This window comes from Durio zibethinus, chromosome 18 (assembly GCF_047325235.1).
Source record: "Durio zibethinus cultivar Kanyao isolate XHJ-2024 chromosome 18, ASM4732523v1, whole genome shotgun sequence".
Taxonomy (NCBI): Eukaryota; Viridiplantae; Streptophyta; class Magnoliopsida; order Malvales; family Malvaceae; genus Durio; species Durio zibethinus.
The window spans coordinates 18,317,851-18,386,292 of NC_143179.1; the positions used below are offsets into that span (position 1 = coordinate 18,317,851).

The following is a 68,442-nucleotide window of genomic DNA, read 5'->3' on the forward strand; positions in this document are numbered from 1 at the left end:
TTGATTTCACTTTCTTTTTAGCAGCTATTCTTTTTGGCAATTTTGTAGCTTGAAAATGTACACTTAACATTTTTTGCTTGGTTTTACAACTACTTTAAGAAAGCTTTGTCTTTACTTCTTTAACTTGATAATGTTAACTGTCTCTTAAATTATTACTATGTTAACTGCACATAATACTCTAACTTTTAATTCAATCAAGTACTAATTCAATAAAATACTAAAAATTAATATAACAGACCGAATGAAATTGAGCCTCGATCATTAGTTTAATATAATTTATAGCCTCAATTACTTTAATTGCCACATTTATGTAATATATATATATTCAAATTTGGTGCTTGGTTGGAAGATCTTTCATTTAACAAGAAAGGTGGTAGGTGACTTTTTCATAAACAAAACTATTAAAACCAGTTCACCTTCTATCTTTTGCTAATTAATGCAAAAGCCTTTGCTTTCTTTTGTCTCTATATACATTAACATTCGACTGATTGATGATCCTAATTGGTTGCTCTTCGTTATCATCAACTGTGGCTATATATAGTCTTAATTGTCCATAATGTAAACATCTAATTTTATTTGGATTTTTTTTAAATGGATATCGCTTTCATTTTAGTGGGCCTGAAATTTATTGGAGCTTTGCTGGGTTTGATTACGTAAGTCAAAATCTGATTCAAAGGTCTCGATTAAGCCTAATCTTTTTATTAAATGGGATGTTTTGTATGTTAGTTGGGCTTAAAAGCCTAAATTTTAACTTTTTGGCCCCAAGAGTTAGCCTAAAATTCAAAATTCAAATAAGCCCAAATTTTATGTCAATTGCATCAAGACCCAGTTAAATGTTAATCCAAATGATATTTTGTGCTATTATTTTTAATTTAATTTAATTTTTTTAATCTTTATTTTATTTTTTTTTAATTTTTTTATTCTTTCTTTTTCTTTAGTATCTTCATCAAGAGTCTTTGGCACATTATATGCACCACATGTGCCAATTGCCAGCAAGCCATCAAGGTCCAAGATTTTAGTCAGTAATTGCTAACTGCACCATTGCACTGACAGCTGACAACCACCATGACAAATCACCTAACTTTAAGTTTAAAATTCCAATAAAATCTCATAAAATCTAAGGTTTGAGGTTTGTTCTTGGCTCTATAAATAAAGCCCTCAAGAACAAAAAAAAAAGGGATAAAAATTGAAGAAGGACATCCTACAAAAAAAAAAGAATGAAGAATTCCTGTAAAAAAAAAGGAACAAAAAGCTTCTGTCAAAAAAACTTTCAACTTGCCAAATAAACATAAAAAAAGAAAAACCAAAACACATAAATCACATCCTTTGGGGGAGGGAACCTGTGTTGAAATATTAACAAAAAAAAAAAAAAACCATAAAACAAAATAAAGGGTCTTGGTTGAAACGTTGAAGGTTGATCTAGGAGATTTAAGAAAATTTCAGGCAAAAAGGAGTTGAAAAAAGGTAGAGGAGATTGAAAGAAATTTTTTGATGGCCTTTTGTCATTTTTTTATCACCGATGATGGTAGTGGCATAGCGGTGGAATGGCAGTGGCAGGCTGTGGTTTTGGACAGAGGCTTGGGAAGATTTTTTGTTAGGTTGAAAGTTTTTTTTTTTTTTTTAAAAGGTGAAAATGAAATAAAAGAAGTTTTAGGTTCTCTTATAGCAAAAAAAAAAAAAAAGAAGCAAAATGATGATGTTTTGACCTCAGAGGAATCGCACTTGGACTTGACTTGAATATGAGGTTTACTCACCTGACCCATTCTATCTCCAATTATTTAGCCCTTAATCAGTTCAATCAAGTGGTCAGATCGTTGACTAAGCCATTGATTGGCTTAGTTTAAGTTTTTTTTTTTGTATTTTCTGATTTTTACTATTATATTTTTATTTTTATTTTATTATTATGAATGTCTAAAATTTTAAAAATTTGAAATAAATATTTGTTATTATTTTTTTGAAAATAAACTTTAGATTCCATCATGTCTTTTAAAAAATAAAAATAATTAAAATTTATCCGTTGTCTAAGCAATCTCTAAATAGATTTTTTTTCAAATACTATTAACGTATTGGAGTATTTATAAAAAATTTTCAATACAATAAAACTTTTTTTCTTCTATAAAAAATATAAAAATACATAAAAAGGAAATTAATAAACAAAATTTTCTAAAAAAAAGGATAAATAAAATATGCACACTAATATTTTATTATTTGCGTTGTATGCTTGTCATTTAATATTTGAAAAATAAATAAAGCTTTTAAGGATGAGATTCTAAGTTACTCCGAGTAACGATGTCTAAGAAATCTGTAGGTGAGGAAAAAATTTTTTAATGTTACTGATGTATTGGAATATAAAAAGAATAAAAAATGAAAATATAAAAATTATAAAGCCAAAATTATAATGAATAAAATGAGATCAAGAAAATTATTTTTAAATACCAAAATTAAGATCATTTTTATCAAGATTAAGGAATAACATATAATTAATTGGTACCATTTTTAAATGGACATTATAGGAGTGCTAATATTTTTCCACATGTAACAAAACTCCTGAACCCAAACTATTTCATATACTCTAAAATTATCTTTTTAATAATTTTTAATTAGTTATAAAATTTTATTAAAAAGGTAAACCTAGATAGAAAAGATTGATTGTGACTTTTTTTGTTTTTTAAAATTTATCTAGTGATCTCCAAAATCATTATGATAGCTTGGTAACTTTGCTGAAGATGCTCTTTTTTTTATAGTCAAGCCAAAATTAATTATATAATATCTTCAATTTTAATTTAAATGGTCTCAATTAGTATTTAACTCCAATTTTGTTGATTTTAATTTTGTTTCTTTTTTAGTAAAAATAAAAATAAAAATAAAAATAACTTTTATTACATTTTAACTGTGCCTTTTGTTCATTATTTATTTCATTTTTATGTACATATTATTCTTAATAAATTATAAGATATTTACAAACATGATGACACGATGCATTTCATGCATGAGCTCTATATTCAGGCTTTATCCTTTATAAGAGAAAGTAAAATACTTATACTTTCATGAGGTAATAACCTCCATAATGACAAGGGAAAAACTTTCACTCAAATGAAACTATTTTCGTTTTGTAGCTTGTAGTGGGTGAGGATTGGGATGTCTTACTAATCCAGTGTAGACAATAGTGAGGAACAATTTGGGAATCACTATATGCATGTCAATTTGAATTTAGCATGTAATAAGCCGTAGGAAACCAACCTTACCTAGAGCCTCACCCACCTAGTTATAAAAGACACCAAAATGTGCAGAAATAAAAAATCTTGTCTTTATAAAAATAAAATGAAAAATGAAAAATCTCATAAAAAAACCTTTTTTTTTTTTCCAATTTGAAACCACATCCTCACACTAACTTAATTTTGTTTTCTTTTTCCTTTTATAGAAATCATATCATATAGTTCCATATTGAAGTATTTGCTCTAAGATACCTTTTTTCTAAAAATTTTTTTCATGGATCTTGTTGAGCTATAGATCTGCTCATCTTCTATGAATGTCTCATGTGAGTAATATAATGAGGTACATGTTTAGTAAAAGGAAGCCCAATAACATAATGGAGATTGTTTACCTACCAATTATTTATCTAACTTACCAAAAAATGTGCATTTAGATTTCACATAAAATAATTTAGAAGACTTAGCCATCATCTCAGGTCAATTAAGTGAAGAAAGAAAAAAAAAGATTTTGTCGAAAGTATGGGCAAATTGTATCCTTTATTCTAAAGGTGATTGGGGAATTGTTGATCAGAATAGCTATATAGTTTTGGGACCCATTCTATAGATGTTTCACTATTAATCAGGAAGATTTGGTACGAACCATCGATGAATAGTTAATTTTGGTCAACATAGAACTACAGTGTCTAGACAAAGTGTTTACCTAAAAGCTGAAATTAGGTTACTACAAAAGGTTGGTCGAGCTTATAGGGTTTAAAACAAAAACCATAGATTCTTTTGTGAAACTTAAAGGCAAACATCTTGGTATCTGTTGAGACTTTCTTTGTAATTTTTTAAAAGGCATTTAGATGATGATTAAAGTATAACTGTGTTTGCTTTCGCAATATATGGCATGGTGATCTTTTTGAAGACTTTGGGCTACATTGAAATAACCATGATAGACTTTTTTGAGCAAATTGAAAACTAAACAATTAATCATGTATTAGTAGTCCTGGTCGAAACCATCAAGTCATTGATTTTTTGTCCTCGAAATAGAAAAAAACACCTTGTAAGGTGTGCACCATTACTGTATGTATGGGTTAGAAGTCACTTTAAATGTGGAAATAGTGCATTCTTAAAGCTGTATCTTCAAAACAAGGGATCAATTGAAGAATTTTGCAAAAGCCAATGGTTGACATTGAAGACTAAGGAAAAATGGATCTTGTTCTTATGAAGGGTTACCCAAGATGAAATAAAATAGATGACGTCATAGTTGCCCCACGTGCCTATGTTATATCGATGAAGAGATGAACCATAGATACCATTGTTAGGACTATAGAGTGTGGTATGTTATGCTTCATTGATGGTGTTGTGTTTACCTAAAAGCTGAAATTAGGTTACTACAAAAGGTTGGTCGAGCTTATAGGGTTTAAAACAAAAACCATAGATTCTTTTGTGAAACTTAAAGGCAAACATCTTGGTATCTGTTGAGACTTTCTTTGTAATTTTTTAAAAGGCATTTAGATGATGATTAAAGTATAACTGTGTTTGCTTTCGCAATATATGGCATGGTGATCTTTTTGAAGACTTTGGGCTACATTGAAATAACCATGATAGACTTTTTTGAGCAAATTGAAAACTAAACAATTAATCATGTATTAGTAGTCCTGGTCGAAACCATCAAGTCATTGATTTTTTGTCCTCGAAATAGAAAAAAACACCTTGTAAGGTGTGCACCATTACTGTATGTATGGGTTAGAAGTCACTTTAAATGTGAAAATAGTGCATTCTTAAAGCTGTATCTTCAAAACAAGGGATCAATTGAAGAATTTTGCAAAAGCCAATGGTTGACATTGAAGACTAAGGAAAAATGGATCTTGTTCTTATGAAGGGTTACCCAAGATGAAATAAAATAGATGACGTCATAGTTGCCCCACGTGCCTATGTTATATCGATGAAGAGATGAACCATAGATACCATTGTTAGGACTATAGAGTGTGGTATGTTATGCTTCATTGATGGCGTTAAGGCAATTGATGCAAAATAGTTTATTCTTACCACTCATCACTTGGTTTAAGTAGAATTTACTTATAGGAGCCAAAAATGAAAATTTTGACTTACTGAGCTAGTAAGATTTCAAATGCCAATTCTAGAGTTGAATGTTTGAAAATTGAACAAAAAAAGATGAGAAGATAAAAAAGGTGATCTTAAAAACCTTGTTACCATAATTAAAAATGCATGTATTGTTTCATTTGCATTGCATCCCTTTCATGCACTCAATAAATAAGAAAAAAAATGTCTAGACTAATTTTGAAATCGAAATTGACCAAAGGTTAATAAAGTCATAGGTTTGCAGTTAAATTCTTTTCAAAGATATGAAACTTTTATTGAAAGAAACTTTTTGGACATGATTTGTAAGACCTTCAATTATATTCTTGAATCCCATTTAGATAAAATTTTTAAAGTTGTTGAGCCTCTAATGAGAGGACCCTTTTAATTTGATTTTTAGAGTTGTCAACCCTTTAATAAGAGGAGCATTCTAGTTTGATTTTAAAAGTTGTTGAGGCTTTAATAAGAGGAGTTTTTCAATTTGATTTTTAAAGTTATTGAGCCTCTGATAAGAAAAGCCTTTTAGTTTGATTTTAAAGTTTTCTGAGCAAGATTCATAAGTCATCTGGAAAAAATACTTTAAGTTTTTAAAGCTTTCAAGCCTCTAATTAGATAAGCATTTCAGTTTGATTTTTAAAAGTTATTGAGCTTCTAATGAAAGAAGAATTTTAGTTTGATTTTTAAAAGTTGTTGAGCCTTTAATAAGAAGAACATTTCAGTTTGATTTTTAAAAGTTATCAAACCTTTAATGAAATGAGCTTTTAGATTTTATAAAAAAATTAAAAAAAATAAAAACACAAAAAAATTACTCTAAACAAAATTGTTTTTTTTTTTTTTTGCCTTATTCCTAATTCTCAGCAATGCACAAAAAATGACAACTGTAAATACCTAATTTTGTCTGAATATTTTTAAAAATAGACCTCAGCTTCATTTGAAAGGGCCTTAAATTCATTGGGGCTTTATTGAGTTTGATTATGCAAGTCAAACTATGATTCAAAGATGTGGATTGAAGCCTAGTCTTTTTTTTTAAATAGGATATTTTGTTTGTCAATTAGGCTTAAAAGCCCCAATTTTAGTTCTTTGTCCCTAAGATCAAGCCCAAAATTCAAAATTCAAAAAGAGCCCAAATTTTATGTCAATTGGATCAAAGCCTAGATAAATTTTAATCCAAATGATATTTTGTGCTATTGTTTTTTTTATTCTATTTTATTTTTTTTCATCTTTATTTTATTTTTGTTTTTGTTATTTTGTTTCTTTTTTTTTTGGTTCCTTCTCTTTCTTTGGTATCTTCACTGAGAGTATTTGGTGCCTTAAATACGCCACATGTGTCACCTGCCACCAAGCCATCAAGGTCCAAGATTTTAGCTGATCATCGCTAACTGCACCACCACACTAACAACTGGTAGCTTGATAACACCTAAATATGTAGTGTTTTTACACATTAAAAAATGCTAAAATTTAAATTTTGGATGATTTCTGGTGCCTTTCATGTTATTTTCATGATTTTAGGTTTTTAAGCTCAAGAATTTCATTTTCATGCAAGCATGTAAAGAAAAATATTAGCCTAATTTTGGAAGCTCATTGTCGACCCATTTGATCCACATTTATACAACCATAGAGTTTCATTTGCACAAAAATTTTCCCATGATGTATTCGGCCACATCCAAGAAGGATTGCATGCAATTCTAATCTCACTTGGACTCTATCATGTTTGACTAAGAAAGAAATATGATCCAAGCATAACTTCTTTGCTTAACCATAACACTTGTTGCTTAGCCTTAAAGATTTTGATTTGGAGTAAGATTTTATTCATTTGAATTTCAAGAATTGGAAAAATCAAATTACTCTTGAATTTTCAAGCCTTAGCTAAATCCTAAGTAGGAGATTGATCAAGATTTAATCAAGATTAAAGCAAGGGCTAAAATTACACCATCAAGAAACCATTCGACCAATAACACTCCACCATGAAGAGTCTCATTCTGTCATGATGCCTTGGAGATCAAGATTGAGTTTTATTCATTTGTATTTGAATTAAAAGCAAACTTTTATAATCTTATCCCTCCATGGTCGAATCTCTTGTTATACACAAGGAGGCTATTCACTCATTTTATCATACCATTCCACTCTTCTCCTTTGCTTATTCTTTAGTTCTTTTTTTAGTTTTTTTTTATTTAGTTAAGTTATTGGCTTAAGTGATAGATTTGTCAATAATCACAAAAGCTTTTATTTTTTTTAATTTTTTTTAATTTAAGAAGCATTATTTTCAAGATTTTTTCTTTTCTTGTTTTGTAATTTCAAATCTTGTTTTCTTTTCTTTATATTTAGCAAAGCTCTATTTTTTTTTCAAGATCAATCCAAGCTTCTTTTTATTTCTTGGAAGATTTGGCCATCGTTTTCTTTCTTGTTCTACAAGTATTTTCATACAATCCTTATTCCAAATTTACTTTGAGCAATTGACATTCTCAAGTTTCTTTACTTTTCAATCTTTTAACTATTGTTTTCTTAATGTAGTTTTAGCAATAATCTTTTACTTCCCAAGTGATAATTGATGAATTCAAGATCTCTGCCCACACATCGCTTTTAATTTTTACTTTTTTTTGCAATCAAACCCTAAATTTTCATTTGTTTAGATATAAAATCTTAATGTTTCACCTTTGGTAATTGTGAATAACCTCACAATATATTCTATAATTCTTGAGGAGATGATACTAGAATACTTTCTTTTATTGCTTGATATATACACTTGTAAGCTATATAAAAAACAACAATTATAGCCACCCTAACAAATTGCTCAACTTTGAGTTTGAAATTCCACCAAAATCCCTAAAAATATAGGATTTGGGGTTTGTTTTTGGCTTTATAAATAGAGCCATCCAAGAACACCAAAAAAAGGACAAAAATTGAAAAGGTAGATTTTGCAAAAAAAATAAAAAGAAAAAAAAATTTATGCACAAAAAAAAAAGAGGAATGAAAAGTTTTTGTTAAAAAAATTTTAGCTTGCAAAATTAAAAAAAAAAAACAAGACACACAAATCACATCCATTGGGGCAAATAACTAGTGCCAAAATTTCAATATAAAAAAAAAAGAAACCAGAAAACAAAAAACAAAAAAAAAGGGTCTTGACTGAAATTTTGAAGGTCGATCTAAGATATTTGGGAAAATTTCAGTCAAAAAGAGGCTGAAATGAGGTAGAAGAGGTTGAATGGAATTTTTGATGGCTTTTTGGCATTTTTTGTTCGTTGACAACGACAATGGCATAACAATGGGATGGCAGTGGTGGGCCGTGGTTTTGGGCAGAGGCCTGAGAGGATTTTTGTAGGGTTGAAATTTTTTTTTTAAGAATGGGTGAAAATGAAATAAAAATTTTTTTTGTTCTTTTATAGCCAAAAAATTAAAAAGGCAAAACGATGATGTTTCTTCAAAAGATCCGCGCTTGGACCTAACCTGAATTTAGGGTTCGTACACTTGACCCATTCCCACTCCAATTATTTAGCCCCTGACCAATTCAACTAAGCCACTCATGAATTGCTGGAAGATTGGGCAAACCCCATTGAATTGTTGAAAATATTGGCCAAATCATAAAAAATCATCCCTGGACCACTAAACCATGTGTGAACCGACCAGACTGTTGATTGACCTGTTAAGGTAATTTTTTTGTATATTTTGATTTTTACTATTTTATTTTGATTTTATTATTTTTTATGAATGTCTAAAATTTCAAATTTCTAAAATAAATATTTATTATTTTTTAAAAAATAAAATTTAGATTCCACCATGTCTTTTAAAAGATAAAAATAATAAAAATATGAGGGAAAGAAATTTTTATTTGATGATAAGATTATAAGGTAATCCGAGTAATGATGTCTAAGAAATCTCTATATTAGAAAATTTTTTAAATATTATTAGCATATTGGAGTATTTATTAAAAAAAATTTTTTCTGTAAAAAAAGTAAAATTAATAAAAAAAGGAAATTAATAAACAATTTTTTCTTAAAAAAAGGATAAATAAAATACGTACACAAATATTTCATTATTTGCATTGCATGCATGCCATTTAATATTTGCAAAATAAATAGTAGCCTCTAAGAATGAGATTTTAAGGTACTTCAAGTAATGATGCCTAAGAAATTTTTTTTCAAAATTATTAATGTACTGAAACATTTTATGAATTCTTTCAATAACAAGGTTTTAATTTATTTTTTAAAATAAAATAGAATAATAAAAAATAATAAAAATGAAAATCAAAACAAAAAAATATAAAAAATAAAAAGCCAAAATTGTGATGAATAAAAGGAAATTAAGAAAATTATTTTTAAATATTAAAACTAAGATCAATTTTATCAATATTAAAGAATAATACATAATTAATTGGTACTATTTTTAAACAGGTGCTATCGTATGCTAATCATTTCCTCTGGATAATCGAATTGTTTCGCAGACTCTAAAATTATTTTTTAATAAATTTTAATAAATTTTAAAATTTTATTAAAAAAATAAGTTTTAATAAGTGATGAATCACATCTAATTAAAAAAAAAATTAATGATGACTCTCTTTGTTTTTTAAATTCATCTAATGATCCTAAAACTGTTAGTGTTAGGCTAAAAAGCTCCAATCTAATCACACTAGCAGAAGCGAAATTAAATGATTAATCAATCACACAAGAGACAGTAATTTAACGTGGTTCGCTCCGACTAACCTACGTTCAGGGATGTGAAATAAGATCCATTAGTTGTAGAGAATTACAAACATACATCAAAATATATGAACCATTCAACAATCAATACCTATAAACCCTCTCAATCTCTTTTAGTTCTATAGAGTATTCTTAACTCAAACAAACACATATCCATGTGCACCCTTTCAATACAACCAAACACATACCCATATGCACCAATACATCATATCTATGTGGACCATCTCAATCTTCTCTAGTATACTCATAAACATTCAAACATATACACCCATAAGATGTAAATTTTTAATACTCTTATGGAGTGTCTATCCCATAAAATCCTACAACTCTCTTTCATCTTTTTCTCATATCTAACCCTGTAGAGACTTCACCTATTTATAACTATATAAACTTATCAATTAAGAATCCCTTTCCTCTTAGAATTCTTCTTCTGTAAGTCAAATTTGCCTATTAAAAATCTCTTTTCTCTTAGAATTTTTCATTTACAAGTTTTCTTATCCATCAAGCAATATCTAATAAATCCCAAATAAATCTTTAATAAATCTTAAAAAATCTTTTATGAGATTTAAATTATTATTCCTATCAGTTAGGACACTTAAAACCCCAAGGTAAATTCCATTTCACACACCATGTCAATGACAAAATTGCTGTTTTGATTAATTAAAGACAAATTAAGAATAAATATTATTGTAGTGAAAATAAAAACGATTAATCCTTAATCCATTAAACACGGTTTCATAGTGTTTGTTGTCACATATCTCTCAAGCCTAAGCTATCAATTTATACTAACAAGTAAATTCATTCATGACTAGTCAACACACATATTCATGACTATATATAGTTCCCATTTGTCATCTATTGAACCAGATATTTTGGCAGGAAATGTATGGTAAAAGCTGTCCCACGATAAGAAAAAACAATGAAATTGGGGCTGGCTTAGCTCATTATTTTAGTGACTTAACTTGTCTTTGTTCATGTATATGGGACTGGAAAACTTTACATAAGAGAATCAAAATCAGGCCGGATAGAGTATTATTAGAAATTGTTAGGTAATTTACCTAGCTTTGAATATTTCAGGTCAATTTTGTTTTGTCTGATGTAGCATAAATTTGACTCCACAAATAAAATGTGATTATATTTCTTTTGAATTTGTACGTGTGTGAATTTTATTTTAATAAAAAAAGCTACAATCTTAAAATAAGGAAAAATTTTACAATACTCAAATTAAATTTTAAACTTGTTAGATGTTATATCCTAAAAAATAATTATATTAATCAATTGAAATAAATCCAATTTAATTTGTCTCCTCTTAAGTAGCAAATTTTGCTTTCTTTTACAAATGTTCACAGAGATGAACTGAATGTGTCGACAACGTATCCAAGTCAATAAGTACAGATCAACGGCATTATATATATATATATATATATATATTTACTTATAACAATTAGTGAAATTTGATATGTGAGCTTTACTGAAGCAATGGATGAGTTTGGAAGCTTGGAAAAAATGAATCTGAACAAATGAAAATTCAATCCAGATTTCCATTCTTGCTGGTGGTTGACAAAGCAAGTCTTGGGAGCGTTGGTGGTCAAGTGTCAACTATCAGCATAAAAGAATTTTTTTTTTTTTTGGGGGGGGAGGGGGGGGGGGGGAGGGGGAATTAAAATAACAGTTAAAATGAGTAAAGAGAATGTAGCTAAAGAGGAAAACCAATTTGCATAATGGAAAACAGAAGGGAGGGATGGTAGCTGTCAGCATCAAATTGTAAATGGAAGGACCAAAGTGATGGAAGTAAAGGATACTAATGGAGTTGTTGGCTAGACACTTTCCTCTGAAATTAAACCATTAAGCACGCACAAGGCACAACAAATTATCACCATCAAAAGATTTTACAGCTATATGATGATCTTTTTTCCTTCTTTAATCTATTGATCAAAAGCAATACCATAAAAATTGACCCATTCTTTTTTTTTCTTTTTAATAAAAGAAGTCATAGTTTGGGATTGAGGAAGTGGTTGCAAACTAATATTTGAATTTTAGACTTATTATATATCATCTTATAAAAATAATTGTATGGACTAACTATGGCAAACTTCAGTTTATTAACAATCATATATAATATTATATTATAATATACATAAAAATCTGATAAGATTTGCTTATGTAAACACTTAGATGGACAATCTATATTATTGAAACATAGAATAGTTCTAAATAATTTTATTTAATCAATTATTTAATTTTTAAAAAATTTAAAATTTACATTTATCCAATTTGTCAAAATATATAAATTTTATCTTAATTTAAACCTGAAAATTAATATAAATTAAAATTTTCAATTATAAAAAAATTATAATAAAAAATTTCATGCATGGCACAGGTAAAAAAAAAACTAGTTATAAAATATATTGATATCTAGATTGAAATCTAGGATCAAAATTATAAAATGGGTACTTCAACATCTATTCTAATATCTTTTATCAACTAATTAATACCAATATTTAATTGTTTTTTGGATCACAAGCTTTTTCAAGAAAGGAAATACTACCAAATTAAAGATAAATATGTGATTACAACTTTATACATTTTTCTCTATTCATATCGTAGCTAGATTCAATCCATCTATAGTGCAGGAACATTGACTATCATGAAGACTTTTTCCTCTCTAAGCAAGCTTGTGTCCTTTGTGAGTCTTTTTCTAATTGATTTTATGGTGTTACAAGTTATTTTTATCAGGTTTTGCAACTAAATAATTTTTTTAGCTTTTTTTTTTTTTTTTACTGAAATTGACTAGCTCAAGCATTTCCTTTCAAAACCAAAAAAAAAAAAAAAAACTTGAAAATTTAGAGATAAGTGAATTAATCTTTGATAACACCTAAAATTATAGTAATTTTACATGCTAAAATAAGTGCTTGGATGGATTTTGGTGCCTTTAATGCTGTTTTTTTTATGATTTTTAGGGTTTAAGATCACAAAGTATGACTTTCATGCAATTCATGCATGTAAGCACACAAGATGCACATTCGGCCATACCATGAAACTAGTAGTTGAATCTTATTAGTCCATTATCACCAATCCATACACCCAAGTGAAGAAGGTGCTTCAAATGCATAAGGACTCTACCCATATTCGGCTATATCCATTCTAAGAAGAGATAAAATTCCAATGAAGAAGTCAAAGCCCTTAAAAACACTAGATAGGTTCAGCTAAAGGTGTTTAAGCTCAATGAAGACTCTTTTGCTAATCTTTTAAAGAATTATACATGGAGCAGGCTTGTAGCTATTTGAATTTGAAAAGTTTGGATAAGAAGTAACTACTTTTTATTGAATCCAAGCCTTAGCCAAACCTAGGATAGAGATTGAATCAAGATTGATTCCAAGCAAGATCAAATAGCCAAATGATATCCCAAGACTCCCAATCAGCCAAGCACTATCAAGACAAAAAAGTTCATGTTCGGCCAATTCCTTGAAGATGAAGATTAACCATATCCTTTAGCATTTGAATTAAATTCAACTTCTTATAATCTTTATCCTTTTAGCCAAACATATGCCTATAAATAGGCAATGTCTCTTCACTTGTAAAAGATTTGACTTTTTACCATTTTTCTTTCTCTCTCTCTTTTTTTTTTCTTTTCTTTAGTTCTCTTAGTTTTCTTAGTTATTGGCATAGGTGACAGATTTACCAATAACAAAGTTGTTTCTAAACTTTCTTTTAATAAAAATATTCTTGCATACAATTCTAGGTTTTAGATAGTTTTTTTTTCTTTTGATTATTTTCAGCAATCATTCTTATTTTTCTACTTTAATCTTGTTTTCATGCAATCTTTGTTTTCTAATCTTTGTTTATTAAAATACTAGTTTTGGTGATTACTCTTTTACATACAAGCTTTCAGTTTCATGATACAATTCTTGCTTCCATTATTCTTTTTATGCAACCCTACTTTTGACAATCTCTAGTTCTCATTATTTGAAAGTTTTCAATCCTTACTTTCTTATATCTAGTTTTGGCTACCATCTCATACTTACTAAGTGATAGTTGGTGAAGTAAAGATCTAGACCTACATTGCTTTCATTCTTCATTTTGCAAATTACCTTAAGTTTTCATTTGTTTAGATATAAAAGATTAGGCTATCACTTTTGATACATGAATCCACCAACATTACATTATATAATCCTTGTAGGAGATGATACTTGAATACTTATCACTTTATTACTTGATCGATCTATGCACTTACAACTATTATGAAAAAAGGGTATCAAGTTTTTAGCACTGTTGTTAGTGATTATAATGATGTTTGGTTCAATATCAATAAGGATTCTCTATTCGCTTATAATCTAAACACCTTTTACTTTTACTTACTCTTATGTGTTTTCTTTTTCTTTTCTGCTATGTCAAATTTTTATTGCAGTGAGGCTAGAACATTCATTGACTATGACAAGCCATCTTTTGAGTACTTTCACCCTCAATTAACATTCCAAGGTCCTAGATTGTATAGCACTAATTAAAGGTATAATGGAAACCCTTTTGCAGCTATAACTTTAAAATTGGCCTCTTTAGTTGAAAAGGTAGATGCACTTGAAATCAATCGTAATCATAGTCATGCATATTTAGTCAAAAGCTCATTTAATAATTTTTATATCTATGATAGAAAATACTATAGTGATAGGTGTTGATATAAACACTTCAACTTTTACTTAAATACCTACATTCAAGATTAAAAGGATCATCTTAGATATGTATAAAGTAGCAGTTAAAAGCCATCATCCATATATATCCCAACCTACCTTATGAACCCTCAATCTTAACAATATTGTTTTCTACCATATGACCCATCTTCTCAACATCATCAATCACCACAACACTTTTCATCATATGATCCACCATCTCTTTTTTAAGAAATAAAACCTTCATTTAATGAAACTCTCACAGAATTCAATTGAAATCAATCCATCGTGCTTAAAATCCAAATTACCAATTTGAAAAGCCTTAACAAACATGTAGATCCAAGTTGGTTGGGTGAAGTGGAGTGTATATCAAAAGATGATCAAATAAAAGGAGAAGAGGTGTATGTTGTTGATGATAATGATGAAGATTTAACTATGAGCCTGTGATGGTAACCTTATCTAGTTTTGTAAAAGTACCTGAAGAGGAAAAAGTCTAAAAAAAAGATGATAAGAAATATATGGATTCTACAAGAAAGAATGAAAAATCCATCCTAGTTGTAAGAGCACTTTTGAAAAGTATAGACTTGAAATAATTGTAAGGATATAAAGAAAAAGTATGAGAATGAGAAAGACATCCAAGAAGACAATCCTAAGAAATAGTAAAATGACAAAGATGATGAGGCACCTATTATGTGCCAACACACGTTAGGATGGAGGACGATGAGGTGGTGTAAATGAAAGATCATACTAAGATAATGAAAGTAGAATTGGCTCTTAAATTAGACATTCTTGAAAAATCTAGCATTAGTTCTACTAAAGTTGAGCCTGAGCCTTACAGTCCACCATTGCTAATTCCCTAACCCTATGAAAATCATGTTTTGAAATTGAATAAGGTGGTGAAGCCTATTGTTGAGGGTTGTTCAGTTGCAAATGTGCTTGAACCTTTAGAAACACCCCTCATTAAGCCTAAAGAAAAGGAAGAAGACACATCACCCATTGCACTTACTCGAATTATATTGACCATAGAAGAACCTTTAGACTTATAAACTAACCCTATAGTTTCCATAATTATACCTCTTTCGCTAGTACTGAAGCTAATGCCCACCTACCTTAGTCCAATTGTAATGAAAATATTATAAAGGTAAAAAATTTAGCCATTACAATTGAACACCACTGCCCTTTAAAGTTTAATGTTGATAATATGGTAAGTACAAAGACTATTAAGTAGATAGATTTTGGTGTTAAATAATCATGTAACCATTCTAGAAAAAAGGTATGGTCTAGTTTGACCAAAACTAGCGATGCTTGGAAGGCAATTCATATTCTACTTTAATGGTTTTTGTTTTTGTTTTCTTTATTAAGATAGGTATGCTTTGATTTTTTTTTTTTAAAGTTTTGTAGGGATGATAATAATGCAAGAAGATGCCACATACAAAAAGATGATTTGGTCTACAAGTAAAATTTTAAGGGAGTATTTTTTTTCCTAGATGCTTAATTGATTTTTTTTAAAGTAAATGTAGGGGGAAAATAGAATGCTTTTTGAAACTTAAAAGATTTTTAAAAATTTTGACCCATTTTTGCTTTCAAACCAAATTGACATGCTAGATCTCATTATTATGCTAGCTTAGTTAAATTTGGCATGGATTTTCAAATATTGACTGAGTATTATATGAGGATTGTTATACGTATGGTGAAGCTTGGAATGAATTTTGGAGCATTCTTTTATTTGGACATGATTTTTATACATATGACTTTACTCCTTTTTAATGAAGTACTATGATTTTTGTAAAGAGTTGTAAGATATTAAATTACATGAAAGTTTGAGGATATAAATAATGCTTTAGAATTTACCCACTTAACCTTCAAGGTAAAATCTTAGGTTGTATTTGACTCAAAAAATGATCTAGGCATTTTTTTGGACCGTTTGAGTTTTTTTCAAGCCGACCTTTAATGATACATCCCTAGTACCCTTAATTTTGAGCTTTTTATAAAATAACTTTTTTCTTGTTTATTTTAGCCTAATAATAAACCCAAGCCTTTTATTTGATTATTATCTCTTCTTTGTTATGACCTAACCCAATTATGCTTATTCATATTATTAGACACATTTATGCATTTGGAAGGAAGGGAGGTATAAGGAATAAAAAAATTAGTAAAAAGAAAAGAAAAGAAAAGCAAAGCCTTAATAAAGCTAAAAATGGCTTAGTGAAAAAAATGTCAAAAATAAAGTGATGCCTCAAAGTTTCAAAAAGTTCTCAAATGTTTAATTCAAAGTCTAAGAAATTTCAAGAATGTAAGCTAAGGGTTATAAGACTAAATTTTTTTTCCTACCTTAACACAAGCCTTACAATACAAACCTTAAAGATCTTTTGATTTTGAGTCAAGTATGAAAACCTAACATTAGTGGAGAGAGAAGGGTAAAATAGACCTATAAAGTTTATTCAGTCTTTAAATTGAAATGTGATGAGATGTTTTACATTCTTTTTACTTGACTTATATGTATAAATTAAAGATAGAGTAATTTCATATGTATGGATGATCATAAGATATTGAAAGCTTGCTTTTTAAAAGAATTTCTTGTAAATCTATGTTTATGATTATCTTTGTATTATGCGATAGTACATGAATGAAAGTTTATATAATTTTTAACTTTGTAAGTATGATTATTAGTTTTATTGATTTGAGAGTTTTGCTTGAGGATAAACAAAGATTTAAATGTAGGGATATGATAGCACATAAAATTATAATAATTTTACATGCTCAAATAAGTGCTAAATTTTTAATTTGGATGGATTTTGGTGCCATTAATGTTGTTTCTATGATTTCTAAGGTTTAAGATTTTAAAGCATGACTTTCATATAATTCATACATACAAGCATGCATAATGTACATTCGGCCATACCATAAAGCTAGTTCTCGAACCCCATTGATCCATCATCACCAATACATGTAGCTAAGTGAAAAAGGTGTTTTATATGCATAAGGACTCTACTCACATTCGGTTATACCTATTCCAAAAAAAGATAAAATTTAAATGAAAAAGTTTAAGCCCTTAAGAACACTAGATAGGTTCAGCCAAAGGTGTTTGAGCTGAAGGAGAACTCTTTTGCTTATCTTTTGAAGAATTATACATGGAATAGCCTGTAGCTATTTGAATTTGAAAAGTTTGGATAAGAGGCAACTACTTTATCTTGAATCCAAGCCTTAACTGGACCTAGGATGGAGATTGAATTAAGATTGAATCCAAGCAAGATCAAATGCCCAAGATGATATCCCAAGAGTCCCAAGTAACCAAGCACTCTCGAGACGAAAGAATCTATGTTTGGCCAACTCCTTAAAGATAAAAATTAACCTTATTCATTAGGATTTGAATTAAATTTAACTTTTTGTAATCTTTATCCCTTTAGCAGAACATATGCCTATAAGTAGGCAAGGTCTCTTCACTTATAAAAGATTAGACTCTTCACCATTCTTCTTTCCTTCTTTTCTTTAGTCTCTTTTCTTTTTTTTTTTTTTTTTTAGCTCTCTTAGTTTTCTTAGTTATTGGTTTAGGTGACAAATTTGCCGATAATAAAATTATTTTTAAACTTTCTTTTAACAAAAATATTCTTGCATACAATTCTAGTGTTTACAAAGTATTTTGCCTTTTATTGTTTTTGGCAATCATTCTTATTTTCCTACTTTAATCTTGTTTTCATGCAATCTTTGTTTTCTAATCTTTGTTTATTATAATATTAGTTTTGGCTATTAGTCTTTTACATACAAACTTTCAGTTTCATGATGCAATTCTTGCTTCCTTTTTTCCTTTTATGCAACCCTATTTTTGGCAATCTCTAGTTCTCATTATTTTCAAGTTTTCAATCCTAACTTTCTTAGATCTAGTTTTGGCTACTATCTCATATTTACCTAGTGATAGTTGGTGAAGTAAAGATCTAGACCTACATTGCTCTCATTCTTTATTTTACAAATCACCCTAAGTTTTCATTTGTTTAGATATAAAAGATTAAATTATCACTTTTGCTGCTTGAATCCACCTAACATTACATTCTATAATTCTTGTGAGAGATGACACTTGAATACTTATCACTTTATTATTTTATCAATTTGTGCAACGAAAGTGGGCTATCAATCTTCATTTCATTATTTCGTATCCCAATATAAATTCTCTTATAAGTCGCCATAGTCAACACCAAGAAACTACCATGAACCCCAGGATGGCGGTGATAGTGCTAGCCAAATCGCTGACTAAAAGTACAGAAATTTGCAGTACTATTGCAGTGTGGTTTTAATAAAATAAAATCCTGAATCAATGGCAGATATATACATAAATAAGGAGGTGGGTGGGAAACACCAATTCCAGGAAAGTGCTTTCTTCGACATCAGTGTGGGGGATTCCGACAATCATTGAAGCCCCACTAAAATAAATATGCTACTTGATTTGTTATTTTGTTTCACTGACTGACTTTTCTCTCGTTTGTTCCTTTCTTATGAAGGTCCAAGTCTTCCCATCCAGTCATGTAGTAGATTGTATACTTTTCAGCTTTTCTAGAAGAAAGTAGCATTCATACCCTCTGAGTGAATTACTATAATATGTTTAGTCTAATTCATGGTTGATTCAGATAAGATTGAGAAGATATATATGACAAAGATATACATGAAGATTATGAAGCCACGAAAAAAATTAATAATAATAATAATAATAATAATAATAATTAATATTGGTTCTTACTTCTTACACTCTTGGGGTTCGCTCTCATCTCTCGTTTCAATCAAGCTACAAATTGAAGTGATTGCATGATTCACGAGTAACTAAGAAAGTAAAGTGTGATTGTGCAACTTCTTTTCTTGAGATTTAAGAAATATTTATCTTTCATGATCGGACTACGGTATCTAAATTTTATAGTTAGTTATACATGATACTTATGATTTTTTTTTAACATAATTTGATGATATTTCATTTTTTTTTTAATTATGCATATATATATAAGTAAAATTCTGAATTGAATTTGAGGTTAAAATTTAGTAATTATATGCATATAGAGTTGTTTTAATCATATTTGTGAATATATTTAATTCATATATTTATTTTTAAGAAGTGTTATTTATTAGGTAATTTCAATTTTAATATTTGTAACAATTTTTTCTTTTTTTTTTTTTATATTTCAAGTTACGATATCTTTTATATAAAAATTTTGAATTTGGGTTGAAGCTAACGGAGGCAGAAGATAAAATCAAAATGAAACCATACCCACCAAAATGTAAATGTGAACTTGCTTGGCAACTACATATATATAATATATAAATATAAATAAAGGAAAGGCTTTACTACCAAAGCAATAGCCAATTAATCTTGATCTAAATCTTAATTGTGATGGGCCAAAATCAGTAAGCGACAAAAAGTGGAAAAATCTTTAAAAAATTGTGTAGCAAGTGCTGTCAACTGAAGCTTCCTCGTTGCCAATTCAAAAACCCTAATTCAAATGCCAAAATAATTCAAGGACATTTCCTTGCACTTTCTCACATCACTTTTATTATTACCAAAAACAATTCAAAGACAAATGCAATATCTAAGTAAAATAAATAAATAAATAAATAAATTGAACAAATGGTCTATTTCATTGGATTTCCTTGTTACTGCCTCTTCATGTCATGAGTTCGTGACCCATTGGACACTCATGCCCGATTGACCTTAGAATCTGCTTTTTGACTCTATATTGACGTGCTCAAGGTGGCGTCAAATTCTACTAAAGCAATCAAAGTAGGAACAAAATAAGATTGAAAACCCATGCCACTTGTTTATCGGCAATAATCGTATAATTTATTAATAAAATATTAAAATTTTACTTTTAATAATTAAATTTTTTATTAAATTAATAATTAAAATTCAATCTCTAACAATTTTAAGAATAAATAATTACTTGTTTCAACAATGAATCCATATTATGTTACAATATAAGTTGCAGAGATTATGTCTATAATTTTTAATATGGTAGGCTCTTTTTTTTTTTTTTTTTAATATTTAAAATTATTAGAATCTTTATCATTAAAATTAAAAATTAATATTTTATTAACAAATCACAAAAATAAAAAAAAATCTTTAGTTTTTATTTGTTTTATCAGGAAGATTAAGAATAAAAAATAAATTTGTCAATAAAATAATTAAGAAAAATATAACTTAAATGTAGTTTATAATTAAAAAAATTAGTATCATATTAATAATTATTAATATCAAAAAGTAGTTAAAATATAAAAATTAATATAAAATATTATAAAATTTGAGAGTATCAAAAACCGAAAAGAAAATGTAATTTTGAGACCTTAAAATAAAAAGTCTAAAAGCATAAGAGTTTATTTAAAAAATAATAATATGTTAGAAAAAGGTTAGTTCCCCCTTATGTTTTTGTCTAGCTTAAAGAGAAACATAAACACATGATATTGTCCCGTTAAAAGAGATATTGTCTTCACCTTCTTTTTGTTTTCAAATGCTCGGTTTTATTCGAACCAAAAGGCAAGAAAGGAGAAAAACTTGTACTAAAAAAATCAAATTGAAAATATATGTCACCAACATCTTGCTATTATGAATGACCCAAATTTTGTCCTATCTAATTATCTTATTTAAAAAAGAATAAAATCATGTTGACATTTTATAAGGAGTTTACTATTTAAGCTTTGCTCAATAAAAAGAAGGATAGAAGTAAAACTTTGGTTATAATTTAATTTTTAAAAATTCAACAAGGAAAAAATAAAAAATATATATGTTTTTAACTAGTGTGTTTAGTAAAAAAGATGAATCTTTTTTTTTTTCATCTTATTTGTTATTTGATCGATTTGAAAAAAAAAAAGAAAAAATAAATAAAAATTATATTATTTTTCGTTAAATGCCTTTTGCAAATAGAGATAAAAAGATAAATTCTAAACAAGAATAGATAATCTTGTAAATTTTGTAACATCTAACTCATATTTCTCTCATTTTTTTCTCTAATGTTTTAAATTTAAAATGATTTGTTTTGAAAATAATCTTTTCAATCATATTTTCTTTCATCCCATCTTCTCTTTTACCAAGAGTTGATAAAATTTTTTTGTTTTTCATTTTTCTGTTCACCCCTTCAATTTCCATTTTTTTCACTCTATCAAGTAAAGTCTTAGAAAATTTAAATTTAAGGTTAGAACCGACATTATACATGAAAGATAGGTGAAGAACTTCATACTTCATAACTAAAAGAATCCGCTATGAGTTTAATTTAATTTTATATTAAATTTTCATTATTGACTTATTGATATGATTTAATTCAATAATTTTTTTATATAAATATAATACTTGATTATGATAATTATTTTTTTTATGCTTCTAACTTGATTAAAAAAATCCAATTAGTGCTTTTTACTCAAACTTTCATTGTCAAATGTGAACCCTTATTTATTAAATAAAATTGAAAAACTTTACAAATTCTTAATTGATTGAGTTTGAATTTTGTTCAACGATGATCCAGCTAATTATTGAATATAACATATATTATAGAATTCAAGTCCTAACGTGAAGTTATAATCTCGAATCCTTCTAATTCATACAAAAGACTAAAATTAAAATAGATATGTTTTATTTATCTTCGAAATTTTTTTCATTTCTTTTTCATCACTTGACCAATATTTTATTGCTTTCACACCAAATAAAATTATTTTTTTAATCCAAGAACTGACTTTTGGCATTCTACTTGGTCAATTGGTCAAATAGTCGATTCAATCATAACCCATGTGCGGTTTTATAAATAGTTTTTTTAGAATATTAATTTTTATATTTTGTTAATGAGATTAAATCACAGCAAAGTTTTATAATAATTTTTAGGGAAATGAGTTGATAAGGTGAAAGCTCTATTTCTATACTTTTTTCCATTTTATATGAAACTACTTGTGTACAATAAATCATGTGAAATGAATCATGATCAGGATAAATGTAATCCAATCAAGAAGGGCCACGCAAATAGGGCACACATATAGACCAAAATTTGTGGTCTAAGTAACTTAGATACAATACTTTCTCCTAGGGACAATGTTTACCGCCTACCAAAAACAACAGACGTGAGTGTTAGTGCAACTGGGCCCAGTTCGAATGCACTAAAGTTGAGCCATACGTCACCCCCATGACGCCACTCAACCGAGACTGACACGTGGCCAAATAAGCAGCTTCGTTGCATCTATCCAGGAAAGTGTCCATGAAGCAGCAGCTCATTAAAAAAAAAATTGATTTTTATTATATTTTAAATAATTAAAATTATTTATTTAAATAAACGTATAAAATGGATGCATCTACGGCTAACAGGTTTCCCTTCCTACACAATATCAAAGACCAAAGTCCAGCTTTTCCTTTGAAATGGACTTTTCTCGTGAGAGCTCAAACCCTAACCCTAATTACACCTTCTTCCCTGAAAACTTTGATCCGATGGTCCAATTCGAGCTGTCGGATTATCTTATGGTCGATGATGGCGTCTTCAAGGAAGATACGTCGTCGCACAATATGGCATCATCGGAGAAGGGCTTGGGAGGCGCTAATGAAATTAGTGGTGCAACATCAAAAAATAGTAACATGCAAGTGATATGAGCACCCACTACTGGGATTTTTCTTTTTCGTTTTCTTCTTGAAAACCCATAAAAATAAGCAAATTAAGCAAATTTATTATTCTTTAATTATTTTGCTTAAAAATTGTAGAAAATGCAAAAGTGGAGTGACGAAAAACAAGTCGGAAGTGGGGCATCGAGTTGTATTTCGAACGAAATCAGAGATGGAAGTCATGGATGATGGATATAAATGGAGGAAATATGGGAAAAAGTCCGTGAAGAACAGTCCGAATCCAAGGTAAATTTAGTACAAATTTAAAAGAATAAATTTTTTTTTACTTGGGTTTATCTTATCTTATTGCATGAAATGATATATACAACTTTTTATATGAATAATACACTTCCCTGATGTTGGAACCACTAGATCTCATCATGGTTTCAATATTAAGCGGGACCCCATAACTTTGTATACATCTATGGTGGTTTATATTCATTTATTTGATATATTATATTTCCAAATTGATATAATTAACTTCATAATAACTTTATTTTTTCACATTTCTTTCTCGTGTTCATTTGGAAATAATATAATTCAATTGTGCTGACAACCTATGTCATGGATTTGGATTATAAAATGGGCTGCAAGTTGGATTATGATATTATTTTAGTGTTTAATTTTTTAAATAATTTATAGCAATATGTTAATTGGTTCTTTGTCTTTCGCAATTGTTAATCTTCAATTATTATTAAATCGTAAATAATTTGCACGTTCATCTAATATGTATCTGTATAAAAAATTATGCATGGAATCTCTCATATGTGTCGATATAAGAAAATTATACCTAGAATCTTTCTCTTTCTATCATTCTTTCTTGTTCCAAATAGTTACGCCCTCGAATAGATGCTAAACTAGCTTTAGTTTTAGAAAAACCATGGGAAGGAAGACTGGTTTACCGTCATATAATTTAGCACACAGAAGAATCAAACCCATCAAATCACAGAGCATGATAGTAGCAAATTATATTCGAAAAGGGGGGGGGGGGGGGGGGGGCGCAAAAGTGGGACGCCCCATCGAGCAAATTGCATGAAGTAGACTGCAAGAGGCATCTGACTGCATTTTGACTCTTCCTTCCTACCTGTTTTGCCCAAAACGAAATCATAGCCTTGCATTTCGTGGCAGCCTGTGCAACTAGCGCTTCGTGCCCACCATCTCTCTCTTCTGCTACAAATTATCTTTGCATTTCGTTCTTAATTTAGGTAGAAGTCATATGGCTATAGAGAAAAGGAGCTGGAGTTTCCAGCCTTTCGGTAATTCTTCACTCTTTTCTGGTAGATGATGCCAAAAAAGCATGCACGGACGGGTTTAAAGGATAAAGGCTGTGATAAAACATATAACACAGTTGTTGGCTATGCTAGTTGAATCTAGTTTCTTTGGAAGTCTAGCTATCATGAATGTTTGATACTTAAGAAAACTTCCGGTTGAAAAATAGGTTAGAACCAAAGGAATCGAGTAGATCGGTGCTCTCTTGCTCGAAGGCCTAATAGATTGTTTAAGTAATTATTGGGGGCCTGTGGTCTTATTATGTTAAGAATTAAGAGCAAGCTGGCAGATGGAATTAAACTAATTAAGCTAAAACTATTATAAGAGCAAGTGGAAGCTGGGATGGGTTTACTCTCGGCTTCTCCGGAATAACAAATTAACCTGTGAAAGAATGAAATTGGAGTCAAGTGGGTGGAGAGTTGTCTGAGGCATTAATAGACAGAAATGGGAGCTGTGAAAGGACTACTCGAGAGCCTTTCTCAAAATTAAATATATAAAATAGTGAGTGCGGGGCCGATTAAATGCAAATGCTTTGCTGCAACTAAAGTTTACATAGTTCAATATTGGCCTGGTTGCATTCGTGGACCTCCTCCCAAACTACTGTGGCTTTCTATCTAATTTAATTGTAATAAATGGTAAACAAACCATTATATATATTTTAATTTTAAAAAAAAGAATTTCAAACTTAAAAGTCTTCTGTTCGAATTTTAGATGTTTAAGATAAAAAATAAATTTTGAATTATAGTAAAATATTTAATATAATAATTAAATTTTAAAAATTTTTAACGTGATATTTAAATTGTAAATCTATTAATTAATATAATATTCGCTTGTGATATTATTAGTTTTAAATGATAACATATGATAAATAAATAATCTTTTAAGTACTATATTAATAAATAAATTTATAGTTCAAATATTATGTTAAAAATTTTTAAAATTTAAATATCATATTTTACATTTTATTATAATTTAATAGATGGTTGTGATATTATATGAATCTTGGAATGGATGGAAAGAGTAAAATTATAGATAAACATAAGCACCACTTATTATATTAATGATCCAAAATCATCTATACTTAAAAAAATAAATTTATAGGGGTATGAATTTATATGTTAATTATGTATTCCCCCATTGTTTTCTTGGTTGATCATGATTGAGCTGATGTGAATATATATAATTCTTTTTAAGCAGGAATTATTATAAATGTTCAAGTGGAGGATGCGATGTGAAGAAGAGGATAGAAAGGGACGGAGACGATAAAAGCTTTGTGATAACTACCTATGTAGGTGTTCACAATCATGAGAGCCCATACATGGCTTACTATAATCAAATGCCCCTTATGGCTCCTAATGCTTGGACCCTGAAAGCTTCTCCTCCCTCTTCTTCTTCTACATGAAAAAAACAAAAAAAAAAAACATATATATTCTTACTTGAAGCTTCTTCGTCTCTTTATATCATATTGCTTAACATGCATGGCCATCTACTCGAAAGATATTTTACATGATTTTCTTTGTATTATAGACATATAAAATGCTCTTCACAGAGATTAGTTTGACACTATTTTTCCCACAATGCTTTTTTGGGCTGAACAGTTAAAATCCAGCCTATATGAGAGAGATTTACCTCCTCCAAAGCCACTTTAGGCCTACTTGAATGGGACTGGGACAAGCTAGTGGATTCACTTTCAGTCGTTTGTTGTTGTTGTTACAGTTTTAAGAATTTATGCCTTTGCTATGAGAACTTCTTTTTATCGGTATTTTAATATATATATATATATATATATTTTTTTTTTTTTTTTCTTCAAGTAAAACATCCATGCAGTTATGAATGAAGCTTCATATAAAGGTTCAGATACAATTCTGAAATAACAGGATTATATGTAAAAATATGATCTACTCTTAACTAGGGATACTGTTATATTTAGCCTTTAAATTATATAAAATTTTTAATGTGATATCTCTTTTTTAAAATATGTAATGTGATATTTATATTATTTTTTTATGTGTCAAATTGATATTCGGGATTAACACCGTTAAATAAATTAAGTTTATCGTCCAATAAAATAATGACATATAATATTTTTGTGTCATGAAATTTTATTGTCATAAAAAGTTTACATAAAATTATACATATGGCATTCATGTGAAGTGTACGTGTTTATTGTATTTACATGAATGTTACATGTTATTTTTAATAATAAAGCAAGTGTCGAGTTCTCGAGGGACAACGTCCAGACGACGTCCTTAAGCATCGGTCGGAGCTCTTTATTGCAAAACTGTTTGTACTCAACTCGAGGGTATCACCATGGCCTTTTTTAACTTCCACCACCAAAAACGACGGCATCAAAAACTTGGCCCTAATGCCATAAAAGTGCTTACCAAAGAAGTATAGAAATTAATCCCACTCGCTTGAATTGCATGAGGAAAGCTCTCAGATTTATATAAGCAAAAGCATATACAGGTAAGAAGATGAGATTTAGCAGATTACAAAGGTGACACTTAGTATATTAGAATTTTGATTAAACTTAATCTACGATAATCATCATCTATTATCTTGCTTTTGAATTGGTCTTGGAATCATCCTTAGCATGCTCTTACTCGTTTTAAACTACCTTTTTTTTAACTACAAGTTACCAACTGGTCTCTATTATTCAATTGCTGGAACTAGATCTTGATATCAATATTTCATCACTATTTGAAAGAACTACAATCATGGCTCATATCATAATTGATAATACCTCCACCATAGCACTCGAAAACATAGCAAGCTCCTCACTGCTATGTCAGCTCACATGTGAAGAATTATGAACACTTTTTATTTTATAAAGAAAATCCCAAAAAGAAATTATAAATATTAAAATTTAAATTATAAATATATTAAATGTTATATTTTAAAAATAATTATATGGACCAATTAACTATTCAAAAAAATATATTTTAAGAAGTAATCAGGTAGAATTTCTTAATTTACATGACAATTAAAATGAAAAAAATTAAGTGAATGATATATATCCCTATAACTAGTAAAGTGAAAAAAATAAGAAAAGGTAAAAAATCCAAAAAGTTAATATTTTCATGTCTTGATTGATACGTATGACATTCTAATTACTTAATTTAGGTCAAAATGACTTTTAATTGAACATTGATAAACGTTGGTCTAATTCAAGTACCAAATTGAAGAAACATTTATTCGGAAGTACCATTCATGCAATTAACCTGAAATTGACAACTCTAATGAATTTGACGCGCATTCTAACGCGTGTCTCTGTTTAATCACACCCGTATCAGCAGCACATGAAAAAAAAAAAAAAAAAAAAAACCATTCTCAATCTATTCAAAAACCAATTCTGGATCCTGACTTTAACTTATTTTTATGCATCTGAGTGATTTCTCCTTTTCCCTAATCTTCGGATAACCCTCACTTAAAACATTGATTTTTTTTCTTCGTAAATATATGATTTTAACCAAAGTTTATTCAATTAAGAATTGGAAGCTCTAAACTGAAATTTGAAGAGATAACCCACTCCTTGTCTTTCCATTTTAAAGAAACCCATTTGGAATTTTCTTTTGGTTAGATCCAATTTGATTCTGAAATGACGAGTTTCGGGATACTGGATTTGGATGTATATTGGGTTGATTTTGGTCTGAGATGTATTTTGGATGGAAAATTTTGATACCCATTTCTATATACTGTTGCTCTGCTTTGAATTTCTTCCTGTTTGATGGGACTTGATTAGTCTTGCTATTGTTTGTAGAATTGAGTTGGGTTTTCTTTTTGGAGTAGATTTCTTTTTGGTTCTCAGAGAAGAAAAGAGAAAAAAAAAACATGTTTTGGAGGGAACGTGAGAGGGAGAACAATGAGCTTAATGGAGGACCTCTTTGTGGGCATGTTAGAGTTCTTGTTGTTGGTGATTCAGGTATTGAATTTTACTTTTTTTTTTATTAAAGAATTTTTGTATTCATTTATTGTGTTTGTTTTTGCAAATTTGGCTGCTTTTCTGTATGAAGTAGCTGTTTAGGGTGTTTAATCTCAAATTTTTGTATGCTATAAAGTTATTATTAATTGCAACTATACCAGAAGGAACAAACTTGATTGTATCTTAGTGTGTAGAACTATCGTTTAGCTGTTGTTAAATTTATGAATTTTCAGTTTAAGATTCCTGAATTGTAACTCTGCTGGACAAAGAAGAACATTTGGTTTACCTGCCAACATGTAAGGATAAAAGTACTTCAAGCAACAGATGGTTTTGTTTGTGCATAAAAAAATTGAGAACTTGATTAATGATCATTCGTAATATTAATGCTATAAATAAGAGGTGAAGTATGGTGTGAAATAATTGCCTGACTAACTTAGTTTTTGGTTGAGGAGATCTGGTGTGTGATCTATATGTGTGAGCAAAAAAATTGAAGCTGTTGGATTATATGAGATGACGTACCAAGATTTGAAAGAAATGGGAAGAAGGTAGAAGGTTTAGTAGGTTAATTAGGTAAACTTTAGAGCTAACTTGGTATAAGGGGGAGCACTACAGGTTGAACCAAGGATCTCTTCCCATACCCCATCCCACCCCTAACACTTGAGCTAATGGTACACTTCAGTTTAGTTCGAGGGAAAATCTGCATGACCTTGGTGACAGTACTTCAGTAATTTGTTGATGATTGTTTTATTACTTTCTGTATGAAGAGAAGAAATCTTCATAAAGGAGTACTGGTTTCATGTTCCTATGCTATTTCTTTTGGATGTTATTTTGATTTGTTTTTGATTGCCTGAGTGCTTCTGACACTGTTTTGCGCCCTTATTGAGCAACAAGCTGAGTCTTGATCTGCTGTTGTGATATCTTTACTTCTCATGCTGAAATTAAATGCCCTCCTCCAAAAAGATGTTTGTTTTCAACTTTTTATAAGATGCCAAACTTTAGCTTAAAATCTTAGTCTTTGGCAGGTGTGGGAAAAACTTCTCTTGTTCATCTGATTGTCAAAGGCTCTTCCTCTGCTCGCCCTCCTCAAACAATTGGATGCACAGTTGGTGTGAAGGTAAGACTCGGTACTCCTTTGTTGTTTTGAATAAAATTATTGTTTAAGTTCATTCACCAAGTAGTCACTACTATGTCTACACAGCACACCACATACGGTAGTCCTGCTAGCTCTTCAAGTAGCATAAAAGGGGATGCTGGGAGAGATTTCTTCATTGAACTCTGGGATGTGTCAGGACATGAGCGATACAAAGATTGCCGTTCTCTTTTTTATTCACAAGTTAATGGTGAGTACTTAATCTCTTTGCTTGAGCAAATTCTCGAGTTCTTGTAATTGTTGGTGGGAAAATTTTCTTATGCTTAATTTGCAAGTCTGGTAATCCACAATCTTTTTTGTGCTTTTTCTAAGTATTGGATTTCTTGCTGTCAGCATGTTCTATTGAGTACTAGCTTTAAATTGAGTTTTCCATTGTATGAGGAACAGATTGAGTACCATGGCTATTTCTTGGTTGAAGTTATTCTGATTAGTGCCCTGATACATTTACATTCATAAATATGTTGTGATGGATACTGTCATCAGTTTCTCTGTATCAGCTTTCTCATAGCCCTATTATTCCATGAATGGAATAAAGCCAGTGGCAGCTGCATAGTTCCCATGTTTTTGTTCGAGTCAAAAGATATTTAATTTTTGGGCTGCCCTTGATTCTACAGATCAGTTGATGAAAAAGATGGTTTAGAAAATTGTTGTTTGTTCTCTATAGAATCCCTGTAAGCTTTTAACTGGGATGCAAATTGGCAAAATACCAAAATGTATGGATTTATTCCATGGAGATGTTTGCAATATAAGTTGATTGCACATATTGCAATTTTAACTTAATGGTCTTAAATATTATCAGCATGCCATCATTACCATACTATTGACTGTGACATGTGGTTTTTCTCATGATTCTCCCTTGAAATCTTGTGCAGGTGTTATTTTTGTTCATGATCTTTCCCAAAGGAGAACAAAAACAAGTTTGCAGAAATGGGCAGCTGAGATTGCGGCAACTGGGACATTTTCAGCTCCTCTAGGTTCTGGAGGTCCTGGGGGACTTCCTGTCCCATATATTGTTATTGGTAATAAAGCTGATATTGCTGCTAAAGAGGGTATAAAAGGTAGCAGTGGCAATCTGGTTGATGTAGCTCGTCAGTGGGTTGAGAGGCAGGGTTTGCTTCCATCTAGTGAGGAGCTTCCACTGACTGAGAGTTTTCCTGGTAGCGGAGGCCTTATTGCAGTAAGCTTTCTAACTTATGCATTGTCGCATTGACTTGCTTATATGCCATTTAGAGGAAGAATTTCTTTCTTATTTTATTCTTTCCTTGTTACATCCTTGCGGAAATTATGGAAAAACTTGGGTGTTTCATTGTAATTTATCTATTTCAATGTAGAATTGTAGTTGCGATAAGAGTGTAGTCCTCTATACAACATATTGGCTTAAAAAAAGGGAAATGATACAGTTCCGTTCATAATAGGATAGTTTTGCTTTTACTTAATTAATTTACATCTCAAATTGCTGCTGCTAATTGTAGATGGCTAACATTTTGGTCGATGTTTTACAGGCTGCCAAAGATGCAAGATACAATAAGGAAGGTATCATGAAATTTTTTCAAATGGTATTATTGCCCTCCTTGCTTGCTTTGTTTGGTATTCTAGTCTCTCAAATTTTAATGGGCTAGCTATTGTTAAACATATATTATACTTGTTTCAGTTGATCAGGAGAAGATATATTTCTGATGACTTACCAACCCCAACTACATTGTCCATATCTCCTGGTCAGAGACCTTCGAAACGTTTAGATGAAAATTCCAGTGATGATGATCAGTTGTACAAGCGTACGAGGTAAAGTCAGGCTAAGAAGTTATCATAGGAAACTTTATGTAGGAATACCAATGTTCTTCTCTATCCCTTGTTTGTAGTGCCCTATTTGAAAGGTTTTTTCGTTTGATTGCAGTTTGAGTGGCGACCCTTACAAGTACAACATGCTTCCTCCACTACCAGCTCAGCGCAATCTGACTCCGCCTCCCACCCTTTACCCTCAACAGCCAGTTTCAGTGACTGAGAATTACATCCTCCCAAGATTCTCCTTCACTGGCTCCCAAGAAATCAGCAGCAGCAGCTCCAAATCAAAGCGGGCGGACATTAATGTCTGATTTAATCGTCCCCAACGTTTGCCACAAAACAACTGCCATTACTGGGAGGGGAAATGTTGTGTTGGCCACATGATCCTTTGCTCCGTATTCTTTTCCCTCATTCGTTTTGCTTGTAAAACTGGCATTCCAATTCTTTTATATTCACACGCCCTCTAGTTATAAGGGGTTTCTGGGTTTTACAGTTTTACTAGATGTACAATTATTGATTGCTTACCCCCCAAAATATAGTTAATTCTTTTCAATCAGGCCTACTTTCCTTTCACATTTTCCCCCTGATTTTATTTTCACTCTGGGGAACAATTGATGAATGGAAAATATGAACTTCCAATGATGAATAAAGTCAAAAAGTGTATCTTAATTTTCAACAAGGTGGGATAAAAAATAAAAAAAAAAAGAGATCACTTTATCTTCCTTCAATCCTTGCCACTTTTTCTTCGCATGTCTACTTCGCATGGTTTTTCTTTCACATCTTTCACGAGTTTTTTCTTTATATTTCTATTTTGCATTATTTCCCCTTTACATTTCTACGACGACGAATATTGGTTCATTAGAAAAAACAACAATTTCACTTCTTTTTTCCCTTTTTTTTTTCATTTATTTTGTATATTTCAAAATTATATTATTTTTTGAATATTTTAAATTTTATTTTTTATCTGTTAAATATTAAAAATCATGGTATATTAATTTTTAATATTAAATAACTAAAGTCATTTGTCTTAACTATATGAAAGTCAACAACAAAGGTACACTTTGGGACATGGGTATTTTTTTTTTAAAGGTTTTATACAATTATGAAAGATTAATTTAAGTTGATATTTAACTCGGAGGTTTATATGTTGCTAATGAGATATTTTTTTAATGATAATGATGAAATTATAAGATTTTAAGGTTTTAAATTAAGTTTCATTTATGGTGAGTTTGATTATTTAATTAAGTTATAATTTAATTGATTATTTATTGATATAATAATTAATTATATGAATGTAATATTTGATTATTAATATAATTTAAAAAAATTTCATATGCTTAAAATTTTAGATATTGATAAATTTAAGTGGGTGTAAAGGTATTGTTTTTATTAAAATTTTAAATATTTTTAATTTTGTAGGGCAAAATTATTATTTTATTAAAGTTTAATTGTTGATATAATTGTAATAAATTTTCATAAGCTCCATCGGGATAATTGCCTCCATAACCATTACGTAGATCCGTGCTCCACGACGGTAAATCTAATTCTTTTTTTTTTTTTTAGATTAAAAGTACAGTTACAATCATAAAATAAAACACTAAAATAAACAATGCTTTACTCGGGTGGTAAGCGAACGCATAGCGGCGGCTCTGCTCTCTTAGCTGAATTTCCCTAAAACCCTGCTCTAAAGTCTGAAGGTCAGTCTTCTCTTTCTTTCATTTCTCTAAAACCTAAACTTTTGTTTCTCCTTTCACCTCTTCTTTATCTTTTTGTTATGGGAATTAAACCTGTAGGATTAGCTTCAGCATTGACTATATCTTCTTTGTTATTTGATCTTTAACTCGTAATCTGGAGCTTTTTTTTTTTTTTTTGCCCTCTTTTTATAAATTTTATGGGTCTTAACTAATTTTCGGACTTTAGATTTCTGTTTGTTTTTTTACATCTTTTATACTTATTTATGCCTTCATAATGGGTTTTTGTTACTGCACGATGCGATGCTTTTGTTCTTTTTATGAAATCGGTATTTGCTAAATTATTGTTAAAAAATAGAAGGGATGTTAAAGTTCAAAGCTTTTTGGAATTTTACTCACTCTGAAAGAGTTAAAATTTTTTTTTTTAAGAAGAAGAAATATAATTTTGGGAATTGAGTTTATGTGATTGTTTAAGAAACCTGTAGTTTTTTGTTCACAAAAATAAGAATGTGGTTTGCAGTATTCTGAAATTGGAATTATCCATTTGATTGTTATGTATAAAATCATTATAAAATGTTATGGACTGAGGCTTTGTCACAGAGAGTAGAAAATATAGAAGAGAGGAGAGGGTGATAGAAAAGAAGAGATAGAGATAGAATTTGAAAGAAGAGAGTAATAAGCCAATTCATTCATAATGAGTCTCATTACAGTGTACCCTTATATAGGCATATACGCCAATCATGTGTTGCTAATTACAATGAAATGCTAATTACAATTATTTAGTAATAAGGAAGTTGAGTTGTCAGCTGTCTCGTGTGATACTAACAGATTGCCTTTATCACCAGCGCTCACTCCATGCTAATGTTACCTTCCTGTCATTTTCCCTGATTCTTGAACCTGCCACCTTTAGCTTCTCTGTACCAGAATCTACTGCCTTCAACTTGCTTATGTCATTCTTCAAGCCAACCATTCTACTTGGTTTTTTTAATTCTTCTGCTAGCCCCCACTGTTTTCATCACATTACCCCCTCTTTAGCTGATCCTTGACCCCAAGGATCAAAATTTGGAAACTGAGCACTAAGTGTTGAGTAATCTTCCCAAGTTGCATTCTCTGGGCCCAGGTTTAACCATACCACCAAGAGCTGTGTAACAGTTTGATTGTTTCTCTTAACTATCCTTTTGTCCAAAACTGCAGCAGGATAGACTAGGTGCTGTCCTTCATCGTTTACTTCTGGTGGAGCTATGCTGGGCACCATTTTAACTCCAATCTTCTTCTTCAGCAGGCTGACATGGAACATTAGATGTAACTTCAAATGAGCTGGCAATTGCAACTTATATGCTAGAGGACCAATCCTTGCAAGCACTGTATAGGGCCCCTAATAGCTGGCAGTTTGCCTGTATGGCTGAAGGTTCAGATAAACTTCATCTCCAACCTGGAATTCCCCTTTCACTTCTTTTCTTGTCTGCATAAAATTTCATCCTGTTTAGGCCTTCTGTAATTGATCAATCAGCAATTTGCTCAGTTGTTCCCTCTCCTTGAGTAGTTTTTCTGCAGTAGACACCTTAGCAAGAGAGCTGACATCCCAAGAAAAGCCTGGAGGAGGATATCCATATAACGCTTGAAAAGGACTCATCTCAATTGCAGTGTGGTATGTGGTATTATACCACCACTCTGCCAATGGTAGCCATTTAGCCCAAGTCTTAGACTTGAGGAAGCACATGCATCGTGGATAATGTTCTAAGCATTGGTTCAACCTCTCAGATTGTCCATCCATTTCAGGATGATATGTGTGCTGAGTTGTACTGTAGTGACCAACAATTTCATCAATTCCTGCCATAAAGAACGAAGAAAAATCTCATCCCTGTCAGATATAGCAGCCTTGGGAGTTCCGTGAAGCTTGTGAACATGGTTAAGATACAACTTAGCCACGTCTAGTGCTGTGTAGGGATGGGAAAGAGCAAAAAAATGAGCATACTTAGTAAATTTATCAATAAAAACTAAGATGCAACTAACATTCTGTGATAGAGGCAAGCCCTCAATAAAATCCATAGATATCACCTCCCATCCATGTTGAGGAATTGGAATTGGCTGTAAGAGTCCTAGATAAGGGGCATGGTAATTTTTATTCCTCTTACAGATGTCACACTGTTGGATATATTCTTGAATATGCTTCTTCATTTTTGGCCAATAGAAATATAGCTTAACCCTGTAATAGGTGGCTTGTATTCCCGAGTGTCCTCCTTGTAGTGAATCATGCAACAGTTGTAGAACCTGTTCCCTCAATTGGCCATGGCTGCCTAGGTACACCCTGCCGTTGAACTTGAGTATACCATGAGTGTATGTAAAATGAGGAATGGTATTGGAACTAACAGATAATGCAGTGATCATTTCCTTTGCAGCTTCATCATCTTCATTTCTCTCTCCTTAACCGATTCTGGTATTATAATAGTGGAAGTGAGGCTGTACATTTTTGCTTCATCTCCATGTTGTCTTGATAAGGCATCTGCTACTTTATTCATCTTCCCGTTTCTGTATTAATTCAATCCATTCCCAACAATTTAGTCAGACCCTTCCTCTATATAGTGGTTGTCAATTTCTACTCAAGCAAGTATTTAAGGGCTTCATGATCTGTTTTAATAATAAAAGGTCCTCCCTCAAGATAGTGCCTCCATTTGGTGACTGCCATCAATATAGCCATGTTTTATTTTTCATAAATGAACAAGTCAGCATGCTTGGAACTTAAGGCCTCGCTTAGATAAGCTGTAGTTCTACCATCTCGAGACAATACAGCCCCTATCCCTGCACTACTTGCATCTGTTTCCAAGCAAAAAGACTTAGAAAAATCCGGTAAAGCTAGTACAGGAGCAGCGCTTATAACCTCCTTAAGGTGATGAAGAGCCTTTAATGTCTCAAGACTCCACCGAAATCCATCCCTTTTAAGCATATCAATCAGTGGGTTATTAATTATGCCATATCCATTGATGAATTTCCTATAGTATCCTGTTAAGCCTAAAAATTCTCTCAAGGACTTAATAGTTTTAGGCTGCTGCCAGTTCACCATAGCGTCTACCTTGAAAGGGTCAGTAGATACTCCATCAGGTTAGATAATATATCCCAAATACTTAATTTGTTGCTGCCCAAAGAAACATTTACTCCTTTTTGCAAAAACTTCAAACACTGTTTGCAAATGCTTAAGGTGATCTTTCATATTAAAACTGTAAACCAGAATATCATCGAAGAATACAAGCACAAATCTTCTCAAATGCACAGCAAAGATGTCATTCATTAGAGCTTGGAATGTAGCAGGGGCATTTGTGAGACCGAAGGGCATTAGCTTAAACTCATAATGCCCTTGATGAAACCTGAAAGCTGTCTTATGGATGTCTTCTTTTCGGACTCGAATCTGCCAAAAACCCGACCTCAAGTCAATTTTTGAAAAGAATCTAGCACCTTTAAGCTCATCCAACAAATCCTCCATGACTGGTATAGGAAATTTATCCTTTACAGTCATGGCATTAAGCTGCCTGTAGTCAATGCAAAGTCTTCACAATCCTTCCTTCTTTTCGACTAATAGGCAAGGAGGGCTCCTACTAGTCTGTATTATTGATGAAGATGGCATCTCTTTAACTTGCCTCTCCACTTCAGCTTTCTAGTGATGAGGGAACCTATACGGCCTGAGATTAAAAGGTTGAAAGCGAACTTTGAGTGATATGCTGTTGTCTTGGGTCCTTTCTGGAGGCAGTCCTTGTGGCTCTTTGAATATGTCTGAATAGGAGCAAACTTTGTACTTCAACAGGAGTTTCAGTAGCACTACAGTCAACCGTGAGCATGTATAATTCCCCCATTATTTCGGAATCCTTCTTAACCAACTTTTGTAGTTTTTCACCACTTATGAGCTTAAGGGTAGCATGAGACTGGCCTCCCTTCTTTTTTGAAATGACAATGACATATCATTGAAATCGAAGACTAAAGGGCTAAACCTTTTCATCCAATCAACTCCCAACACCATGTCACTACCTCCCATAGGCAAAACTCTCAGATCATGAGTAAAAGAGTAACCTTGCATCATCCATTTCAACTGCTTACACTTGGCCGTGCTATAGAGTTTTTCTCAATTGGCTACAGTGATGGTCAGTGGATTAGTGTGCAACATTTCGCTTCCATCCTTAGCCCATCTAGGAGTGATAAAGCTATGGGTGCTGCCACTATCAACCAACATATTGATCGGTTTACCTTTAATGCTGCCCTGGATCCTCAATGTACTGTTCCCCACACTTCCAGTTAAAGCATTCATAGATATCTCAAGGTTACCCTTAGTGTTAATCAATTCTTCAGTAGCTTCATGCTTATCTGCATACTGATCATCGTCCTGTACCTCCACTTCCTTAGTTTAATCCACAGTGAGAAAATTCAGTTGCTTATTCTTACAAAGATGTCCAGGAGTGAATTTGTCACCACACTTGAAGCACAGATTTTGAGCTCTTCTCTGTTCAATCAATAGGGCTCAGTTGGTGTTTGGAGTGGTAATTGGTGAGGTTCTCAGTGTTTGGTTTGATGGGTTATAGGATGGTTTTGTATTTTGAGTAAGGGTTGGAGTGGTTCTCTGGAGTTGTTTGTTTTTCTTGTTTTCAAATTTTAGGGAGAATTTTTGTAGCCTGGCTTGTCTATAAGTTGCAGCCAAGGTAGTTGGTTCATTAGCTTTGACTCGAGGCTTAATATCCTCCTTCAAGCCACTAATGAAACTGGAAACAAAATGGCTCTTGGGAAGCTGAGGGTTACAATGCAACATATATGGTTTTAGCTCCTCAAAATTTTCCTGCTAATCCTCCACTGTGGATTTTTGTAGCAGCTTGTTAAACACCTCTATCACATCAGTGCAAGCTTTATCACAAAACCTTTGACAAAGGTCAATAGTAAAGGCTTGCCAATTCACATTAGGTTTCTACATGATATATCCATCAAACCATGTCAGACCATGTCTCAGCTTTTCCCTTTCCCACCAAATACATGACTGCTAACTCCAGTTTCTGATGGTCAAATATAGCAAAATTTGTGAAATATTTCAGGCACTTTATAATCCATCCTCTGGGATTGGATCCATCAAATAGGGGCAATTCGATTTTTGGTCTTGGTGAAAGTATATTTACTGTTGGATTCAAATTAGAACCAACAGCAAGCTCGCTAGGTTTAGATGGCAACATATTTCTTTGAGACACAAATTGGTTATTTTCAAAAGGGCTTTTGGACAAAATACCAGGCTCAACATTTTTATAAGTAAACTTCCCAATATCATCAATAACTGTAACTTCCACAGGTTGTTTACCTTCAGATTTAGACTGAGTCATTGGTGATTGCTGGCTGCTTGATGCATTTTCCACTCCTCCAGAACTAGAGTTTAAAATTGGAAGTTCTTTCTGCAGCAATGGCTCGAGCAATTTACTGAGGTAGGCTTGACTCTCCATCATCTTGGCTTCAAGCCTCTTTTCACATTCATTGATACGAGCTTGGTTCTCCATCAGCTTGGCCTTGAACTTCCGCTCTCATTCCTCCGATCATGGTGGAACAGTTTTTTTGTGCTGCCTGCATGATCTCCAGTTGTTGAAAAGCTTGCATCTGCTCCTGCAGAGAATTCAGCCTAGTTCCTTCCGCCATGGTCCTGACTTTGCTTTGTTTTCCCAGCTTGGTGGTTGGATCCTTGGAGCTCTGATACCAACTTGTTATGGACTGCGGTTTGTCGCAGGGTAGAAAATATAGAAGAGAGGAGAAGAGGATAAAGAAGAGATAGAGACAGAATTTGAGAGAAGAGAGTAATTAGCCAATTCATTCATAATGATTCTCATTACAGTGCACCATTATATAGCCATATATGCCAATCATGTGTTGCTAATTACAATTATTTAGTAATAAGGAAGTTGAGTTCTCAGCTGTCTCGTGTGATACTAACAGACTGCCTCATCACCAGCACTCCATGCCAACAGTCTCACCCACCTTCCTGTCATTTTCCCTGATTCTAGAACCTGCTACCTGTAGCTCCTCTACCAGAATCTGCTGCCTTCAACTTGCTTATGTCATTCAAGTCAACTATTCCACTTTGTTTTTTCATTCTTCTACGAGCCCTCACTATTTTCATCAAATAAAAATGAGGTTCTGAGTCTATTTGTGACTGTTGGCTATAATAAGTGCAGTAATGTGCCTTATTTGGATTTTTTTTTGTTTTGGTTTAAAATCTTTCAATAGTATATGGGTAGCTTGATTCTCTTGTTTGGAAGAATCAAGTGGAAAATGGTTGTTATTAGGAGGTTAAATTGTAGTTTCTAAAGCCAATAGCAGCAGCATTGTGTAGATTCTGTTCTTGATTGCATCTCTCTGATGTTCACAGAGGACAGGATAAATGTGGCACTTATCTGAACTGCTTCTTATAGTAATGCTATGTTGTATGCAATGTTTTATTGTATTGTATGGTAGACATACTGGAACTGTAAATGGGAGGCAGCATAAAATCCAGCTTTCGTTCTGCATCTTTTATAAGTCATTGATTTGATGCCTTTGCCATTGGATTTGTAATTATGTGGTAAAAGTAAAGTTGAATGGTTTTAAATTTAATTTAACTGCTAGCTGTTCAGTCTAGAAATGAATAAAGAAAAGTTCATGTGCTGTACTTTCCTCTTTCATTGAAGAGTGCAGAAGAGGACATAGGGAAAGAGGAAAGGGTTTGGCTACTGCAATTTGTGATGGTAGAAGTGTGGTGGTCACTTCTTGGGGCTGCCGTCCCAGCAGTCATCGCAGGGCAAGCTTTTAGAATGAAGAAAAGGCATGCTGAAGAACAGAGAATTAAGAGTGCCAGAGGAAGGGAGAAGAGTTCAGATGATATTTTTGTTTGTGAGAGAGTGTGCACTTCAAAGAGAATGTTGAAAAAGGTCGGTGCATTTTCAAAAGATCCAATTCCTGACACTTGTGTAACTGTCTGCGGTGTGTCTGAGCTTGATGCATGCTCCGATGCTTGTGCTCGTACTGTGTGCGTCAACCAACATCAGGTGCCCAACTGGAATGATATTTGCCTTAGAAGGTGTCAGAGTGAATGTCTTAGATTTTCTGCTTCCCATTCTTCTTAGTGCAATTTCCTTTAGTTTTCATTTTGAACGGCAAAATATGTAGAACATTGTCTTTTAATTACAGTGACTGCTTTCTCAGTTTCAGTTGGTGGTCTCTAAATGGTGATCCTTCTAGCTGTCAATTTTAAGTTGAATGTTTGTTGTCAGGATGGGCTTTTAAACTCATAGAATCTATGCGGTTTCATTGAGCTCGAAACTTTGAATTATGAAGTCTTCTACTGTGCTGTTCTTTATTAAACAAATTCAGATCGGACAAATCTGTTTCTCCGTTGATGGTACCTCATTTTAATCTAATTGCTTTAGCATATTGAAATGTAAGAGTACCTTATGGTTCTCTTTATACATAATATTGTCAATGATCCTTACGCGCATGCTTATCTGCAAGTGGAAAAGAAAATATGATGCCTAGCTCATTGGTCTTTCTGTGCAAGTTCTCCAAGCTTTTGTTTCCTGTTCTGGAGGTTGGAATCCTGGACGAGTGGGATTTTATGAAATGCGAGAGACTGTGTAGCGTATAAACAATAATAATAATAATAATAATTCAAAATTCAAAGCTTGAAAGCGTTTGAAAATGGATTTTGCTATGGATTAATCGAACATTCAAATCTAAGGCTCACCCAGGAACTTAGATTATATGGAAAGTACATTATAGGTTGACATTGAGTGCATATTAGTAATTGACGAGATCATAAAACAAAAATTGACTAAGAAAGAAAACACCTAAATTACTCAACTGATAGGGTTTCCGGATCTAGTTTAAAGCTCATCATGAGATTCTTCATTATCTGAGACACTCCCTTTCACCTTCTCAGCGGTCTTGTGGACAGCTTCTGCAGCAGATTTCGCAGTTTCTTCAACCGTTGCTTCACTTGTTCCAATGCTTTTCTTGACTGCTTCTTTCATCTCCTCTCCTACACTATCTGAACCCCTAGCTTTTGCTGTGCTTGTGCCACTAAAACTGACGAGAGACAAGGAACAAAACATGTTAATGGTGAACGTACATTCATTCAACATTCAAAACTAAATAATAACAAAAAGAATAAACTTTCAATCTTACTCTAGATTTGGAGGAGTAAACTGCAAGTGGAAGTCATGGATAATGGTTTTGATCTTTTCCCAAGAATTTTTATGAGATTTCTTCAACAATGAAATGGTGCTTGATACAACCTGGAAGAATGATGGTTTCTCTTCATTGTGCTGCCCGGTTTCACAAACTACTGATAGAATTTGATGCGACAGAATGATAAGCCGAACAAGAAACAGAGTCGAGCTTCTTCTTCTAGATTTGTTCATGCTTAAAAATGAAGAAACAAGAAAAAGTTAAGTGGTAGTGGCAGCATAATGGCATTTGCTCTAGCTTTGTAGTTAGGGGTGGCTTCAAATTTGCACACGTTGTACCAACTAAAGGAAAGGTGGCGTTATCGCCTTGTTTCTGGGCATCCGTTTCTGAACATTTCAAAAGGATGATGATTTTTTTTTTCTTTCAATTTTGTTAATTAATAAATAGGGTATAAATTAACGTAATGTTTCACAAATAATTTGCGAATATGTTTCCTTTGAAGGAGTGATAGTTGTTTTTATATATATTCGTTTATTTAATTTAATTAAAATTATTATAATATTTTAAAATTTCTTAATTAAATAAATAAATCGTAAAAATAACAAATTTCATTATATACAATTCATTTATGCCCCCTATTAGTTATACTTAAATTGATACTTTACCCATATAGCTTAGTCCGGTTAGTAAGAAAAGAGTTTTATGGCTAAAATAATAAAAATATAAATTTTATTATTTTATTTAAATAAATTTTTAATACTTTTATTGCAATTTGAATTAAATATGAAATTTTTTTTTATTTTTCTCAAATAAAAGATTACATTATATATCAAAGAATAATATGAGAAAAGGGGCATTTTCAATTTTATCTTAATTATTCTGAGCCAATCTAGCATCATAATTTTTGTTTTATATTAGAGGCTATTAATAATAACGAAAGAGTATGAAAAACTTAAAAAAAAAAAAAATTTAAGATGATTGAATCAATTCAAAATAATTATAAAGCAACGGGCTGTTATAATAATTTTTAAATTTTTTGAAGAAAAAAAGAAAAAAAAGATGATAATTGGATTTTTTTTTTTTCATAATGGATATATATTTTATTTAACATTTAAAATCATGAAAAATTATAATAATCTATATTAAAAATATTTTTTTGAACATAAACGACATGCTACTATAAATTTTTAAGAAAAAAAAAAAAAGAAAGAGTGTCGCCTAAAAAAAATCAAGTTTTATACGATAAATTTAATAAATACAAACATATATTTTATATTTTAACCCAAAAAAGGGAAAAATGAAGGAGATATGGGTCGGGTCAGTTGGCCGGCAAAGAAAAGTAAAAAGCCCAAGCCTTTGGTTTTTGTTATAACAGATTTTAGGACGGAAGACAGAAGAACATACATAACATTTTTTCTTTTAGCTCTTAGGTTTCTGTTTCTCTGCTGACTGCTCTCATCGAAATCAAACAGGTAAGAAGTAAGAAAATCAATACAATTATGTGTTTGATCTTCGCTTTTATGGTTTTATAAAATTAAATTTCTTTCAGACAAAACCCTTGTCTAATTATGTCTGGCGAAGAGGAAGAAAACGCTGCGGAGCTCAAAATTGGAGAAGGTAAACCACCTTTTTCTTTTATTTATTTTTCTCTTTTTCTTTATACGTAAGTGATTAAAATTTTTAAAACCCATATCTTTTTTTTTTTCTCGTTTTGGATAGAGTTTTTGAAGGCAAAATGTTTGATGAATTGTGAAGTGGCTTTAATTCTTGAGCATAAGTATGAGCAGCTTCAGCAAATGTCTGATGATCCCATGAATCAGGTTTCCCAGTGAGTTTCATAAGCACCCTCAGTTGTGTATTGGGTCTTTTCTTTTTCTTGTTTGATGATCTCTGCGTAACCGGCTTACTGGGGTTTGTTTGATTTCGCAGACATTATTTTTTGTAAATAATTAGCTGCTTTTTTGGATATATATTTCGGACCTGGGGATAAACTTTGTGTCATAGCAATAAAATTATTGTATTTGTTTTGTCATAGAAATAGAATTATTGTATTTGTTTTCCTGTTTGTAACATTGTCTCCGGAATTATTGAATTTGTTGTATCAACTTCCTAGCCTGAGGGGTTGGTTCAGCGCATATGATAAGATTGTGTAGGATGCAACTTCTTTTTCAATTGCTATAGTTTTCATCGTCTATAGTCTTTTAATAGAACAATCAGAAAGTTAGTTGGATTAGATATACCGTATGGATGATTATATAATCCTATAAGGGGAAGAAAGTTGGATAAATCCCAGGTTCATGTCGAATAAAGTGATAGCACTTTGTTGTGCATGAGCCAAAATAAGATAAAAGAAAGTCAATTTACTCATCAATTTTATTCTCTCCTATTATATCCCTAATACTATGCACTAAATGGAAGCTGACCGTATAAGATGGATTCTCTCATGGAATGTGGTATTTACAGAACTTCACATGCCTTTATTGCTATTTTTCCTCTCGCACTTGATGTGGTGGATATATATATTTTTTTGTGTTTGTTTCACAGGGTATTTGAGAAGTCACTGCAGTATGTAAAGCGCTTTAGCCGTTACAAAAATCCAGATGCTGTTAGACAAGTTCGAGAGTATCCTCTAAATTTCTAAAAATGATAAATAGACTTTATTTTTAAGCATATGTGCATATATTTATATACTACTCTGCACAAGCTTTTTGGGCGCTCCTTGGCATTGCTATCTTTTTTTGGAACTGTCTACTATTGCGTTATGTTTTGTTTGCATCAGCTTATGGTGGAAGTTAAAAGAGGTTTAAGCTAACTTCAGCTGATGTTAGTTGAAGGAAATCTTGGCACATTGTCAGTTTACTTTTCTAGGATCTGATTAAGGCAGATGCCATTGTTTTCTTTACATCTACTATTTCCTCTGATGACATTGTTGGTAATGCTTGTGCTTGGTTTATTGCTTTTCTTAGGACATGTAACTTGCCTCTTTAATGTGAACCTTAACTGACATTCAGAATTCTGAGTAGATATCAGTTAGCTGAATTTGAGGTGAGGATCTATACTCTATAAAGCAGTAAACTTCAAATTATGAAGTTAATGATCGTGTGGAAATATTCTTCATATTGTGCTACTTATGCAGCTTTGTGTTCTTGGCAACCTGTGTCCTGAAACTTTGGAGGAAGCAATTGCTATGGTGCCTTCCATCAAGGTATAAAATGTTAAGTACACTTTCCTCTGTAATTGTTACCTCTTTTGAGCCCATTTTTCTTTCCATTGTTTGAATAGTCATAGGGTGATCTACAAATTCAAATTGATTGGTCATTGTTCTTCACATGCATTTCTTCCGTATATGTTGAGAAAGATTTATTTGGCATTTCTTTCTGTCTACCTTGACACAACAAAAATTGAGACTCATTGGATACTATTAGAGTGTAATTTGTTCACCCTTTTTCGCGTGCATTGTTTAGCACATAAGTAGATGGATTTTGATGGCCTCTCTCTCTATGGTAGGACAAAACAAGGAAAAAGACTCATCAGATGCTATCCTAGTCCTCTAATCCTTTTGAGGCCAATTTGATTTCTAGAATTTTTTGGGTTTCTTCTTACTTTAGCAAGAACTTTTGAAAATTAAGATAAATTGTTAAACTTCCTTTAGCCTCTAGTAACGAATTGTCTTTGCTATGCAGATTAAAGGACGGGCTCACGATGATGATGCCATTGAGAGAATGTTAAATGACCTGTCTCTTATAAAGAAATTTGAATAGTGGCCACTAAATTTCTGGCTGCCCTTACTGACTGTATTTGAACAGGCACATGACCACTGAAGCCGTTAAGAGAATGTTGAATGTGCTGTCTCTAATCAAGAAATCTATTTTGGGGCCATTACATTTTGACCTACCCATGTCAAAGGTATTTGAAATTGTGGTGCAGTCAGTTTGGGATTGAGCTTGAATCTTAGTATGCCAAATGGTTTATGTTTTGTAATTATCTCAGTAAGGTTTGACGAATGCATTCTTGGAAAAAGGCTATAGCTATGCATTCTGGTGACTTGTGCTGATTTAACAAGGATATTTTTATTATTAGATGGTTGTTCTTAATGAGAAGTTTGCTTATAATACCAAAGGTCTGTTTATATAATTTGATTGCAAAAAGTCAAATTCACACTTATTTATGAGATGAAAGGAGTAAGAATAATGGTTCAACCATATAAGGAGAAGTACTCTTCTTTCTTTGCCTTAGCTTTTACCTTGATTGAGTTAATAAAAATGAAGTCAAAATCCTAGTATGCTTAAACAAAAGTTCCATCCATTATTGCTTTAAGATATGGTAAATGTATTTATCTTCTGTTTAAATCTTTAACTGAAATCCACCTTTGTGTAAGGTTCCATTTGTATTATTGAAAATAGCTTCTTCAAAACAATTTCTGAAAAATAAGACATTTCTTGGAAATTTTGATATTTTTTATTGTTTGGAAGATTTTGAGAAAAATATTTTTGGTATTTGGATTTTTTTTTTTGGAAAATCAATATTTCAGACAAAATAATGATCCACACATAACTATTTAAATAATAGTTTTACACATCTATAATAATAATAATAATAATAATAATAATAATAATAATTAGTAATTTAAAAAATATAACACAATAAAATCATTATAATAAGATTCCACAAATTTAGAATATAATAAAATAGTTTTTATATCATTTTTACACAAAATATACTCTTATAAAAGTCACAAACAATGTCCATAATAAGATAAATTATAGGATTTTATTAAAATAAAATAGTTTTTAGGTGTACAAAATAGTTAATATTGTTTTTAGACATAATAAACATGCAATAACCATAATTAGCCTATACAAAAAAATTGGTTTCCATTCAAATAATATTAATATAATTATTAAAATATTTAAAAATTGTTATTATTAAAATATTAAAATTATTTATTATTAAATTATTATGTATTTTAATAATAATATTTAATATTAAATTATAAAGTTATTATTTATGTTAATATTTTAAAATATTTAAAATAGCATTAGTTTTCTCCAAATATTATTTCTATTAATAAAATAATATTTTTAATATTATAATTTAATATTTAAATTTTTAAAAATATTTGCTTTTAAAATAGTTATATTTTTATCCAAATTATTTATTATTAAATTATAACAAATATATTATTTATATTTATTTTTATTATTAAAATAGTAATATAAATACATTTGTCAATAAAATATAAAACTAATATATTTTAAATTAAAAACATTAAAAATGATAAAAAAAATAGTCATATTATTAAACTAATATTATTATATAAACAATATTAATTATTAAAATAATAAAAATTACTTTAGAAAATTTTTTATTTATTTTTAAAATAATAAAATAATATTATTTATTATTAAAATATTAAAAATATTTATATTTAATAATACACAAAATGTAAATATTTGAAATTAAACTATTAGAAACCTTTAAATATTAATATTAATATTAATATTATATTAATATTTTAATATTCTGATTTTTTTAATTAAATCAAAGAAAATTATTATTAATATAATATTATTCATATAAAATCAAATTAAGTTTGAATTTAAACAATTATATTCGAAGTTGGACTTATTAAAATTATAAAAATATTTAAAATTAAAATATTAAAACTTTTGATATTAATATTTTAATATTTTATTAAAATTAAATAAAACAGTTTTTGTTAATAAAATAATATTTTGAATTGAGTGAAATTAAGTTTGAATTTAAAAAATTTGTTTAAGATCTGATTTAAATTAAATTATATTTAAAAATATCTTATTTATAAATAGTTATTTTTTAAAAATTTATTTAAAAAAAGATAATTTTCAAAAATATTATTTTTTATCAATAAATTTTTTTCTATTGACGAATCAATTTTTTATTAAATAAATAAATAATACAAAAATTATTTTTTAAAAATCATTGTCTGTTAAACAAAAGCCTAAATTCAAGAGCTGCGTTGCGGATAAATATTGGATTCTTCCCTTGCACAGACAGCCAGCCATCTAACTAAGCTAACAGGGAAAAAGTGTCCGAAGAGTGGCATTCCATGTAATTTCAACAAAAAGCAAGCCCATTATCAAGAACTGAAACGTAGATATAAAAAAAAGAAAGAGAGAGACTGATTGACTTCATTTCATTACGAGCTTGTCAGTGTCTCCGTCAAAAATCCCAATTCGGTGCTGTCATTCTGCTGTAACATCTCATTCAATACAAAAATTATTTTTTAAAAATCATTGTCTGTTATACCAAAAAACCCCTTTTTTTTTCTCTTCCTTTCTTTTTCTCTCTTTCGATATAGCATTTGACAGTTTTCTTTAGAATTTTGGGAACACCCCTTTTTTGTATCTTGGTATCAATCATGGAAGATCGTAAGGAGGTGAGTTTTTTTTTTCTTCTTTCATTTTGTTTATGGCTTTTTCTTACGTTGTTGTGAAAAAAGGGGTTTTTTTTTTTTTTTGGCGGTGGAGATAAAGAACTATTAATTTTTTTTGTTGATTTTGTAACATTGTCTTGAGATTTGTGCCAGATGGCTATACTATACGGCAACTTAATGAACTCCTTGCCGTGTAATCCACAGACTTAAAATCCGTAGAGTTTTGAGTTTGGAAACCCCGAAAAAAGATTTTCGTTAAAACCGAGAAATTGGTTCAGACTTTCAGAGTTGTTAATTGACAAGATATGAGCATTGGGATAAACGGCCAGCTCTGTTTCTTCATTACTGCTTTTTAGGAGATCTCTTCTTATGCAAATGGTGAAGGTTAGAGAACTTGATAGGGTGTTACTATTTAGGATATTTTCCTATGTGCTATCAAATAATATGAAGTACTGTCAAAAAACCAGCTCGATTTCTGCCTGGAAAATGAAATCCCTGATTTTTTTTGGGGGGCCATGACGGTAGGATGCTGTGCCAAGGAAAGGTGGGTTCAATGGGCCCCGCCTTCCCCAGGTTTCCGTCATAAAAAAAAAATCTGGAATTTCATTGTATCTAACTTACTTATATGCTTTTTTTTTTATATATATAGATAATGCTTTTTTACTTTTGAGAATTTTGTTTTCTTAAAGATTTTGTTAAGGTTTTGCCAATTGCCCTTTAATTTTCAGGCCAAATTTTTTGTAATTTGGTAACTATTGACTATTTATGACAGCATATTAAATTAAAATTGGATGGCAATCTTTTATGTGAGTGGTTGGACAGCTTTGAGGCCTAAAAAATTGAAACAAGCATTTCCATTTGAAGAAATAGCTTCCATTGAACAATACAATTGTTTTGATCGAATTGGATAGGGAAACTATAGTTAATGATTGTTGGGTTGCTTGTTGAAGTTAAAAACAAGCAATGATACTTCTGCTTCGTTTGAGTTAATTGATGTATTGTTTTGGGTGTTTAAATTATGCAGAAAAATGCTCCATGGCTATCAGTACCACAATTTGGGGACTGGGACCAGAAGGGACAGCTGCCAGATTACTCTCTTGACTTCTCAAAAATTAGGGAAATGAGGAAGCAGAACAAGAGGGAGGTTTCAAGAGCGAGTCTTGGAAATGAAGAAGAGTTCATTAACCCAACTGCCACCAGTGTTAGCACCGCTCCCAGTGATGATCACAACCATTATCCTCAGAATCATGACTCTCCAACCGTAAGATTCCCTGCCACTAACTTTCCATATACTTTGTTTATTGAATTTTTTAGATAATGTACTCTAAATATACCTTTTCTTTTTTTTTTTTTGTTTGGTAGCCTTAAATAGGAATGGTGCCGCAATGAAGACAATATAAAGCTATAAACTTTAGTGGCATGCATGTGCTAGGGTAGTGGGGAAATTGCTTAGTTGGACATTTAATCTTTTCATTCATGTTTACTATCTGAAGTAGGTAGCAATTAATCTATAGCATATAACTTAGCCCTTCATAAAACCCGAATAGTTTTCGTTGCCATGGCGGGAAATTGGATTTTTTTTATCAGGTTGATTTGGTTGACCTAGTTGTAGGAATAGTTTTCAATTCCTTTATCTTTGTGGTCAACAAACTAAAGATACGAACATTGAAGATAGCAAATTGATAATATTATTTGCGTGTTGGTTTCTAATCTGCCGCGCTCAAGATATTCATATACTTTTCTCATTTGACTTTTTCACATTGACAAATTTGTGATAAGCATGTCTTTGGGAGCATGTGGTTCTTGTTCTCCAATGACAGAAATCAATTTGCAAAGTTCGTGTTGAAATTGCATTACGAACATTTAGGATATTTTTAGGAGAAAACTAATCTTTATTTATGATAAGGGAACATATATCTCCCACACCTGGTATGAGTTGAGCCTGCTGACAACTTTCTGACTTTGAATGCTTATGTGGTGCAAAATATCCAGAAAAAAATTGCATGTCGCGAACATTTTTAAATGGGTTATCTTTATGAATGCATGATGGAGATGTGTGTCAAAAGATTGGAGAAAAGTGCTTACTGTTAGAACTCAATAACTAACATATGATCCATATTACACCTTCGCACGATCACACGGAACCTCATTTGGTGAACATGCAACTGATGTTTTGCCCATGCAATATGTGTCCATAGCAGTGGGTACTTAGGCTCATTCTGTGTTAGAAAGAATTTATTCGATCTGCAAAAGAAAAAAAAAAAGAAAAAAGAAAATTACTTGGCAAGTTGTGCTTGTGTTGTTGATTAATTAATTTGACATAATTTGTAGAACATTCTCTTTAGAATATTTTTTTTTCTTTTTGTTGCAAAAATCCTTGAATGGTGGTTTTCATTTCAGTTCATTACCTCATTGCTTATTGATTTTCTTGACAGACAAGGAGGAGTATCTTCAGCTGCTTCAACTGTTGCGTTAAGGCCTAAGGTTCATGGACATAATGATACATAATTTTAAAAGCTACGTGTGATGACGATGTATCTAAAGAGCACTTTTTTTTCCTTGTAATGCTTTTGTTTTCTGATCCTATTTCTTCGTCTGCTTCTCTTCATCACCTCTTCGTTTTTTCACATAGGAAAGATGATATGCTTATTAAATTTGGTGATGATTTATGTATCTCTGCATCCTGTTTTCTTGGGTGCTTTATTACGAGAACTGATGTAGTTTGAATGAAAACTAATGGAGAAGTAAAGAGGTAGTTCGAAGTCTTGAAATGTGAACTTTAGAAATAATTAGGGGATTAGGCTTAGATCCCGCGGATGTGTTCACATTAAAGAAAAGTTGGTTGGAGAAATGGAGGAAAAGTCATGTTGCTAAACCATGAGGGACCCATGGCTTCCTGCCCGCCTCTCTGGTCCATTTCTTTGGATCTTAATGGTAATAGGACGGGCAGCTTAGTCAATTGAAAATAAGTTAATAATTGTGTACAACATTTATTGGCCAAATCAGAATTAAATATAAAGGCATAGCTGTCCAAAGATGGGTCTTTTAATTTGCTTTCTCCATTGTCCTCGCTGGTTAATTCCTGCCTCTGAAACAAGCAAAAGCTGGTTAACCGGCCAGACTGATAATTTGAGATTGCAAAGATTTTTGTTGATGTGTTTCACTGTCTTTCCTTGGGACAAGTTGCATAAGGAGGGGAACGTCAGTATTAGCATCTTGGTGCCTAAAAGCAGTTCTTCATTTTGCATACTCATATTTACTAGGCGTGAATTCCAAAAACCCGGTGCTCATTTAGATTACTACGGGTGAATTCCAAAACCTGGTGCCATATTTACTACGGGTGAATTCCAAAAACCTGGTGCCTACTTAGATTCAAGAATTAAAAATATATATATATAAACAGTTGTAACCTATACTGCATTTCTAAAGAATCAGAAGCATGTGGTCAATTTTACCCCAAAGGACAAAAATGCGAAAAGATGGGGGTCAAATTATACAATTACTTTATGTATTTATATGAAATTTTAATTTTAATTTTTACACAATAATTTATAAAAATTAGATTTTCTAACTAATTTAATTTAATAATATTAATATAATCGATGACACCATTACTTTATCTTCGTTAAATAGTTAACGTGACTGTTGATTATATTAACATGATAATTGAATATGCTAACATAACAATTGATAAAATTAATTGTTAAATTATACAAATGATTTTTATATTTATATGAAATTTAAAATTTAGTTTTTATTTTTGTATAAAATTTAAAATTTAATTATTATATTCATACGAAATTAAAATTTAATCTCTCTAATATAAAAAATATTTTGAATTCTTTTAGTTTTTTCAAAATATTAAAATTTAAAAATATTTTAATTTCTCTAATATATTAATTTTTATTAAATATAATTAATTATTAATAATATTATATTAATAATATTATTATCATTTATATTAATCAATTATAATTTAATACTTTAAATTAATATATCAAATTTAATATTATTTTAAATAGTATGAATATATTATAATAAGAACTTTCAATTCTTTTGGTCTTCACAAAAAAAAATTATTTAAATAATTAAGTTTAAATCTAACTTAATAGTTTTTTAGCAAGACTAATAACAAAAAATTAGTATAGTAAAAATATATTACAATAAATAAAAATTTATTAAAAATAATATAACTAAAAGTTATATAATTTTATAAATAAACACATCAATTATTTGCTAACAATAATTTTTAAAATAATTAAAAAAAATTTTAATTTTAAAATTTTCATATTTTGTGATTATTTGATTTATTTTGAGCTGCAAAATCTCTAACATTCCATAATTTTTAAAGACAAAAGAAAACAAAAATTTAAAGTAGAAATATAATACTATAACTTAAAATTTTGTTTAAGCAAAAATAATTTTCAGAAGTCTAAGTTTCGAAAGTCAAAATTTTACAAATTAACACAAACAAATTTAAATCAATCTTTACTATTTGTGATAATTTACAAAATTTTGGCATCTAAAACTTAAGCTTTTGGAAATCATTTTTGTGAAAACAATATTCTAAGTTATAGTATTACATTTTTACTTTAAATTTGTGCTTTCATTTGTCACTAAAAACTGTGAAATGTTGGAGATTTTGTGGCTTAAAATAAATCAAATGCTTACAAAATATGAAATTTTCATAATTAAGAAAATTTTTTTAATTATTTTAAAAATTATTTTCAGCAAATATTTAATGTGTTTAATTATAAATTATATAAATTACATTTATTTTTTAAATAAATTTTTATTTATTTTAATGTATTTTTACTATATTAATTTTATGTTATTAGTATTGTTAAAAATTATTAAGTTAGATTCAAATTTAATTATTTAAATAAATTTATTTTGTAAAGACAAAAAAAAGTGGAAGTTCTCGTTATAATATATTTATATTAATTAAAATAATATTAAATTTGATATATTAATTTAAATTATTAATATTATAATTGATTAATATAAATAATAATAATATTATTGTTAATATGATATTATTAATAATTAATTATATATAATAAAAACTAATATATTAGAGAAATTGAAATATTTTTAAAATTTAATATTAATAAAAACTAAAAATATTTAAAATATTTTTTTCAATTAAAAAGATTAAATTTTAAATTTTGTACTAGTATAGAAACTAAATTTTAAATTTAATACGAATATAGAGATTAAATTTTAAATTTCATAAATATAAAAATTATTTATATAATTTAACAACTAAATTTTATCGTCAACAAGTTAATACCGCATTAATATGGTCAATGGTTAGTTATGTCAACTATTTAATAGAGATGAAATATTGATGTCTTGGATCACTATGATTAAATTAAACTAATACAAAAACCTAATTTCTGTGAATTATTGTGTATAGACTAAAGATTAAATTTTATATAAGTACAAAAACTAATTGCATAATTAGACGAAAAATTTAGGAAAACATAAAAGCTTGTTTTTGAGCCAAGCTTCTTTCTCTCCGTACAAAGCGCTTTCCCCCCCCCCCCCCCCCCACCCCCGAAACCAAAAAAAAAAAGACATAATAGAATAAACCTGCAGGATTCGGCAAAAGCTAGACTGTCTGTATTTCTCCTTGCTATGTTTGAGCAAAACCACAAAACAAACAGGCATTGTAACTCCATCAGTTTTATTTTTGTGATTCAACAAAATTCGGACACTAATAATTATCCCCAAAAAAAGAAAAAAAAAAACCACTTTCACTTAATCCCACCAAAAATAATAAATGTGTACCATGTTGAGACCTTTTTGATATGATGATGATGATGATGATGATGATGGTGATGATGATGATGATGGTAATATGGGTGCCACTAATAGCTTAGTTCTGCATTCTGCAATTTGCAACATCCAAATTTAGCATCTTGTGAAGATTCACCACATCAAACAAGGGACTGTAAGAAAGCACTTAGCAATATAATCTGCAAAATGATTGTTTCCCTAACGACAAAAACAAAAGAGATTTTCTTTACAACCGCATACAAATAGTTCAGCTTGTTAAAAACGTCATTGTACTTCCGTTATCTATAACTCTCTTGGTTTAGCCACATGATAATCACTTTTGAATAAATTTCAATAATAATATTTGACAAAGTCTCAATATTGGAATTGAGAATGTTTCAAGAACCGCCAAAAGTTCTGCCATGTCAGAATTCTATAATAACGATATTCTTCAAGAAAATAAGTATGTCAAGTTACTATCACATCTTGGATGACACCCCTGCTTCCTGCTGGCCCTGGCTTTTCAATGGTTAAACCGTCACTTTAATTCTCCATACTCCAATAGTGGCGGGGACCAAGAGATGTTCTGCCTAACCAGCTTTCCAATAAGGTGATCCGCGATCTTTGGTATGGGACCGCTCACCTGGACCATGCACACACACTAGTTGCAACAAATCTTGCCCATTTTGGTAGTTTTGCTACCAATTCATTCTCCACACCAAGATGAGTTATTCCTCTCATCCGATGGAAGTAGCAGTAGCAACGATTAACTTAAGTTATTCTTTACCAATGATTGTTAATCTTTGTTTCCTTCGTCAAATTTGTCTCATTACTACTAGCTATAGAAGCCTGACTCATGAGAAACAAATTTTGTGATTTTTCATTCATCTTGCTCGAATTCACATTATGGATAAAAGGAGTTGTGAATGACCCAACTCAAGATTCTTTTTTTTTTTTTTTTAAGATCTACATGAACGTACTAACTAATCGAACTAATTTCTAATTAATTGGATTTGATTGTCACCAAAAAGAAAGTAAAACCTTTTGATGTAGATCTTACCCCTTTCTTTTCCCATATGATAGTAACTAGTTATTAGAGGAATACCTTAGTAATATATATTTTTTTATTCCACTCTTTCTTTACTCCATGATTCCATCACCAAAAGGCAGTCTTTTGCAGCAGAAAACCCTATCACAAAAATCAGCTGCTGGTACGGAATTCCCAAAAAAAAAAAGTTCACTTAAAGAGTCCTTGCCATCAGCAAACAGCAAACCTCTCCAACACGATGATTAAATGCAATATTTTATGTTACAAATAAACAAAATCCAAGAATTGATTGAAACATTTTATGTAAAGGGGATTGTAAAAGATCTGCGGTTGCCGCAGTATTCTTTGCAGATGGGGGCGGGTTCCTTAGCCGGCCTGCAGATACGTGGACCAAAACTGACACTCAAAATAATACTAATAATTCAAGTACTTGCTTTCCATATCAAGAGTGATGAGAGTACCTGCAGTAAAGAACTAGTTGCAAAAAGCTTGGCATATAATTTTGTTCATCACTTAAAAGCATGTAATTGACACTCTGTAAGCAGATTTGTTCATGAGTCAGGTTGTCTGTCAAACCCGTGGGTTGAGTCTGATTAGAACCCGATTTTGAATAAAGATTTCCAAATCCAAAACCAAACCCGACCAAACTGGGCCTATTTTAAATGTGCTAAGATGAATTGAATTCGGAGATGAATATAGAAATAATAATAATACGTGAAAATAGTATAAATTTAAACATAAAAGTTTAGTATCTCTTGTTCAATCTTTTTTTCTTGGTACTTTTCTTTTCTGATAGCGACCTTTCCACTTTGCTTAATTTCCAAAGTAGGTGTATTCACTCACATATTCATTTTTGATATTTTTCTCCATTCTGCTGGATTTAGAGCTATATTGTATCCAATTCCTCATAGAATGGGAAATAGTTTGCCATGCTAATAAATTATGTTAGTCTAAATTGAAGATGACAATGAATCAATGTCACAGGCCTAAAACACAATTACTCAGAACTTAAATGCTAGACTGATATATATTAAAAGAAGCTAGTGGCACTGACACGACTCTTCAAATTGTGTCGAGCGGGACAAAACAAAGTCTCAATTCTAAAAGGAATTAAAGCAATGGCCCTACAACAAGCTCTACAACAAAGATAGATATTCTGGTTACTGATTTTGACTGTCCTAGCTTTGCTTAACCATGATAAAGGACACCAGTATCTAGCTAGCTAGATACCAGATGAGAGAGGGGTTTAACTTGGTTGCAAGTTCATATCTGTGAGGGATTGGGGACTGTCAATTTTGAGCCATACCTTGTTGCCTTAGAGAGATAGGAGTGAGGCTCACCAAATTTCAGCCACGCGTGCCTAGAGGAGACTTGGGTCTATCTTGGATTTAGATGTCTGGGTGTGGTGTGGGGTATTGCGTGTTATTCCTCATCTCTTCTTCCTACTGGATAACACGGTAACACAACTTCAAGATTCTTGTGGGGTTGTGGGACTTAGATTGGCTAACTGCCATTGAGACCCCACTACCCCACATTTACTTCCCCTCTATGCCTTTAAACTCACCCATCTCTTTTACTTTTCTCTATTTATAACCCACGTAGATCCGCGTGGCACGGAAGAAAAGGAGAAGGGGAGGGAATGAAGAGAGGTTTCAATATTTAGAAACTAAAGAATATTCTTTCTTGGTTTCTTGCCAAAATCTCACTCACAAACTGATCTCTTCCCAAGTTCTAGTTTGAGTAATAATCTAAACAAGGAGGAAGTTATACTAATTTGAGAGGACATGGAAATGGCTGTTGAGCTGGAAGATGATCAGTTTTTTGCAGACTTAAGCAAGGAAATCTCTCTGCTAATCATGGATGACGATGAGCATCCAGTTGCCAAATGTCCTTCAGTTTCTTTCCAGGTTTTTTTTTTTTTTTGGTTGCCATCCACATGCTTTTCATTCACAGCAAACAACATTTTCTCTTTCACAAAATGTATTGGACTAAGTTGTAATAATGTCAAAATTTTCAGGGCTTCTCTGGTGGAAATTACCCAATAATAGCACAATCTCCATTTCTTCAAGAGCAAATCTGGAGAAGAGAAAGCAAAGGCACAGGAGTTTTTATCCCAAAGTCATCACAGCCAAGAAGGAAGCATAGGCACAGAAGAAACAGTTCATTCAGCTCAAAGTATTACAGGCAGCATAACAACAGTACAAAAATGGCTTCTCAAGCATCTAGCAAAGAGGCTAAAGGATTTACATCTTTGTCAACTGTATAACTTTACTAAAAGAAACTACTAATAATCCCCTTTGTCAACGGCTGTTGAAGGCAAGGCAGGTCATTAGAAATAATTGATTCTGCTCCTATTTAGGGGGTCTTGAAGAGGTTCACCAAAGGGTCTGCCTCCCTAAATCACGGAAACATGTATGGTGATTGCTGTATATGTGTGATATCGGAAAAATATGTACTTGTTCATTTAATGTAATTAATTTTATATATTAATTAATTTGTTTATTGTTATTAGAGAAAAACTTCTTTTCTTTTCTCATTTGCCTATCCCTTAAGCTGTCGACAAAGACAAGCATTTTCTCGAGGCACAAACTTGACATCAGCATATGATGAAAATTCCATGAAGAAAGTACTTGCTAAATTTGATGAGCAGAAGAAAGATTGCTCTGCTATCAACCTTAAAGCGATTTCGCAATGATCAGATCCAACTTCAATATCAGCTTTGATCAATTCATCACCCCGTAGATTCTAGAGATAATTGGAAAACTGGAAGACAATCAAAATATGTTCTTATTCATTATCGGGACTGTTCAAGGCCTTATCAGTAAAGCGCTGTATGAGTGTTTTCCATTTCCATTGTCCCAATCCTTTCCATTTCCAATTTTCATGTTGCTTTCATTTTCTTGTTCCCATACCGGCAAAACTCCACATGCCACAAGATCTTTCATTTCTTTGACAGGTACTGCATATTATATATATATATATATATATATAAACTAAATACTACTTAAAACCAAAAAAAATATGATGAGACGGATAATCTTTCTCTCCCAAACAATCATGAGGTCATGGCCTTGAAAATCAAGGCGTCCCTCATGTCATAGATCAGGAAAAAAAAAAAGATCATAGATGATGAGAAAGTTTAAACATTTTTTATGTTCTGATCGAATCTAGTACTTCCCTGACAACTTGTATAGATCTACATATGAGGGACTCCAAACATTCTATATGAATTATTGAAGGAAAATAATGGATCTTATTGTGTGGGCTCCCACTTATTAGTTCACCATATCTGAAACAGCCCATGTGGAGATAAGAGCTTTGAACCTTTTCTTAAAATGAAAAGACCAATCGGCACATGCAAACTACTCAATTTGAAAATAATCGAAAATGATGCAGCATTTGAACTGTGTCTCGAGATAAAGCTCTCTGCATCCTTGCCGTGGCTCACGTTTTCAATTCGAAAAATATATTATCAAGTGGGAAAAACTTTATGATTTATAAGTTGAAGATCATTTTATCTGTTTTTAGAATGGGATTTGTTACAATTTTCTCCATTTTACATTGATTATTTCACCCGCAAAACAAGAATCCATCTTGATGCGAGCTAATCTAGATACTGATATCTATCCAACCAAAACCACATTAACTTTTTCACCCGCAAACAAAAAATCCACCTTAATTTGAAGCCAACAGTATTAGTTGTCTAAGACCGTTGATTCTAAAGCAGTAAGTCCTCATTGTAACTGATATGGGATTGGTGGCGGCTGCAAGGAAGCTGTAACTTCAAGACTTCAGGTCAAATCATTTTGAAAGTAGAGACATGAAACCACTATCGAAAATTCTTTCAAACTAGTATTGATGCCTTGGGAGCACACTTTAGTCATGCCATGAGATTCTTTTTTTTTTTTTTTTTAATGTTGGACCTTGGATCAATATTGAGGGATTTCAAGTCCCTGTTAAGCATTAAGACATCAATTTTATTAATTTGGTGAAACAATAATTTTTTAAAAGAAAATCTGAATACAAACTAATAAAGTAAGTCATGATTGGAAGATCCAAACGAAAAATGACAGATGAATAGATTTGGAATCCACCAAGGAACAGTAATAAACAGCAAATCTTGCCACTTGAAACAGGATGACAAGGAGAAGATTTCTAACCTTTTCTCTTTTTCATTGAAATATTTACCGTGCAACTTGTGACCCAAAGATTGAATCTGCTAGGTGGTAGTTATGGGGGTTTAATGGAAGAGCAAATATAATCACTTTGATTCTAGTTTTTTGTCCAGTATAAGAAAATCTTACGAGCTTCAAAATCTAGATTCAAACTCCATTAGTTGAGAGAGTTTGATCTTATCTTCTAACTTATTGATGAATTATGTGAGCACTCAGGACAAGGAATGATTAGTTCATTGAGTATCCATTAAAAACATGCAATATGACCATTGGATAGCTGACAAACCGACAGTTAGATAAGTTCATAAGTTAGCCAAGCTGATAAGTATTTGGGATTTAGGTGGGGTTTGACCAGGGAATATAGGCAGAGGTAGCAAAAGCCAACTCAAATTACCTGATTTGACCAGTCACATCATTCAGGTTAGGTGTGAAAAATGATTGTCATATACATGATCTCTGAGTTGATTACAAAGGTGGCAAAAACGAATACAAACTACCCAATCTTTTGGGGGTACAAGAGGTGTCGAAGCAATTGATCTCTCTCGAGGGGAGACTGAGAACCAGCAAGAGTTTCATTGTAGATACGGAGGCCAAGCGGGAGAGAATATGATATGATCTGTCGGAAATCTGATTGGACAAAATCCTAAGCAAACTCTAATTGCCCAATTTGATATGTCCAAAGACTGACTTGACAAAATCTAAAGTAACTTTAAAAGGAACAACAATTTAAAATAGGAAATGATCTAAACTTGAAAACCTAATTTGATAAGAAAATGAAAGGATACAAACCCAAAATTTCCCGATTTGAAACTCAAAATCAGTATCAAATTACAAATGATCTGACATAAATTTTTTTGGAAAAGACACATTAAAAGAAAATAAAGAGTAAAGTGTTCTCGTTCTTTATATTTTTATTTTTTTTCCGAACTTAATTTGTCTATACACAAAGAATTAAACTTATAGCATGAGAGTCAACGATATCTTGATTAACTATTACTACAATTAATATTTACAATGTAACTGAACATTTAAAATCTAATTGAATTTAATTATTTTGGTTTATAATATTATTTTTAATAAGTAATTCAAAATTTAATATTTACAATTTTTTTTTTTTATCTTTAGTTTACGGCTTCCTTTAACATCAATTACTGGTATTAAACTTCTTAGTAAGAATCATTGGAATGAAAAATTACGTTAATTGAATCATTTACATTTACAATGTAAATGCCGGGGTTTCCTTGGAAGGAATGTAAACTTGAACCTGTCTCACACTAACGTTTTATGTTTCGTGGGGACAAGATCTTGTGAAACCTCTCTGAGACCTGACTGCTTGTAGTGCATTGCTCCTTATTACTTCCAACTTGTTTACATTTTTTGACGAATAAAAGAATGTAATGATCTTTTTACTTTCCTTTTTCCGTCCTATTCCCCTTGTATCTTCATTTGACATGGGCATGTTCGGCGGATGATTTTTCCTTTGATAGCCCAAATGTTCCAATTTTTCAGAAATTGCAGGCAAACTAGGCTACAAAGGTGTATAAGACATTGCTCCAACAAATATCACAATGGAGTTCTCTCTCTGATATATCTGATCGACCAGTCAATATCTTGATCACCAAATCAGCAACGTATCACCAAGTCAACATCTGTTGACTAAGTTAGTCCAACACTTAATTAATATAAAGTAAATGAATTAACCAAGTTAACACAAACTTATTATAAAAGGTAAGGTCCAAGACCCCCTCATCGTTTTTTCTATTACAGATCACTCTAACTTTCAAGTCAATTCGATCAAAAAGAACTTCCAAGTCAACCATTCAACCAGTTTTCCAACAGTCACCAAGTCACTAAACTCAGAAAACCATCAACACTCTCTCTCTGTCTCTCCCCTAATTTTTTGATCCTGTTATTCAATTTAAGATGTTGGCTAAATGATACTACTATCTTGTTAGGCATTGGATCAAATTGAGGGGTGTCTAAAGAAGGAAGGTGACATGGCCATTGCAGGATTATGGCATTGACAAAGTTACAAATATGGTCCCAAATATGGTGCAGGATTATAGTATTAACAGTTTTCATTTTCAAGAAAAGGAGGATTGAATTCAGCTCCAGCTCTTCGATCAGTTAAATACATATACCTCATGCTCGAGTCTGTTTGATCAATAAAACATATACAACACCAATTATTGAACCAAATACTTGAATGTATTAGAGAATTGTAAATTTAATTCACTGCTCCAATAAACTATAAAATGCGCTTAACGAAAGAAAAAAAAAAGATATAAGGTAATTCTGCTTCGTAGATTTTCCATCAGCTTCATGTCATATAGTCAATTCCACTGAAACACGAAAGGCCTAAGAAATGAAGAATGAAATTATGAGCACAAAAACATATTACATAGGGTCCCAACTTTCATCAATTCATTATACTGACAAACGTTTACAACTTAGATTTCAACAATGTGCAAAGCATAACTTGGCAAGGAGGAAATCACTAGTTACATGTATAAAATACGCGCACACACAAACACAAAGGAGTACTTAGCCAACTCCTTTATTTTAAATGGTTCAGACAGAGATGATAATTGTCATTCCCTATTGTAAATAGCTTCGAGCAAACACCTGAGAATGAAGGGGTAACAATTTCCCAGGTCCACCATCAGATTGCAATGGCATTCCTATTGTAAACAGCTTATGCCACAATCGTATTCATGGAGCTCAACCTAAAGCTTGTTGCCTTGGCTCCAAGCATTCCTCCTGGTAAAAAGAACAGCATCCGTGTTACATCAATGTAAAGCATCAAAAAGGTGACTAAGAAAATTGCAATCGTGCATCTTATCCTCTATCTTTCAATCAAGAATAACACTTTTTTCTTTAAAAAAAAAATCATGAAAAGAGAATATTATAATGTAAATATGATAATTTAAAATATAAATGTGGTGATAAGATTAAAAAAATACACACGAAAGTAACACAATTTAAAACTTTAACAAAACTATATATGGGTTTAATGACAACCTAAAAATATATTTTGTGTTTTTCGTGTCGATTAAATTATGATACATAGTGTTATTGAATTATTATAGGATAATTTATAAATTGATTCCATTGAAAAAAATTAGAAAATAAATTGACCTCATTGAAAATTAATTTGAGTATCAATGTATAACAACAACAACAAACTAAGCCTTATATCCCATACTCTGTGGTTGGTTGTATGAAAAACCAAATAAGATAATCAAGTTAGGTTGTAGTTTAAATCTTATTGCACCACTAATTTCTATCAACAACCACCTTTTCATCTAATTCCTTAACCATCATACCGTTTTTATTACTTGCATCCATATATTTCGTGGTCTACCTTTAAATGTTTTGATCTCTCATAGATCTAGAGACTCAATGCTCCTAATCAGTGCACAACTAAGCCTGCATTTCACATGTCTAAACCTTTGCAAACGTCCTTTCTCATCTTCTCTTCAATTCAAACTACCTTTAATTTTTCTCGAATCTTTTCATTTCTAATTCTGTCTCTTCTAGTCTTACCATACATCCATCTAAGTATTCTCATCTCCGCTACATTCATTTTCTTCTCATATTGTTTCTTAATAGCCTAATACTTAGTTCCATATAGTAATGCAGGCCTTACAGTTATTTTATACAACTTCGCTTTTAACTTTAAAGGTATATTACGATCACAAAACACATTCATGCACTTTGCCACATCACTTATTCTGCTTGAATCCTATATTTGACATCTATTTTTATCTCAGTATCACTCTAATAATTGATCCCAAATATTAAAACTGGCTATTCTTTGGTACTCTTTAACCATCCAACTTAATCACACTAGTACCCATTTCTTATAACTACTAAACTTGCATTTTATATATTCAGTTTTAGATTTACTCAATTTAAAACCTCGAGACTCCAATGTACTCTTCCATAATTTTAATTTCGTATTAAGGGCATCATAAGTTTTAGTAACTAAGATTATATCATCGATAAATAATATACATCATGGCACTTTATCTTGGATACGTCCAGTGAGCTTGTCCATAACTAATGCAAAAAGGAAATGACTTAGTGTTAAGCTTTGATGTAATCCTGAGGTAATAGAAAAACTATTTGTCATGCCTCCAATCGTCTTCACATTTGTTACCACTCCTTCATACATATCTTTAACTATGTTGATGTATTTTAAAGGGACTCATTTCTTCATTAAGGCCCAACAATCACCTCTTGAGAAATTCTATCATATGCTTTCTCTAAGTCGATAAATACTATATGTAAATATTTTCTTCTCACTCAAATCCAATAAAAGCTTCAAAAGGTGGATTGCTTTTGTTTTGGAACATTCTGGCATAAACCCAAATTGGTTTTAAAAAATAGTGATCTCACATCATAATCTACATTTAATTACTCTCTCTCAAAGTTTTATAATATAACTCATAAGTTTTATTCATCGATAGTTCGAACAATCTTGTACATCACTTTTATTTTTGTATAAAAGCACAAGAGTGCTCTTCCTTTATTCTTTTGGCTTCTTTTGGATGTGTCAAATTTTGTTAAAAAGATCCATTAACCATTTAATCCTTATTTCACCCAAGCATTTTCAAACTTTAATTATGATTCCATTTGGTCCTACAACTTTCTTTAATCTCATATTTCTTAAAGCCTCTTTAACCTTATATCTTTTAATATTACGCTTAAATACACAATTTACATCATGAAAAGGAATGTTCAACCTACCTATATCATGTTCAAAACTGTTATTAAAAAAATTATCAAAATAATCTCTCAATCTCTTTTTAATCTCGTCATCATTTGCTAAAATTTTTTCGTCCTTACCATTGATGCATCTAATGCCATTAAGATCTCTACTCTTTTTATCCCTCATCTTGGCAATTTTGAATAGTTCTTTTTTTCAAACTATTATCATTAGTTATGTATATAACTCCTCATGGATCCTACTTTTTGAGTCTTAAATAGCTTTTTTTGTTTGCTTTTTTGCTGTCTTATACTTTCGATTCCCTATTGTTTCATAAATTTTTATAACACTCCCGCTTAGCTCTAATTATCTTTTTCACACATCATTCCATGACCAAGATTCCTTTCCTAACGGTGCCTTACCCCTAGATTTCCCAAGTGTCTCTTTAGCAACCCTTTGAATTCTAGTTGTAATATTTTCCCACATTATTTCTATATCCTCATCAAGCTTCCAATAAATTTCTTTTACTAGTCCATCCCCCTATTTTGTCCCTCTTTAAGTTTCACCACTTAATACATGGTTAATGACTCTGATGTCTCTTTTTTGACCCCTTGAAATGGAATAGATCAAGTACTAATAGTCTATGTTGTGTGGCCACACTCTCACATGGTATAACCTTGCAATCCTTATAACTATTTTTATCATCTTTTCTAGTAAAAAAGAAATCAATTTAACTAGCATTTGATCCACTCCTAAATGTCACCAAGCATGATTCTCTTTTCCTTAAACACGTGTTTAATATCATTAGGTCAAATGTTGTAACAAACTCTAGGATAGTCTCTCTAATTTTGTTTTTTTCTCCAAAGACATATCCCCCATATACCCTCCCAAAGTCATTACCATCATTGCCTACATGACCATTTATGTCTCTTCTAATAAACAATTTTTCTCTGTATGATATGGCTTACATTGTCTCATCTAAATCTTTCTAAAATTTTTGATTACTTTCCTTGATCCAAAACCTATTTGCGAGGTATAAACACTAATGACATTGACATCTCTTCTAAAAAAAGTTTAACAAGTAAAATTCTATCCCCTTTTCTTTTAACCTCAACCACATCATCTCTCAAATTCTTATCAATAATTATCTTCACTCCATTTCTACTCCTCTCTTTCCTTGTGTACCAAAGCTTAGAGCACCATGTGTCTATCTCTCTAGCCTTTTCCCCTACCCACTTAGGTTTTTAGAGACACATAATATTAATTCCTCTTCTAGCCTTTGCATCATTTATCTCTACAAGCTTAATAATTAATAATCTTATATTCAAAGTAGCTAAGCATAACTTACCCCTATGAATTAGTTTTTTTACTCATGTTCGTCCACTAAAACAAGAGAATCCTTGCCTATTTGACACTGCATCGAGGCGATAATGCGACACATCGCTTCTAAGCAATGACCTAGCAACCCTTACATATTTAACACTACATCCAAACTCCGATGTAGCACATCGTTGGGAGACGACGACCCCAATGAGAATTTTTGTTTTGATCCTTTATCATAGTTTGACTATAATTTACACTAACAATCAACAATTGCAATTCTATTCCTTTATTCGAGCTTGAGATCGGTAATGTGACAACACACAAGTGGAGTTGAGTATTAATATATAATATAGTAAAATCAATTAGGGTCAATAATATAGCTAGTGAATGAAATTCACAGAGATTTTTTTTTTAATGGATAACTAAAGAATTTAACGAAGCCAAGTAAAATATTATTGTTTATTCTCTAATTTTTAAAACTAAAATTACTTTTCGTCGTTCAAATTTAGACTTCAAGTATACAAATTTTTTCAATAACGAAATAATAAAAAATTTGTTACTTAAACAGATAGGGAATTGCTCTGGCCAAAAAAAAAAAAAAATGATTGCACTTGGCCAGTTTGATGAATAATCTTTTGATTATGTATGCCATAGAAATGCATCTGATATTTACCGATGAAAATTATACAAAACTTTTAAGAATATGAAAACTGTTCATGACAATTGTGTTTAACATTCTTTGTATCAGTGATGTAATAGTGGAATTACATGGTTGTTATATGTTTATTTAATAATTAATTTATTTATTATTTTTAAATATATCTTACTGAAAATTTATTAACTGTGTAACATGCATACTTTTGCAATTTAAAAATTTTATTGACTATGGTCACTGTATATGATAATATTTTTTCTTTTTTAATTTTTTAATATTTTTTTACTTTTACGAAGATTAAAAAAAACTTTGATTTTTATTTATTTTAATTACATTAAAATTTTAATTTTTTTCATAAAATTGATGTTCTATGATTTTTATATAAAAAAAATATTTTGAAATTTTAATATGAAACATGAAAAATAAGAAGTATTAGATGATTGAAAAAAGTAAAAAATATTAGGTGTTTGAAAAATGAAAAGAATATCTCGAGAAAAAAGAAAAATGAGAAAATATATGTGTGGAGAAATTAACTTTCACAGTGTAAAACTTTTTTAAATTTTACACATTTTTCTAACATTTATTTTAAAAAATTCAAGATAAGAGACAAGCAAATAAAAAATTTTGAATTGCAAATATATTTTTCGTGCATGAGATTCTGGCAGCATTAGTTATTTATGAATTGTTATTACTTGGTGTCTTGTTTTTCTTTCACCTTTTGTAGTTAAAAAGATTGACAATTTGAACAATTAATTTCAATCACACGGTGCACGTTAAGCAGTGTACTCAACATGCCGAAGCAGAGGCACTATTTGTAACACTTCCATTGTTGTGACCAAGAATTAGACTGCTCACAGCTTGCTAATGGTAATGATAAGTGCCGAAAACGTCCAGTAGTAAATCGATTTCTAAAACTCGAAAGCTTGAACGATCAAAGGAAGATTCATGCTCATAACATCCCGAAATAGGTGATGAGTTATAAGGACTCCTTATCTACGGCAGTGCTAAGTGCATTCTCCAAGCAGAATCTTAGAGCATTGAACTACAATTGACTCAAGAAAAATGACACAGCAAGAAGTTCAACTCTCAATTTAAGCATAACTCCACTAGCTGATTACTATAATTCGTAATGTTTATGCAAAAATTAACATCCATAATCTCACATGAGAATAGGCAGACACTAGCAACTACCGCTTCAATCCCATCTCCCTTCATTTGCAAGCCCTCTGATCGTATAAGGTTTGCAGTACTAACAACACCTAAGTACTTCCAGCATCTCCACATATTGTTGTTTCTTGAAAAGGAGATTCCGCCTAAACAGACAGTCAAACACCCTGCTTGAATTACAATTCATGATTTCAAATATCATCAAACCAGTCATTAGGATCAGATTCATAGAACAATCCATCAACAATCCGGTCGATCACTGAATCAATAAATGAGTTACAACTGAGAGTGAAGATTCGACCAACGTTGTTCCGAGCACTGGATAACCAAGCAAATGCAGCAGCAGAAGCCATAGCCCCAAGGCACACACCGACAGCTTCAGCAATCCCTTGCAACTCCATCTTCCTAAATAGGGAGTTTCCCGTTACAAACTCTGTTGTTACTGTTGCTGCGAACACAATCTGCAAAAAAACAAACCATTAGATTGTTTACTCGTTTGACAATGCTTCAAAATCTTGATTAACACACAGCAATAAGTTGAAAATTTTGTGCATTATCTTTGGTACTGTAGTGCACACTGCAATCAAATAAGAAATTGAGAACCCTTTGAAGAAATAGAGCTGATTCATTTGTACATGAAACTCAGACAGAGCAAGAATAACATTCACTTGTCCAGTTCAAACTATGAGTTTTCCGATCAAACTCCGAACACACACGTGTTTGATCACTTGAGCTCAATACAAAAAAAAAAAAGAAAACTCTTTTACAGAAACAAAAAAGCAGTACACAGTTTAGCAGTGAAAGAACTTAATTACCATGGCGAGGCGACCAGAGATAATCTCGAAGTCTTGGCTCTTCTTGGAACTCTCTATATACACCGACAAAGTCTTAAAAAAAGACGATTCTTCATTACCCTGTCGAACCTCTTCGTTTCTCGTCTTCATCACCGCTCGTCCATCCGAGCCATACGATCTTAACGTACACAACCTTGGCTGCAACACTATCTTTACATTCTCAGGTTCACCCACTTTCACTGTTTGAACAAGAACCGGAACCTGACCACCCAATTCTCTCCTAGGGGTTGCGCCAGGTTTATTGGACAGTAGCTCACAGTGGATTGCACGCGCCACAGTGGCCATAGGAAAGAAAAAGAGGGCTTCTGTTGTTGCTGTCTGCTGCTGGCTGAAGTTGGGGGGTGGGTTTCGGTGATTCCTACGATCGTAGCGTGTTCTGAGGATCCGTTTTCGGAAGGTTCGTGGTGATCTATGAATCCACGTCTGCTACTTTTCTTTGCTTTCCTTATTATTGGGGTGGTGGGCACTAGTGAGTTAGATAGGAGAGTGATTTTCGTTCGATAACGTGGCTTTCAGAAAGGAAAATATTCGTAGGTACCCCGTTCGACGCCCTGTAACCTTTTTTTTTTTTTTGTGCTCCAGCCGGCTGTCATTGATTATCATTGGTTTGACTAGTTTGCCCCTTCCTCACGGTCCCTGCATTGTAATGGTTTAGGTTTGTAATTTTTTATCGAGAATCTGCATTCGCGTAAATTATACAAATAGAAATTAAAAATCATTTTTATAAGAATTATAAATAAAGTTAATATTAAGTATCAAAATTATAATACTTTAATTATATTTAGATAAATTAAAATTAAATTGTATGAATTAAATTAAATATTTAACTAATTAAAATAAAAAATTAATTTATACAAAAATCTAATTAAATAGGCTAATAACTTAAAACTGAAATTTAAATATACAAAAACAAATAATTAGCTTAAACAACAAATTAAATAAATCAAAATTGTAAATAAAGATAAAATTAAGGCATGCAATAACAATTAAACTTGTAACAAGTAAAAATGAATCTAAATCACAAACTAAAAAATCATTTAACATGCTAAAATTTAAATTAAAAATTG

The 68,442-nt window shown here is 31.1% G+C and overlaps 8 protein-coding genes and 1 long non-coding RNA gene across 18 annotated transcripts in view; 6 read left to right on the forward strand and 3 right to left on the reverse strand.

Moving 5' to 3' along the window:
* The first annotated feature begins 22,977 nt into the window (after nucleotides 1–22,977).
* On the forward strand, nucleotides 22,978–26,330 carry LOC111300661 (putative WRKY transcription factor 51). Its single transcript, XM_022896282.2, has 3 exons — nucleotides 22,978–23,238; nucleotides 23,360–23,506; nucleotides 25,727–26,330. The coding sequence occupies exons 1-3, from the start codon at nucleotides 23,024–23,026 to the stop codon at nucleotides 25,929–25,931; spliced, it is 567 nt and encodes a 188-aa protein (XP_022752017.1). The 5' UTR covers nucleotides 22,978–23,023; the 3' UTR covers nucleotides 25,932–26,330.
* Nucleotides 26,331–27,793: 1,463 nt separating this feature from the next.
* Nucleotides 27,794–31,936, forward strand: LOC111299819 (small GTPase LIP1-like). The gene is made up of 7 exons (XM_022895281.2): nucleotides 27,794–28,451; nucleotides 29,474–29,565; nucleotides 29,650–29,791; nucleotides 30,474–30,778; nucleotides 31,104–31,157; nucleotides 31,253–31,383; nucleotides 31,496–31,936. The coding sequence occupies exons 1-7, from the start codon at nucleotides 28,361–28,363 to the stop codon at nucleotides 31,692–31,694; spliced, it is 1,014 nt and encodes a 337-aa protein (XP_022751016.2). The 5' UTR covers nucleotides 27,794–28,360; the 3' UTR covers nucleotides 31,695–31,936.
* Nucleotides 31,937–32,958: 1,022 nt separating this feature from the next.
* Nucleotides 32,959–40,270, forward strand: LOC111299820 (uncharacterized protein At5g64816). 9 transcript variants are annotated; one of them, XR_016329946.1, is made up of 4 exons: nucleotides 32,976–33,080; nucleotides 38,389–38,518; nucleotides 38,594–38,881; nucleotides 39,752–40,270. XR_016329946.1 is itself a non-coding variant. In XM_022895286.2 (2 exons), exon 2 carries the CDS (start codon nucleotides 39,806–39,808, stop codon nucleotides 40,184–40,186), a length of 381 nt encoding a protein of 126 aa, XP_022751021.2. In that variant the 5' UTR covers nucleotides 32,959–33,080; nucleotides 39,752–39,805; the 3' UTR covers nucleotides 40,187–40,270. The 9 variants fall into 9 exon arrangements, 5 of the variants coding, with proteins under 5 accessions (XP_022751021.2, XP_022751023.2, XP_022751022.2 ...); XR_016329947.1 differs by having other exon boundaries at nucleotides 39,759–40,270; XR_016329949.1 differs by lacking the exon at nucleotides 39,752–40,270 and having other exon boundaries at nucleotides 32,972–33,080; nucleotides 38,404–38,518; nucleotides 38,594–38,733.
* A 444-nt stretch (nucleotides 40,271–40,714) lies between these two features.
* LOC111300994 (uncharacterized) lies at nucleotides 40,715–41,562 on the reverse strand. The gene is made up of 2 exons (XM_022896529.2): nucleotides 41,244–41,562; nucleotides 40,715–41,144 (listed from the first exon to the last, which is right to left on the reverse strand). Exons 1-2 carry the CDS (start codon nucleotides 41,477–41,479, stop codon nucleotides 40,943–40,945), a joined length of 438 nt encoding a protein of 145 aa, XP_022752264.2. The 5' UTR covers nucleotides 41,480–41,562; the 3' UTR covers nucleotides 40,715–40,942.
* Nucleotides 41,563–42,509: 947 nt separating this feature from the next.
* Nucleotides 42,510–45,380, forward strand: LOC111299822 (DNA-directed RNA polymerase II subunit 4-like). Its single transcript, XM_022895289.2, has 7 exons — nucleotides 42,510–42,718; nucleotides 42,796–42,863; nucleotides 42,966–43,074; nucleotides 43,791–43,868; nucleotides 44,258–44,291; nucleotides 44,383–44,451; nucleotides 44,930–45,380. Exons 2-7 carry the CDS (start codon nucleotides 42,815–42,817, stop codon nucleotides 45,005–45,007), a joined length of 417 nt encoding a protein of 138 aa, XP_022751024.1. The 5' UTR covers nucleotides 42,510–42,718; nucleotides 42,796–42,814; the 3' UTR covers nucleotides 45,008–45,380.
* Nucleotides 45,381–47,411: 2,031 nt separating this feature from the next.
* LOC111299823 (uncharacterized) lies at nucleotides 47,412–50,432 on the forward strand. 2 transcript variants are annotated; one of them, XM_022895291.2, is made up of 3 exons: nucleotides 47,412–47,664; nucleotides 48,686–48,922; nucleotides 50,097–50,432. In XM_022895291.2, the coding sequence occupies exons 1-3, from the start codon at nucleotides 47,647–47,649 to the stop codon at nucleotides 50,142–50,144; spliced, it is 303 nt and encodes a 100-aa protein (XP_022751026.1). In that variant the 5' UTR covers nucleotides 47,412–47,646; the 3' UTR covers nucleotides 50,145–50,432. The 2 variants fall into 2 exon arrangements, with proteins under 2 accessions (XP_022751026.1, XP_022751027.1); XM_022895292.2 differs by lacking the exon at nucleotides 47,412–47,664 and adding an exon at nucleotides 47,772–48,045.
* A 5,583-nt stretch (nucleotides 50,433–56,015) lies between these two features.
* LOC111299824 (uncharacterized) lies at nucleotides 56,016–56,998 on the forward strand. The gene is made up of 2 exons (XM_022895293.2): nucleotides 56,016–56,397; nucleotides 56,508–56,998. The coding sequence occupies exons 1-2, from the start codon at nucleotides 56,275–56,277 to the stop codon at nucleotides 56,754–56,756; spliced, it is 372 nt and encodes a 123-aa protein (XP_022751028.2). The 5' UTR covers nucleotides 56,016–56,274; the 3' UTR covers nucleotides 56,757–56,998.
* A 986-nt stretch (nucleotides 56,999–57,984) lies between these two features.
* Nucleotides 57,985–58,932, reverse strand: LOC149513805 (uncharacterized). The gene is made up of 2 exons (XR_016329950.1): nucleotides 58,651–58,932; nucleotides 57,985–58,443 (listed from the first exon to the last, which is right to left on the reverse strand). It is a non-coding gene; the product is annotated as an uncharacterized LOC149513805 (long non-coding RNA).
* A 7,485-nt stretch (nucleotides 58,933–66,417) lies between these two features.
* LOC111300662 (stress enhanced protein 2, chloroplastic-like) overlaps nucleotides 66,418–68,442 on the reverse strand; it is a 2,712-nt gene continuing 687 nt past the window's right edge. The window contains exons 2-3 of the mRNA XM_022896283.2: nucleotides 67,337–68,011; nucleotides 66,418–66,982 (exon numbers count right to left, since the gene is read on the reverse strand). Of these exons, the coding sequence (XP_022752018.1) occupies nucleotides 66,713–66,982; nucleotides 67,337–67,660 (594 nt within the window). The 5' untranslated portion in view covers nucleotides 67,661–68,011 and the 3' untranslated portion in view covers nucleotides 66,418–66,712. The remainder of the gene's footprint in view (nucleotides 66,983–67,336; nucleotides 68,012–68,442) is intronic.

What these genes read in the sequence shown, in the direction of transcription:
- LOC111300661 (XM_022896282.2), top strand. Translation starts at nt 23,024, where the DNA reads ATGGACTTTTCTCGTGAGAGCTCAAACCCTAACCCTAATTACACCTTC. An exon ending in ACATCAAAAAATAGTAACAT is followed by an intron (nt 23,239 to 23,359) that starts GCAAGTGATATG and finishes TAAAAATTGTAG; the next exon opens with AAAATGCAAAAGTGGAGTGA. An exon ending in AAGAACAGTCCGAATCCAAG is followed by an intron (nt 23,507 to 25,726) that starts GTAAATTTAGTA and finishes CTTTTTAAGCAG; the next exon opens with GAATTATTATAAATGTTCAA.
- LOC111299819 (XM_022895281.2), top strand. Translation starts at nt 28,361, where the DNA reads ATGTTTTGGAGGGAACGTGAGAGGGAGAACAATGAGCTTAATGGAGGA. An exon ending in GATGCACAGTTGGTGTGAAG is followed by an intron (nt 29,566 to 29,649) that starts GTAAGACTCGGT and finishes ATGTCTACACAG; the next exon opens with CACACCACATACGGTAGTCC. An exon ending in TCATGAAATTTTTTCAAATG is followed by an intron (nt 31,158 to 31,252) that starts GTATTATTGCCC and finishes TACTTGTTTCAG; the next exon opens with TTGATCAGGAGAAGATATAT.
- LOC111299824 (XM_022895293.2), top strand. Translation starts at nt 56,275, where the DNA reads ATGGAAATGGCTGTTGAGCTGGAAGATGATCAGTTTTTTGCAGACTTA. An exon ending in GTCCTTCAGTTTCTTTCCAG is followed by an intron (nt 56,398 to 56,507) that starts GTTTTTTTTTTT and finishes CAAAATTTTCAG; the next exon opens with GGCTTCTCTGGTGGAAATTA.
- LOC111299823 (XM_022895291.2), top strand. An exon ending in AGAATCATGACTCTCCAACC is followed by an intron (nt 48,923 to 50,096) that starts GTAAGATTCCCT and finishes TTTTCTTGACAG; the next exon opens with ACAAGGAGGAGTATCTTCAG.
- LOC111299820 (XM_022895286.2), top strand. Translation starts at nt 39,806, where the DNA reads ATGGTAGAAGTGTGGTGGTCACTTCTTGGGGCTGCCGTCCCAGCAGTC.
- LOC111299822 (XM_022895289.2), top strand. Translation starts at nt 42,815, where the DNA reads ATGTCTGGCGAAGAGGAAGAAAACGCTGCGGAGCTCAAAATTGGAGAA. An exon ending in GGAGCTCAAAATTGGAGAAG is followed by an intron (nt 42,864 to 42,965) that starts GTAAACCACCTT and finishes CGTTTTGGATAG; the next exon opens with AGTTTTTGAAGGCAAAATGT. An exon ending in CCCATGAATCAGGTTTCCCA is followed by an intron (nt 43,075 to 43,790) that starts GTGAGTTTCATA and finishes TTTGTTTCACAG; the next exon opens with GGTATTTGAGAAGTCACTGC.
- LOC111300994 (XM_022896529.2), bottom strand. Translation starts at nt 41,479, where the DNA reads ATGAACAAATCTAGAAGAAGAAGCTCGACTCTGTTTCTTGTTCGGCTT. An exon ending in TTTACTCCTCCAAATCTAGA is followed by an intron (nt 41,145 to 41,243) that starts GTAAGATTGAAA and finishes GTCTCTCGTCAG; the next exon opens with TTTTAGTGGCACAAGCACAG.